We start from the raw sequence: 63,391 nt of genomic DNA, 5'->3' as shown, positions 1-63,391 counted from the left end.
GATGGGCAGTTTTTAAGTTGTGCAGGAAATTTTTGTTTACTTTAACCTTTATTTCTTATGGGATTCATTCAAATCTAAATTCTTGTCACCCACATATGTGATAGGCTTCATGACTTGAGCACAAATATTTACACAATTATCTCTTGTATGAATTTTCCTCCAAAATTTATTAGCTCACCAGAACCGAAGGAAAGGTGAGCAATTAGTATCAAAGGTGGATGCTCTGTCGTCATGTGTCAACAATCGTCTTTGAAACTGCTGGGCAGATTTACCTCAAATTTGGTCTGTAGCATCCTTGTGACAGTCACACTTAAATTTGCTCATGCCATTTCAATTGGCCCCTTTTAGGGGTCAACATAGCTAAAAACAGAAAAACCTTTAATCATTACTACAGAACTAATGGATGGATGATCACCAAACTTTGTCTGTAGCATTCTTAGGAAGTCTTGTATCAAGTTTGCTCATATTAATTTGATTGTCCCCTTTTAGGGGCTACTAAAGCTAGATAAAGAAATTCAGTTAAACATCTTCTACAGAACTAATTGATGGATGATCACCAAATTTTGTCTGTAGCATTCTTGGGTGTTTTTTTTTATCATCATATGAGTTTTCTCATAATAATTTGATTGGCCCCTTTAAGGGGCCGCTAAAGCTAAAAATAGAAAAAAACCTTTGAACATCATTTCCTACTGAAATAATTCATGGATGATCACCAAATTTTGTCTATAGCATTCTTAGGTGGTTTTTTATCAAGTTTGCTCATATTAATTTGATGTCCCCTTTTAGGGGCTACTAAAGCTAGATAAAGAAATTCAGTTAAACATCTTCTACAGAACTAATTGATGGATGATCACCAAATTTTGTCTGTAGCATTCTTGGATGTTTTTTTTTTATCATCATATGAGTTTTCTCATAATAATTTGATTGGCCCCTTTAAGGGGCCGCTAAAGCTAAAAATAGAAAAAAAACTTTGAACATCATTTCCTACTGAAATAATTCATGGATGATCACCAAATTTTGTCTATAGCATTCTTAGGTGGTTTTTTATCAAGTTTGCTCATATTAATTTGATTGTCCCCTTTTAAGGGCCACTAAAGTAAGTATAGAATTCTTCAAATTATGGTTTAAAGATATTCTATGCTCCAATTTGATATTAGAAATACTGACAATGGATAATTTCCAACACTGAAAAGCAGTTGTTTTTGGTGAGCGACTGGGGGGGGGGGGGCATCATTGCCCTCTTTGTTTTTAATCTGAATGTTTAAAAAACCTTTTATATCTTGATTGATTTATTTCAATTACAAGTTTCATGTTATCATCCATTATCATATATGATAAGATTCATATTGACAGAATTATCTCACCCTTTAATTTAGAATCTTTACTTCAAAGCACAAAAAAGTTATATGCTCTATCAACGCCATCAAATGTGGTAAGATTTAGTCTAGAAGCTGTATTGCTAAAATTATCTTCATTTTGAAATACATAAAGGACACCTTTGACAGGACTGAAACTTTTTTGGTGTGAGATATATCGAACATTTGATGTTTGTTATGTCTGGAACAAGACCTTGTGTGCAAATTTCATATTTTTATGCCACCGCAGCATCTGCGATGCGGTGGCATATAGCGATTCACCTGTGTGTGTGTGCGTGTGTGTGTGTGTGTGTGTGTTTGTTTGTTTGTTTGTGTGTGTGTGTGTTATATAGATTATATAGTGAACTTAAAAAATCTTCTTGTGAAAAACCACTTGTCCAATTTCAACCAAACTTGGCAGGATTGATCCTTGGGTGAAGCGCTTCCAAAGTTGTTCAAAGAATTTCATTCCATGCAGAAATCTGGTTGCCATGGCAACCAAAAGGAATTATAAGAATAAATTAAAAAAATCTTCTTGTAAAGACCCAAAAGGCCTAGAGCTTAGATATTTTGCATAAGGCATTGTCTGGTAGACCTCTACCAAGATTGTTCAAATTATAGCCCTGGGGTCAAAATCGGCCCAGCCCCGGGGGTCATTGATTTTCACTATATATAGATATAGTAAAAACTTAAAATACCTTCTTGTAAAGACCCAAAAAGCCTAGAGCTTAGATATTTTGCATAAGGCATTGATTGGTAGACCCTTACCAAGATTGTTCAAATTATAGCCCTGGGGTCAAAATCGGCCCCGCCCGGGGGTCTTTGATTTTCACTATATGTACATTTAGTAAAAACTTAAAATACCTTCTTGTAAAGACTCAAAAGCCTAGAGCTTAGATATTTTGCATAAGGCATTGTGTGGTAGACCTCTACCCAGATTGTTCAAATTATAGCCCTGGGGTCAAAATCGGCCCCGCCCCGGGGGTCATTGATTTTCACTATATATAGATATAGTAAAAACTTAAAATACCTTCTTGTAAAGACCCAAAAAGCCTAGAGCTTAGATATTTTGCATAAGGCATTGTCTGGTAGACCCTTACCAAGATTGTTCAAATTATAGCCCTGGGGTCAAAATCGGCCCCGCCCGGGGGTCTTTGATTTTCACTATATGTACATTTAGTAAAAACTTAAAATACCTTCTTGTAAAGACTCAAAAGCCTAGAGCTTAGATATTTTGCATAAGGCATTGTCTGGTAGACCTCTACCCAGATTGTTCAAATTATAGGCCTGGGATCAAAATCGACCCCGCCCCGGAGGTCATTGGTTTTCCTAAAATGTATATAGTAAAAACTTATAGTAAAAACTTTAAAACAATTTCTTCTAGCAATTGACAAATGCTAGAGGTTAGATATTTGGCATGAAACATTGTGAAGTGAACTTCTAGCAAGATTGTTCAAATTATAGCCCTGGGGTCAAAATTGCCCCCGCCCCGGGGGTCATTGATTTTCAATATATACATATAGTAAATAAAAAAAAATCTTATTGTCTGAAGGTACAAGGCTTAGAGCTTTAATATTTGTTAAATGATATCATCTATAGGTACTCTACCAAAGTTGTTCAAATTTTGCCTCTAGTGTCAAAATTAGCCCCGCCCCAGGGGCCATAGGTTTTCCTTATATGTATATAGTTAAAACTTAAAAAAATCATCTTCTCTAGATTTACAAAGGCTAGAGTTAAGATATTTTGCATGAAACATTATGTAGTGAACCTCTAGCAGGATTGTAAAAACTATAGCCCTGGGGTCAAAATTGGCCCCATCCCCAGGGGTCATTGATTTTCACTATGTACATATAGTAAAAAATTAAAAAATCTTCTTGTCTTAAGGTACAAGGCTTAGAGCTTTGATATTTGGTATATAGTATTATCTATTGGTCCTTTACTAAAGTTGTTTTAATTATGCCCCTAGTGTTAAAATTGCACTGCCCCAGAGGCGATAGTTTTCCTTATATGTATAAAGTAAAAACTTGAAAAATCCTCTTCTCAGAATTGAAAAATCCTCTTCTCTGAATTGACAAAGGCTAGAGGTTAAATATATGGCATGAGACTTTGCGAAGTGAACCTTTACCAAGATTGTTCAAATTATAGCCCTGGGGTCAAAATTGGTTCTGCCCCGGGGGTCATTAATTTTCATTATGTACATATAGTAAAAAAATAAAAAATATTTTTGTCTGAAGGTACAAGGCATAGAGCTTTGATGTTTGCTATATTATATATATCATCTATAGGTCCTCTACCAAAGTTGTTCAAATTTTTCCCCTGGTGTTAAAATTGGCCGTGCCCGGGGGCAGTGATTCTCATTATGTACACATAGTAAAAACAGAAAATAAAACAAATGTTTTCTGAATGGGAGAAAGCTACAGCTTAGATATTTGACTTGAAATGTTGTTTGGTGGACCTGTATCAAGATTGTTTTGAATTAAACCCTTGGGTCCAAAATTTTGCCTTGCCCAAGGGACAGTGACCTACTTTCTTGTCCTTTGATGTACAGCAATGAAATTTTGACCATGTGCACAGTTTTAGTTGTAAAATTGAATTTTGATATCAGGTGACCTAGATTTTTGATGATGTGACCTACTTTCTTGTCCTTTGATGTACAGCTATGAAATTTGAACCATGTGCACAGATTAAGATGTAAAGTGAACTTTGATATCAGCTGACCTAGATTATGACAAAGTGTCTTACTGTGTTGTCCTTTGATGTAGTCATGAAATTTAGGCTGTTTGAAATATGACCTTCACCACCAAATTCACTAGACTTGAGTGCATTGATATATTCCTACTCTGATCTTTTATTGAGTTAACAACAGATTTAACCACTAATCTGATAAGAATTAGATAGGTCAGGGATCTATGCATTATGACAATCTACAAAATTGAATAGAAACAAAAAAAATCTGTTCCTACACTACTATTTAGTGTTGTATTAATGCGGTGGCATAGCATTTTTCTCAAATGCAATCTTGTTTCTTTATGTTTTTTCATTAAAAAAAATCTTATTGTGCAAAATGCCCAAAACATTTAAATCATTGCTTATAACTGAATCAAGCTAAGAATTGCTTTAAGTACGCATGAACAAGGTCATTGACAAAGAGGTCAAAGGTGTCGAGAACTTTGATGTTAAAGAACTTGAAATTCAGGTCCTTTCTGTAAACGTCACATATGAAATTATATGCAATCCTTAATTGAGTGCTTATATCAATACTGTTCACAATCCTGAGACTAACGAGGATAATTCTAGTCATTATGCAAGGTCAAGATCACCAGTGATGATGAAATGACCAGATTTTGACAGTATTTCTTTACATGTATGGATACATTTTCATTTTGCTTTATATAAATGTTCACCACCATGAAGTGTTGGGTACATTAATATTTTACGAAGACAAAAAAGATCACATTTAGAAGTCTGAGGAAAACACTTTTCACATTTCTATATGAGTAAAACTTCTACAGGCGCTGAGTGATTTTTTATAACCTAGAATAAATGTTCGCCATGTTAGGTACAAATTCAGGTCCCTGTGGTCAAGGTCATACATAGATCTCAAGTCATATAAAATGCATGAATGAACATTTTAGTAGTTTGAATTAATAGACTTACAAAGATGCTCATGTTTACAAGACTTAGTGTTACTGGTATAATCCTAGGTGAATATATTTAAGGTCACTAAAGATGATGAAATGTCCAGATTTTGTCTGGATGGATGCATAGATTTTAGCACAACTTGAAAATACTAATCGTCATATGAACAATTGTCAAGGGCAAAAACTAACGGCCAAGAAAATGCTTAATTTAGTATTTTCTTTGTTCAGTGGTTGTCGGTCACGTTTTTATCAACAATAAAATTAAGTAAATAGATTTATTTCAACCTCCGTAAATGGTAATATTTTAATGCCTATTTCAAGAATGTTGACGTTGAAAATTGGGGGTCAAGAAAGCAATGCCTGACCTCATATACCAGCTATAATCATAAACAATAGAATATCCAAAACTTCAGCATTTGCTGCAGACATAATTGTATATCATGTTAAAAATCAAAACATCCAAGCTTTTATCTGAATTAAATCACGTCATGTACATATCTGTCCGGACACATGGTAATGTAGTGTAGACAATTTAGGTAATTTTGATACCCTCCTTGTCGAGCCTCAGATATAAGTGTCAATACATTCAGACATAAACAAACTAGTTTGTTAGTTAGGAGAAGAACTAAGCTGAACTGTGTCAAATTTTTAGGTCTCTAGGTTAAAAATTATGAAATCTGTACAGAAAAACGTTCAAAAAGTGTCCGGTTGATGGTCCCCGACCAGTATAGGTCAGAAAGAAACATTTTTAACTTTCCACAAATGTTCACTTGTGTGCCACACAAAATTCAGGTGCCTGGGTCCAAGGTCAAGAGGTAAGATTCAAAAAGAATATATAAGCTACTTTGAAGCTTTGAATTGAGGGATTATATCACTAACGTATGTTCACAATCGAGTATTGTCAGCATAAATCATGCCAATATAAACAAGGTCAGCAGAGATGATTAAATCAATAAATGATCCAGAGCATGTCATCTACATGAATGGAGATTGCATTGGGATCTTAATATTACATGATAAAAGCGACAAGTGTTGCCCATATTACCATGTCTATATGACCTTGTGCAGTATATACATTAGGGATGTTATACTTCACAAATATCCATCATTTTGAGGCATGTGCATACAGTTCAACTCATTTTGACCAAGGTCATATGAAAAAGAAAGGTCAGATAAAAAAAAGATCGTTCTTCACGCTGGGCCTATGGTTTGCCACCTGTCTTTCTTACTAAGTAACGATATTGTGGTACTTTATATATGGGCATTGGGATACATTTCTGTACAGTATTATATACTATAAATCGCCGTCGGAACTTGCTCAAAACGTCAAATTAGTCCCGAGCACAGGACAACTCATCACAAAAATTACATGCCCTGGTTAGGATGACACTAGGCTACCGGCTTTTTATTTCCGTATGCTCAATGGTTTTAAATGGTTCAGTCTCACAAGTACGCCCGTCCGTGCATCATTTCAGCCAAGTTAGTTCCTCTTTTAAGTTGAAAAATTCAACCACCCTATCTGAATTTGAATCTACAACAACGGAACAAATTATTCGGAATTGGTGGCATCTATTACTCATTAACTCTCTCGAAGACGGAAGCATAACCAAACAAGACCTGTATTTCATTTAGCTTTTTTACATTGTTGATTTGTGTAACTTCTTATGATCGTCAAAATCAACTTTTTAGATGATCGACACCAATGTGTAGAATAAGATGGATCTACCTCCGAAGTTATACCGGTTACTTTTGTAGTGTCCGGACCCCTTCTCTTGGCCATGACATATGAGACCCTTGTTCGACAACGGCGATAGTCGCCCAGAACCAACATAAAATTGGTCCAAAGAAGTTCTGTACGTTGGGTCAAATTGGAATTCGTGAACAATAAATTTGGTTTTACTCAGATGCCTTATCTAGAGTCAATTAAATGACGCTAACTAAACCTTTATCGTTATAACTGTATAAAATCTTCAATGATATCCATGATGTACATGTACAAAATAATCAAGGATAAAATCGTCATCACTTAAGAAGGTTATACTCTGTAAGGAAAAGACATCTGACATACCCATATATTCTTATATTCTTAGCTATTGCCAGACAGACTCCTACAAATTCTCCTTCCACGAAGAGTTTTCCACTGGACCAGGCTTACAAGTACCCCCTGACTGACCACACTTAGCCAGTTCAATATGGCTGATGATCATATCACACCATGACACAGATGTGCTGGAAGGTTTTTACTTTTTGCAAACCATTACATTTCCCACTGTTAATTTTTAATTGTACATGTATATGATATTTTTATACGTCTTCTTTTATATCACTTGAACCAACTGTCTACATCCCCGTGTGTGCTTTTTACAGAAGAGGAAATGAAGTCAACTCTAGGCGTGCAGTTTGGCGTAATTATGCTTGTGGCACAAAAAAAACATGTCTGTCTTTGTAACACTCGTATAGAATCCCGTTCAAACTGCTCGCTGTGTTCAAATGTAGCCAGGCGTAGGAATACCACAGCGTCGTCATCTGTTTCTTGGTCTTATAAGTGAGAAATCGTGAAGTCATGAATACAAGTCATTCGTAAATAACGAGGACTGTTCTGTATAATGTTAAATCTGGCAATTATTGACCCTCTGCATGGAGCGATAAAATAAAAAACAACAACACTGTTTCTCTCGAGACACGGCTTCAATTACAGACGTGAATTGGATAACCCGCGAAGTTGCTAAAGAACACGACACTTTATATTCGATCGTTTTTTTTTATAAGAGAATTGTATATAAACAAATGTTTTGAAATTTGACCTTTTACAATACATGATGTTATGGCATATATACAGCTAGGTAGTACGTACGATACCCTATTTTTTCAAGTATATTATGTAAATAAGAATATTTAGGTACATAAATAAAATACATATGTCTTGGCCTGAGAACCTGGGCAAAATTAATGTGCATTAACATTAACGTATTTTAATCTTGACATTTTATTTATCAATTTTGCAAGTAATATGAGGCCATCTTGAAGTTACCACAGATCACGGATTTATATTACATATAAATCCGTTTTAGCTCCATGAAGTTACGGACATCCTTTCCTATTAAATAAATTTACATATATACAGAAAACAAGTTTATGAAAGTAGACATTTAGATTTAAAAAAAAAACAACAACAACAACAAAAAACAACAATTTATATTAAGGCCTCTGGCCTCTGTTTCTTATTTGTACGTCACCGTATAAAGTGATATCGGTTGATAGATAATGTGCCTAATGAAAATCGGTAGTAAACGAATTGAAGTTTTTGTCACACATTTAAATGTATTAAGGACAAAAATCATTAAAGAGAACTTTATAAGTTAAGCCTCCATACAGTCTATAAAATTCTGACTGGACGCATGTCCTACGCAATATATTGCTCTGTCTGAAGTTTAGTGCGCGTCAGTGAACCGGAAAAGTGTAAACAATTGCATAAAGTGGGACAAAACTCTTATTTATATTACAGTTTCACATTAGTCTAACTAATTTTGAGACAAAGAGAATAAATAATCACAATTTACATTGCTAGAAATCAACAAACGAAGCTTTTTATATCATCCGTGATAAAATAAATGCACATGACCCGTGATGACCCCATTGCCATATTTGGCAACTTCCGAGAAATATATGTATCAGGTTCCAGCAGTATCGCAAATGAAATTTTAGTTTTTAACTGCAATTTCCGTGTGACAATTTCTATCGTTTCAACATATTGTTCTATAAAAACGAACTAATCATGTTTCTCTCAGTGAATTAAACAAAGTCATGAAATACGAAACTACATTGACAGCTCATTGCTAGCTCTGAATGCTAATTGGCCTAAAAGTTTGGGAGAGTTAATATCAACTTTTTGTGAACTATTTGGATTAATTTACCTGTACTTGGAGTTTGAACACTCGGCAAAAGTGTGTGAAAATGCCGGTGTTCCATACAAAAACTATAGAAAGCATTTTAGAGCCAGTGGCTCAACAGGTTAGTCGAACGAATATTTAACACATTTATTAAGGTGGGTGGGGTACAAAATTTGCATCCAATATAAATTTATTTTTTTATTTAAATTGTTTTGCGATAGTGCTATGCAAATATATAAAACACAGTCATTGGTTATTAAATTTATTTTTAAATACGTCTATTGAATATTATGTAGGAAACTGATCTATGAGTAGGCCTATCCATCTAATTTTTACTCCTGAACAATACTTTCTGCCTATAGCTGTATAGAACTGTTTAGTTTAGACTTTTAAAAAAATTATGTGCTAAGTTATAAAGATTTGAAATCCATAAACCTCAGAGTTTTTATATTTTATGCTAGCTGTGTAGTAAAGAATGATACAAGATTCTTCATTTGTTATACAAAATTAATGATATCTTAGAAGTTAGAAATGTTCATGCATATAAGCATGCCACCATCAATGAGTCAAATTGAAGTTTCTGGACTATGTCTCCCCCGGTAATATCAGGGCCAAAAGATTTGATATTGCTTAAGTAATCTTATTAATAAATTGTTTTTCTTTGATGATATTTCAGTTGGTTCCATTGAATTTTAGTGAAACCACTTCAGTCATACATTACAATGTAGTCATTACATACATGTGAACTTTTTTTCAATGATCAAGTGGGAGATTTTTCTTCAAAAAGAGGGAGATTTTAGAATTTGCAATAAACAAAGAAGAAAGTCCTGACATCAAAAAGAGGGAGAAAATTTAAAAACTTAGGAAGTTTAGTCTGTTATTATGTGGCATGATCATAAATGTGGTGATTTGTCTTTGATGATCCTCAGTTGTGATATATATGCCAGTAATATATGTTACCTGTAATTACAGCCTGTATGATATCTCAAATGAAATAAGGCACTACATGATGATGTATTTTTAAAATACAACTGTGCAATAAATTTTTATTTCTCTGCAAAAAATTGCCTCAATTTCTTTCTGTAGAGAAGGCAGTTGATTCATTGTGTCCGGCAGGCCATGATATTTCCTCATAACAGTCTTGTTAATAAAACCAATTTCTTGCATGTCAAAAAGGATTATCTACCGTTTACACCCGTGCTAGAAAACCCTGTCTTACACCCCCCATGAAAGACAAGTCGCATGCTTTAAATAACGTTAAATTGCCACACGCCTTTTATGAATGAATTTCGTTCTTAGGATGACGTCTGACGTATAAATGAAGTTCATACGCTACTATAAGAAAAAAGTGCGTAATGAGAATATCAGTTTCGTAATTTCTGTTCTGAAAATAATTATGTAATATGCCAGAAAAAGAATCAAACACTGGCTGTCGGTACAGACGGGAATATCTAGCTCTCGGGTTACTGTTTAGCGGAAACTCGGCAGAGCCTCATTACCGCCGCAAACAGTTACCCTCGGGCTAGATATTCCGGTCTGTACCGGCAGCCAGTGTAAGAATCTTATATTATAAGATAATCTGAGTGTCCATCTACTCACTAGATAAACGATTATTGATCCATAACTGAATGATTGTCTGGGAATTATTGATGATCTAAACATGTTTCATATATAATCACACAACGATCAGATGATGCCATTTATAACACTGTTTTAATGTGTCTGTTGTTCATTGGAAATGCATACAGCACTGAGCATATCATAAGTTTTAGGGATTGTCAATTTATGGATCAATCCATTGAATAGATTTGTATCATTGTTTCCTATATATATTACAGACCTAGTGTCCTGGATAAGTGATATAACTTGAATAAAAGGTTCATAATGATTTTTAATTAAATACCGAAGGGGGGAAAAGGATTTTTTGGGCAAATGTGTCAGAGATAAAAATTGTAAATCGTACCGAAATGATTTGGAATTTCTGTAAATTATGGCATACATTAATATATTAAATTTATTATCAAGGTAAACAGCCCAAAGATTTACTGAAGGAAATGACTAAAAACAAATTTGAAATTAAATTTTTAAATGTGTAAAAAACACAAATTGAGTTTTTTTTTGCACTTGGAGCATGTTTTTAATTTTTAAGGTTTTTAAACAAAGGGAAAGAAAACATCTTAGTCACTGTATTTTGTGTTTTTTTAATTTATAAAACCATCATTCTTAAACTTTTTTTCTTTCATTTTATGATGAAATAATGAAACTCAAAGTCCTTGATGAAATTACTTGTCCAGGTTTAATTTTTGAACTGTTTATTGTTACATTGTAACAATTATATTTTATCAAATAGCTTATTTAAAAGTTGAGCAACTGAGTATATTTTTATTACAAATTAAATGCCCTAGACCACAGCATTTCCTAAAAGATCATAATCTGAGTTATAGCATCTTACATATAGTTATGAGTTTTATTTACATTTTATTTTACACCCTAAGCTTATACTCTTACAGAATATTGCTCTAATCTTCAAGGAAATATTTGTATAATCTTTAAATACACATTTAATCCATTCATTAACAGGTACTTGTGTCGGATTAGGAACTGCGGGTTTACTCGTTTGACAACAAAATATCCTATCAGATTATGCAAATATTAATGATTTGTGAATTTAGGTGAAAACTATCCTTGGTTTAAAATATTTTGTCAGTGTTACATTTAAGTATATAATATTTATATTTTTAATTTCCGACAAGTCTCATTCAAGATGTAACACTTACATTGTACATGTATACTTTAAATTTTGTATTTTATATTGTGTTTGTTAACTTTGTAGAGTGACAAGTGTTTACTCTGAATGTCATAAAGTTCATGTAGTGAAATTAAAAGCCCATCTTACCACCATTTTGATGATGTTTTACCACCTTTTAAATAACTGGTGTATTAGATAAAGAAAAATTCCCCCCCCCCCCCCCCCCCCCAGCCCCGAAATACATGTAAGTCTGAAAGCATAGTTTCCTATAGGCTGCCATGTATTTAGAAACAGTAAGGCTTACAAACTGTATAACTGTATAAAGCAATTTTAATGATATACTTTTTTAACATTCAATTTTTCTACAACAATCACATTTATGTTCTGTATATTAATATATATAAGCAGACAATTTAGTGGACAGAGTAAGGGGAGTACTTGATTTAAAACAAGCTACTGTATGCTCTTGATAAATTGATAATGTTGTAATATGTCATAGTTTTCCCCCCTTTTTTTAAAGTAGATATAAATTTTAATATTTAGAAAAAAAAGCTTTTGGAAAAGTTAAAAAAAGGTTGTGACTGGGTGGTACTTAAAAGATCACTGAGAATTTTTGCATTGAAAATTTTAAGGGCAATTTTAAAGGGAAAATATATTTAAAAAAGTTTGAAGGAAACCTGAATTCTTAAAATATTTTACAAGAATTTAAAAATGTTTTAGAATGGGGCTTTCAAAGGCTTTTAAGAGAGGGTAGGAAGTTAAAAAGGCAAGAGTGGATCCAGAGTGGTTGTTTCACGTGTCATTGTTCAAGTTTAAGGGGAGAACATTTGTAAGCGGCTGGATGGCTCAGTTGGTAGAGCAGTGGAACAGTATTCCAAAGGTCCTTGTTTTGGGTCCTTGTCTGGCTGCACATTTTTCTCACTCTCTGCCATTTGGCACCCAACATGGGGCGCGACTGCATATAGCTCAGTGTTAAATTCACATTTCTCTGTCACCTTCAGAAATTCAATGACAAATTTCAATTTAGTGGGGGTTTATGCCACTGTTCAGAATTGTTCACTATTTTGGAAAAAAGATGTGTAAGTGGTGGGACAGCTCAGTTGGTACTTCTTTTGCCCATGGTCTTGTAATATTGCTATAAAGTAGCAGCACTATAAAGTTTGGCATTGTGGTTATATTTACAAATTTAGCTACTAAAATCCAACACCTATAAGTACATGTATATTGTAGTTTTAAAAAAAAAACATGCTTTCATAAAAATTGACCTGTAAGGTACATTACATCATGATTAATGTTAGAATAAGATTCTTCTGTTCAATAGGAGTAATGCATTTAAATGGGGAATTATAATTAAAGCGGCAATAGTCTGTCTTGTTCTATTATATAGCCCAGGTAGGTGGTCATTATGGTGGGAAGATCTCTTTCTCATGGTTGACAGTTATTTATTTGATTGTTGTCCTGGTGCATTAAGAAGACACATCTATTACCCAGCAGGGGAGGTGCTTGCCATTATCACATTTCTACCATGCTGGAAAAAAAATTGTATTTCTGTATGAAAAAATGGTATAATACCACTGCCTACCACACTGTTAAAGAAAATGAATCAATAGTTTGTATGTGTTATTGATAGTGAAGAAAACTATCAACTCACATTGTGCCATATTTAAACAATTGCAAGCATGTTTTGGGAGTTATTAGTACTGGTGTCATAATGGACAAAACATTGTCATACAAATACATTAAATAGAAAATGTTGCAGGCCCGAGTCAAGCCCGGTTTGATTGAGCTTGTTCTTGAATGGCTGTGGTGACTGGAAGCTCAAACCAATGCTCAGTTTTCAGAGGCAGATGCATTGACCTGTACTAGGATAAAATTATCAATATTTGTTTATCCCTTATCCTATAAATTGCTTAAATGGACTTGTCCATCATTTAATTAGGATAGAAACATTTGTCATCTTAACACAGAGCTGCGACTTTAGGACGATCATGCAGATCAAGCCACGATCTGAAAACGTATTGGATCGGGGCCGATCGGCGTCGAAATTGAACAATTTGGCAAATTTTGGTCTTCATTACAACTGTACTACGATGTTCCCACGTCAAACGCGCTGCTGACACGCTTCTACTACGATGTTACGCTGACCGATGCCGACCAGCGGCCGCGTTTACTGCGTTTATACTACGTTGCCGCTATGACATTCAAGTTCGCACTACGACGATACGCAGACCCAGAAGACTGTACAACGATAATGCTACGACGTTCCCGATCATATCACGCTTGAAGTACGCTTCTGGTACGATTTTGGCGATGATATATATATCTTGGGTTTCAAAAATTATTTTTCATTTACTTCCAAACTTCAAACATGAACGGACGTAATAATGCTGATCTGATTCATCTGGCTTTACTTCATCAAAAACAAATATTGGTTGAAATTACACAGATTGTTAACAGGCGCAGGCGCAGAAGGAGGCCAAGAAGATACTGGGTACGGCCATGGCTATTTGCAGAAAGGAGGCTCAAGTTTGGACAATATGATACAATGATGAGAGAACTCCGAATGGAAGACACCACTTCCTCAGATTATGATTGGTCAAATAGCAGCGCTATAAAAACAAACTGCTACCTGACAGGTCGTGAAAATGATCGTCGTACGGTCATGGTAGGTCTTCATAGGATCGTCATGAACGTAGAGAGATCGTAGTGGGAACGTAGTAAGAACATAGTGGGAACGTTGTAGAAGCGTACTCGGTATGTTCCCGACTTGTACTACGCTTTTACTGCGCTTTTACTACGATCATATAGAACTATCCACGATGCTTCCGCGCTGCTTGTACGATTACGGCGTTCTACCACGCTCTTTTTACGACTTTACCCCGATTCTTGTCGGCCACGATCCCGCTACGCTTGTTTTGAGCAGGTTCAAAATAAACGTGGCGAGAGCGTAGAGCTTTCCGATCATGAAGACGCTACCGCGATCATACTGCGCTAATGTAGACTCCACTACGTTTCTTCTGCGATTTGCCACGATCGGCCGCGTTTTCGGTCACACTTTGATCGTAGTAGAAGCGGCGTCTATGTGTGAATGGGGGGTAAGGGAAAATTTCAAAAAATAAACTGACTAAATATCAAATAGTGCAGACTGTGATCTGTGCCATCTGATCTTGGTTGGTATTGTGCACATAGGTAGACTCTTAAGGCATAAACATACAATGTATGAATTGAATAAAATGATCAAAATTCAAATAGTATATTCTTCATATTTCTAAACAGCATAAATTAAAAATTAAATCAGACTGTTCATTTATATATACAAAAGTATTCATATTAAAGCAAAGTATATTTAAAATTTCCACTCAAGTCGTGTAAGTGTTACATTACGACCTGTTTGCTATATGTATAACTATCTACATGAATGTATTGTACAAAACTGTTTTATGAGCAACAACAAGTGACAAATGTTTTTATGTTCATGAAAGTAAAGTGTGTTACTCACCCTACATGTTAGGTTTGTATCTGTATGTATCATGACAGTCATGCAAGTAAAACAGTCTATTGAACAAGTGCAAGAAAACTTTCAGGAAATGTAAGCCGTCACCACACAGGATGGCAGGAAAGGCACATTTAAATTGGTGAGGTCCTGAACTGGATTGGGGAATGAAAGGTTACCCTGCCTTGACTTTGGAATTGTCCACTGTTAAGAAAAGTGACATCAAAATGTTTATAGTGTCAGCAATTATGAATAGACATGTATATCTAGTTAGACTTCACAGATTCCTAACATTGGTGACATTGTAAAGTTTGAAACTCACCATGTTTATATATGAGCACTATAATAAAAAAAGTAATACTGGATGAATCATGATAGTAAACAGACATAGTTTAGCAGTTAATCAGCGAGTTAATCTGCCTACTACCACCATACCTTTATTATGCATCATTATTACTATACACCTCTGTTGGAGAGAAAAAAACACAACATCATGATAGGGCTCTGAGTGTATGTACCAAAACACATGAATGGTTTCTGTATTCTGGTTACACACAGGTGTTCATTTTTCATTCATAAAAAAACACAATAGGCTGTTGAGAAATATTAGATAGCTAAGCTTTAGGACCCCATACCCACAACACACAAACTCACACACATTCACCCTCCACTTTAACTTACATTTTTGTTCAGTTTTGTTTAAAATAGGGAAAAAAGAAACAACAAAAACATGATAACATTATTGATGTTAAGTTTGGGTTTGGATATTAAACCCCATTATTTTTTTTTTGTAAGGTTTTGAATTTATAAAGGATAATAGATCTAATATCTGGTTATAATAATAATAAAGATAAGAACTATATCTGATACCGATAAGTCTTTGATAGAAACCCATAACGTAATTATAATAGTTCAACCTTATACTGAAAATGCATCTCAATGATTTGCATAAAAATAAGAATTATATTTTTAATATGCATGCAGATACATGAAAAGTATTGCTTTTGTAATTAAAAAAGCATGAAGAAAGCAGTTATTTTTGCATAACCATTTAAAATTATAATCTATGTCAAGGAAAATTTCTATAAAGTTTTCACTTGAAGATTTGCTCTAAAGCTGTCATGAAAGAGTAAGTTCACCATGTCAGTTTCCTCATTTATACTTGAGTTATTTATTATGATACAAACACAGTCACTTTATCGTAGACCTTGAAAAAACGCCTTCAAGCATACGTTTTCATGAAATATCACTTGTTATTGAGATTTGCACATTTATTTACATGTTTACAAATGAAAAGATGTGGGCAGATTTTAATACATTAAATTTCTGAAATATTTGAACTTTCATTAGACTTAATAATTCTGATTCATATGTTTACAAAGAGAAAGTCAAATTTTTTTGTACCATAATGTATCACACTGTTTTGGTATAGGTTTAAAATTTTAAGGTTATTCAACTTTAGCTATGAATAACTAAAATTTATAAGTACACGGCAGGAAAGCTCCAGGCCTCGATTTTTCTGTTGTTAATGAATGCTTTTGATATTTTGTATTTTAGTTGTTAAATAATTTTGATATTTTATAATATTAAACATTAACATGACTTACTCCAAACTGGAATGTACTTTAAATCTAAGACAGCTTCAAACTATGTGTATAATATTTAATGTACTTGATTCACAATTGGACATTTTTCTTTGCCCCTGATCAATATATATACATTAATCAAATTAAGTGTTTTGTATCAATTATTTAAACATATTTTCTCATATATTAAAGCAGGTAGTTGTAAATGATATATATCATGATGGTTGGAGATGATGTAGGCATGGCATGTTTGTTGAGATACAAATCAGCCTAGTAGCAAGTTGCCTGTAAATGTCATAGCAAAGTGATAAAAACATGTCAGAAATAATCACCACAGACGTTTTGTGAGAACATATTGGACTATTATATGCTGGAACTATACAACACCTGTTTTTTTTCTCCTTCCTCTCTTTCTGCCAAGGATATATTCTGTTTTGTTTTCTTTGTCTTAATTTCTCCCTGCCTGCAAAACTTTCAGATTGTTTGTTTCCAACTTTCAGCTCATTAGTATCATAACTTGTACTTTTCAACACTTCATGTGAATAACTTGTTCTTTATGACCTTGACCTCTGATTTGTGTTTGGAATTTGTCATAGTGACAGAGTGTTTTCTTATACATGCATGCACCAACAGTTTTAGTTACTGTGCAGTAAGATTGTCCTGGGTCCGAACTCTGGTAATGTAGGCCTATCATTCTATAGTGATCCCACTCAATGAGTTAGTTTCATGTTAAATACATGGCCAGTGAAACCCCCAAATAACTTTTTGACCTTTGTTTTCCTTCAGCAATATGAGAAAATTTCCAAGGAAAGTGAAAAAGTATGATTATAAACTGCTTAATGTAAATTTTTGTCAACTCAGCATTCTTTGACTAAAATATTTTCTAATGCACAAAATAGCATTGAATTTTATTTCACTTCAGGTATTGAGATGATATAGATACATGTATATGATTTATTGCAGCAATCAAACCAGACTTACACATTTTTTTTTTCAAATGATGAATATATGCTTTTTACTGGAAGATACATTCATAATTATTATCTGCCTTGAAGTTATCTTGTGTTCCTATCATATCCATCCACATATATTTACACAGGGATTGTTACTTTTAATTCTCAGACCATGCTAGATGCTGATAAGGGATGTTAGTTATTACAGGATCAAGTCTCATGCAAATAAAGCAGCTGATAAGCCATCTATGTTTTATATTTGACTGTTCACTTAATCATTGATCTAATAAAGAGTTAATTCAAACTTCTAGTATTACAATTATGTACTCCTACATGTATCTTAGCAAGTTTGCTCATAATTGTAAAAGTGCAATATGGAGTAAAAACAACAAAGTGATGTATCTATAGCACTTTAAAATGCCACTAGCCTGTCAAAACCACCTTTTTAACCATTACCCTGCTGATTTTCTTAAATGAACTTGTCCAGTTTCCATTGTTGGAACATTCCATTATCAATTTTTGGGGATATCAAGATGAATATAGTAAGTCAGCCACCAGTATAGAGCCTGGTCAGAATTTCATCCATATGCAGGTTAGCCTACCAGTACACTGTTGGCAAAGGCTATTCACTTTCAGATGCAGCATGTTAAAAGTTAAATTACCCTATTTTGATATGTCATTCAGACACTAGAAAGATTAGTTATAATTTCACAAGATTTACAGAAAAAGGATGCAAATCATGATGAAATAGTTTCCTTTCAATTATCAAATGTCTTGTTTTAGCATTGTAATATTCATTTTCATTTTATTGAGCATGCTTCAGATTTTACTTCCTTCTGTCAAGGAAAAAAATAATTACCTGTTTTACTTACTAGTAATTCTTTGTTGACTGTTAAGTAACCCCCTTGTCTTAAATTTTCTAAGCATCCATAACAATATAAATTAAAGATTTGAGTGATATAAATAAGAAAATACTGATGCATTGTAGTTGTTAATATGATGTGTCAGCACTTTAGCTGTCAACAAGTTGCAACTGGAAAATAACACTAATATAAAAGTAATTGGCAACTTAACAGAATGGGAGGCAAAACAAGTCAGTTCTTATATAACATAAGTACCATTTATTGTGTAAAGTTGAATAACATTTTGTGAGTAAGTAAATATGAAATCAGAAACAGAAGTAAAACCTTTAAGAGTTATGTTACATGATGTTTGCTTAGGTGTGCTCCAATTCTTATCTTTGTTATTCTTCTTCAGTTACCATAGTATTTGTGTGTTTTCTAGCAGAGGCAAGATTTTTTTATGTTTTATAAAGGGTGATAGAAGTTCTTGCTTAATTAATTAATAGGAATTTTTGGCACACTGTCAAACTATTAAAAGTCAGAATGCACCTGTTGCAGGCAATTTGTTGGCATGATGCTAATAAGTACAGGTACATTGTCATGTGTGCTTGGAAAAAGAGAAGAAGAAAAAACAAAGAAATAATGAAACAAAGAAAATTTCAATGTTTGAATGTCATTGACTTTCTACACCTTTTTTACGTTTGTAAAATGATTAAATTTGATATGGTATCTTTTGGACAGCCATTAATAAATACATTTTGCAATCATGATATAAAAAAAACAACTTTATAGACTCTTTCAGACTGCAAGCACATAAAAGCGAATGGGTTTGTCTAATATAATTCTAAATTTCTTAAATGGACATGTCAGCTTCCTTTTTAGATCTGTCCTGAAAGTTTAAATTTGCTCAGGTAACAACTATTAGACCCTTATCATACTGTGTGGACATACAGGTTAGCTTGGTTTTATACTGATGACAAATGCTAATCACTTTCAGTTCCAGCAGGGTTACTTCTTAACATGAATGTGAAAGGTACTCTTGAAAACTAGGTATTCGAATGCTTGCTTTTAAAATTATAAATTCAGACATTCACTGGTTCAGTGTACAAAATAATAAAACATGAAAATGCAAAATATATAACCAAAACAGTAAAAATGTGTAAATTGCCAACTCAAATTGCATGGATTTGTTAATGAGCTAAGTCCAGTCTTAGAGCTTTATGGTCCCATTTTCCATCCCTCTTGCTGTAGCACTGTCAGTCTGTCTGAAGTAATGGTACCAAATGGTGAAGCAGACTACTTTTAGATGGTGGATTGGTTACTTTGGAATCCTCTACAACCATATCACAGCACAAAAAAAATCTTTATAAAATCTTGAGACCACTTGATGTCCAATGAATATCTTGTTTCTCTTAAATTTGATTTCTCTACTGATTGGCTATTGTCAAATTTGATTATAGAACAAGCAGTTTCTCATGAAAATTCTTCAAAATTAGAAATCATTATACACAAAATATAGAGATAGTTATAACATTTAACACAAGCAGACATGTGAAATCGTCTACAAATCACTTGGGATATATTTTAGTATGGTTGTTTGATTAATGTACATTGGAATTGTAAATATTTACTGCTATTTCCTGGCACTTTTGGAAAATCATTGCAGACAGTAAAAAATGTAACTTGAAGAATATGTGTGTTCAAAATAAAAAATATCTATGTAAAAAGAGTATCTTGTAGAAAAATGTATGTTCAAACTGCGAAATATTACATAATGTAGACTAGAATAATATCTGGAATTTTCTTTAATTGTAGACTGCTTATTAGATAGACTTAAAATTTCAGACTGGAACAGACTTAATAAACTTAATTTTAGACTCAGGTTACTGAGATGATCATGGACTTAATTTCAGACAGTTTTCTTGGATAGGCTGAATCTATCTTGTATACTTGTTATTTACATTTTGTATTTGAATAGATAAGATCTCTTTCTTTTCTGATAGTGCAAATTTGTAACATCTGCAAAAATACTTACTGCTGTAGCTTGGAAGGGATTCTGACACACACCTTAAGCAAACATTGACCTCCTGTGTGTTTGTTGTAAGGTCTTGTGTATAACATAAATGCTCAGTATAACTGTCTATAATTTGATTGTTCCTCAGCAACATAGTAATTGTTCCTCGCAACATAGTAATAACATGTTCTGTATATTTATTTAGTTACTACAGTATTGCAGTTATGATTGTAACCTTTGATATGTGCATCTGTCTGCAGCCAAAGACAATAAGCTTAATAGAAAACATTGATTAAAATCTACTGTACAGGTCTACTTCAGATAGTGTTATTATTCCCCCCCCCCCCCAGATTGTTAATTGAAATCTGGCATGGTGTGTAAATAAAAGTTCTGTTAATTCTGAGCTAGCTGGAATTGCTTGCATTTTTATTGCAGGCTCTTTAAGATACAGATAAGATGCTTCATATTTCTGTTCTCATTCCTGTGAGATATTTAGGCTGGAAGAATGTTGTTTTTTCCCATCTGTAATTATGTAATTGTTTGAAATTTGAATGAAATGTTCAGTAAAAGGACAGAATATTTATTTCTTTTATTGGACTTGAGCATACTCCTCGTCAACAAAATGATGATTATATAATACATTATCAAAACGCAAAGTAAGCAGATCTTACATGACAATAATCATTATAATATGCAATGAGTGTTTGTATGAAGTAATGATCTGTATTTGCTAAGAGGTTTCTCATGTCTTTAGTTCCATCAGTTCTAGTAATTTTGTGGGTTTCTGATATGTAAGTTTACACAGAACAATTTCTTTTAGTGCAGGTGTGACATTTTTTTCTAATTTACAAATCAGCTACATGTATAGAATGCCAGATTGATGTAACTTTGGAAGGTTAGCCCTTACATAATATATACTTTACTTGACATATAAAATTCTGCCTTGCAGGTATCCAAACTTGTGATTCTCCATGAAGAAGCAGAAGATGGAAATGCCATGCCAGACCTGGCTAGGCCAATACAGGTGGTCAAACTGGCTGTCGATAATCTTGTCAAGGTAAGAATGTGTCTATGACATGTGAAAATAGTAAAAAAAAGACATGTTTCTAGTTTTGTCCAAAAAAAAAAAAAAAAAAAGAACAATACAGGTGTATGAAGGTCCTTATTTTAATGTCAGATCTGTTTGAATACAAAATGTATTGCAGGACTCTTGTCTTACTCATATTCAGCACAGTTTCTTTACTAAATTATCCTAGACTTGGATGATTAACATGTGCTTGTATTTTATCCAAGACCGTTATTTGCCAATAAAAATGAAAATCAATGATATACATATTCATATCAAATATGAAATCATGTTTAATTGTCTGCCTTTAAATGTCTTGCTGATATTTTAGTTTTGTTTATTATGTTAGTGCAGTCAGTGGTCAGTTTGCTGTTGATCAACCAATGATTTCATTGGAGGCTTTTGACCATATGGTCAATGTGCCAGTAATAACAGATAAATTTGTTGTTTCCTCAAATTTACTGGTATTATAAATATAAGTAAACAATTACAGCTATTTATTAGATAGATATACTGTAAATGTAGTGAAATAATCTTTGTTGAGATTGACAACAGTTTATATTATATTAATAATAACAAGCCCTGGAAGGTTAAAGGTCTGTTACCTAATTGACCGCTGTAAAATAAAGAGCAGTTCTCTGTCCATTGTATCATATTTATAATACAACATTACAGTACAGTGTACATCAATATTATTTAGTTGTACAAGTGTTGATATGTGAAAAACTCCCAAACAGTTTAATTGAATTTGGGTACTCCAAAAAAAATCTCAAAATCTTATAATGAGAGTTTAATATCACTAAATGCAAACAATAGTAAGGTAGAATTTAATATCATATTGTAATGAAAGTTTCCAAAGTCTTTGTGAAGGCAGAGTTTTTAAAATTTGGGATTTATGATAATTATTCAATGCTGTTTTCAATTACAAGCATCAGTTATAAATTTGTGCGAGAATGCTACAGGTTATGCTCAAAGGTAAAGAAAATAATGGATGTTTGATAATATAATTTTATATATATACATTTCAATTCATTGATTAGCTACTATGTTTATATTGTAGTTTATACCCATGTTATATAAAGGTAATTATATAATTGATGCTGGTATTTATTCCCCTGAGTGTTCTCAAGATGTTTTCAATGTGTTCTTCCTGGTATTTGTCTGTTTTGTTGACTTTCAGCCAACCTTGTAGAAAGTTTTACTTTATAATGTATGTTTTTCATGAGATACATGTAAAGCCTGTTTCACAGACAGCTAGGTTTTGTACATAATATTCTTTTTTGTCAACATTAAGATCTGCTCTATCTCTATCACACTTGGTATTTTGGCTTTTAATTGTGTCTGAAAGGCCATCTGTATCTGTCAGTGGCTGAATGGTTAAAGTATCTGTTTTGAAATTAATTTCCCCTCACTACTGTAAGATTAAATCCCATAGGGTACTTTGAGGAAGCAACACAGCTAGATTATAGAAGAAAAAATCCCAATTGTGCCTGGAATCATGCATTTAGGGGCCCCTGAGGTCTTCTTTAGTGGCACCTGAGGTCTTCTTTCAGGGCACCGGAAATCTTCTTTAGGGGCACCTGTTGTCTTCTTTAGGGGCACCTGAGGTCTTCTTTAGGGGCACTTGATATCTTCTTTATGGGCACCTGAGGTCTTCTTTAGGGGCACCTAAGGTCTGCTTTAGGGGCACCTAATGTCTTCTTTAGGGGCACCTAATGTCTTCTTTAGGGGCACCTGAGGTCTTCTTTAGGGGCACCTGAGGTCTCTTTAGGGACACCTGATGTCTTCTTTACCAGCCCCTGAGGTCCTGAGGTCACCTGTATAACAGGAGAGTTCTGGTATAATCTTTACATTGTTAATGTGACTTACTATCCAGTAAAAAAAAACTCTTTTTACCTTAACATGTCAATATTGTAGGTTGGATATGACACAATCAACAGCAGTGATGATCAAATTTTGAAACAAGACATGCCACCCGCTCTACGTAGAGTAGAGGAATCCTCCATTTTGCTTCTGCAAGCATCTGAGATGCTCAGATCAGATCCATATTCTGCTCCAGCCCGAAAGAAGCTTATTGAGGGATCAAGAGGTTTGTACTTCCAGTTTTGAAAAAGTTTTAAACTGATTTAATCAAAGTTACCAAGTACTTGTTATTGTTGAAAACTATAGTCTCTCCTATGTGATTACATATAATATCAAAAGATATGTAAAACCAAGTAAACTAAATGGGATTTGTTTGAAAAAATTAAACAGAAAAATCATAGCTTTTGCTTGCATTGATTTTGCAATTTCATGTATGTAGTAGGACAAGCACATGCTGATAAGAACATTTTGTGATGTTAATAGTGAAAACATTATTTATCGACTGTATTTAAATTTTGATTTCGGAAGCTGCAATCTGAATTTGCGAGGCTTGTTGAAAGATGACATATCTTTGGTCCTTTGAGATTTAAGGGCTTTTATTTATGTTAACTATGTGTTATTTATTGTAATTCTGTTACAGGAATTTTACAAGGTACCTCAGCATTATTGTTGGCCTTTGATGAATCAGAGGTTCGCAAGATTATACGGGTTTGTAAAAATGTACTTGAATATTTGGCCATCACTGAAGTTGTCGACAGAATGGAAGATCTAGTAACTTATGTGAAGGTAATTTAATTATTTTAAAGTTAATTGTGATACTGACTTGACTATGCCACTATAAGAGAGAGGAGTCAATCTATTCTGCCCTAATTTTTGCCACATTGTATATCATTGGCTGCTAAAATTTTTCTATTTTGATATTAGTATCATTTAGTTTAAAGGCAGTTATGCCTCTAAAATAATTTTTTTTCTGTAGAAAGGGCAAATGTGTTTCTATTGTGGTAATAATGGATTACGAACATGTGAGATGTCTATCATAAGAAAAAAATTTTGTTAAATGCGAAACAATTTTGCTTAATGGTCATTTATCGAAGAAGCATGTTCAGATGTATACATTAATTTCAGAATCTCAGCCCAGTCTTGACAAGAATGACGAAGGAAGTTGATGCACGTGAAAAAGAATTGACTCATCAGGTTCATCGTGAGATGTTGATACGCTCTCTCGAACAAGTGAAAAATCTCACACCAGTTCTTATATCAGGAATTAAAATCTTCATCACTGCTAAACAAACAAGTAAGCTTCATTCAGACTTTAAAAATTCTTGTACTTCCATTTCTATGTCCTCTCACCTGCTTAGTGAGAGGAGAGGCATATAGATTTGCCCTTTCCTTTCCATCACACTGTCCATATGTTTACTGGCAAAATAGTGGAATATGGGGGGTATCTGTGTTCTTCCTTACATTTCCTCCTCTGAATTGTCTTCATTGATTTGTCCAGGATTGTTTTCCCTGATTTGTTTATCCTGAATTCTTACCCTTAAATTTGTCTGGTTTTAATTATCTTCCTTCATGTATTTGAATAATCTGAGTTTACTCCCCTGATATTTGTGTCTTAAAACTTGGTCTTGAATTTACTTCTGAAATTTGCTTGTTCGGTTTTCTCTCCAATGATTTTTTTGCTTTGAATGGTCTGCCCTTGCAAAGTCTCCCCTTGTTAGTTTCTTGGAAATTACATGTAAGATATTTTTTTATCAATGATTTCTTGATGAAAAACAGTTTTTTTCTTGCCATATAAACACATAATAAGTCCTAATATTTATAAACCATTATTTTGTTTTGAAACAGATCAGGGAATCCCAGATTCACAGACAAATCGTGATTACGTGGTACGTAAGATGTCGGACGAGATCCACGAGATTATTCGTGTGCTACAGCTGACAACTTATGATGAAGAGGAGTGGGATGCTGATGATCTCGCCGTCATGAAGAAAGCACAGGTAGCCATTATATTAATGAGTAACCATTAAATCAATGAGTAACTAAAAAATGTATTGGAGCACTACACTTGATAGAGTATTCTGGTATAAATCGGAATGATTAAAATTCTGAAGTCTCACCTTTTCTCTCTCATTTTGCACTATAAGAAGTCTAATGCATCTCTTCACACCAATTTATATACAATTGTGAATGAAGAATGTAAGAATTAGTGAAAAAAGCAAAAATTTTCCATTTTGTGATCATTATTTCTGTAAGTGTCTTGTCTGGAGGTACAGTTCCAACACTGTTCTGAGTTAAATCCTATTTGAATATGTGTGACACTCTACAGCCATGTCTTGGCATGACACAGTCATTTAATGTTATTATTTTATACCTTAAATCTTAATTAGCTGAATTAAATTAAAACACCATTGTTGCTTCTAGAACAAGACATTTGGTAGACACAGGGGCCCACAGAATGAAAATTTTGGGGATATTTAAAAAAAAAAATGAGGGACACAAATAATATTAATGTTAGCAGTTTAAAATTACATAAAGCTGATGCCCTAAATTGTTTTGGTGTGCCATAAAACCAAACATGGGTGTGCCATAAAACCAAACATGGGTGTGCCATAAAACCAAACAATTATAGAATTGCTTGTTCCACTACTACTTAACAAAGATTGGGATATTTTTGGTTTTAGTGCCTCCCCTAGGTGATTGATATAGCTGGAAATTGTTACCTGACAGACTGTTTGTTTACCAAGTGTAAAGTAAGTATGGCTGCGTGGCCGAGTGTGTTAACGTGTCAGACTAGAATTGCTTACCGCGTGGGTCCAAACCCTGTCAGTGGCAAGCCGTTGTTTCCTTGAGCAAGAAACTTTACATTCATTGCTTAGTACTGGCTGGCTCCAGGTACGGATTCGAGAGTGTTTCGATAAACTTATACCTTCCAACACAATCAAACCAAAATAAATTTGTATAAACTAAAGTCAATATATAACATTGTTTTTATTAAAGACATGATTTACATTTTTTACAGAGTGCCATAGAACAAAAAATGAAGCTTGCCCATGATTGGTTGGCTGATCCTTCAGCTCTCGTTGGTAGCTCAGGTAAGGAAAATAGTTTTATTACCATTGTTTTATATATTCACATTGTAGCATGATATATATTATATACAAGTACAAATGTATATCTTTACATAAAGAAATATAGATTAATAGCACTGTTTTGGGCTGTTAAAATTTTGCACTATAGATTCACAATTGAAGCTTGAGTATGGTAGGGTTGTTACTCACCAGCATGGGTGTTAATTTATGTATATACTGTAAACGTTGTGCTTTTATTTTTAACACTTCAAATTTTATGTATTTAGTGTTTAATTTTACTGTTCAACATAATATACTTGATGGTTTTTACCAGCATGGTTGTAAATTGACATTTAAAATGGTTACCTACAATCTTTGAATTTTCATAGCTTATGTTGTAGTGGTTAAGTGTACTGTAAACATGTTACAACTTAGTGTAATAAGTATAGTTACATTATTTAGGTACTGTCATAGCAAATCAAGTGTTATCAGGTTTGTCTTTACAAAAATCCCCATTTTTGTGTGTGTGTGCACCATACATGTGTGTCCCTGTCAGTGTTTTATTATGTGTTCCAAATTTCCCACTGAATCCACTTTATAAGTTAACATGATATACTTGTGACCAAGTTGGAAATAATTATTTTAGTGCCAGTGTTCTTAATGTAGTATAAGAAATATTCCCTAACTCTGTATCCGACAATAAATGAATACTCCCTAACTCTGTTTAGGTATGTGATCAGTTGTCCTTTTGTCAGAATGTTATTTATTTATCCCTAACTTTGTTTGAGAACATGGTCTGTGTTTAATTATTCCTGGTAATTACCCAGAAAAAATATTTCTCATATGCAGACATAATAAACAACTGTGTTTATGTTTAGATATGATATAAGTCATGATGGTTTTAGTCATAAATGATTTTATTTATGTTTATTCTTTATATCAAATGATAAAATTTAAGAATATTCTTCCTACTTTTGAAATGACACATTATTTATCATAACAGATACATAAGGTGATATCTACATTTCTGTTTCTTTTTTAATTCTTTTAAATTTTAAATTTCAATCAGTTTATAACTTGGGAATATAATAAAAATTTGGATATATCTCTTTTAAGATGATATTCTGCCTGTTCTGAACCTAACAACTATGAAAATATTGCTTTATATTATATGTAGGTGACAAATCATTACGTCAAATCCTGGAGGATGCAAAACGAATAGCCGACTGTTGTACCAACCCTGAAGATAGAGATAGAATTTTAAAATCTGTCAGCAATCTGGAATCTATGAGCCAAGCTTTAAATGAACTTAGACAGCAAGGAAAGGTAATAAATATGTTAGGTACAGATACATTCTCTTTTTAAATTTGAAAGAAAATCTGGACCCAAAAATTGTGGTAAAAATTTTGTAAATTTCTCTATTTTGGGTTTGTAATCAACAGGGTATTAAAATTGGGAAAATTTTAAAACAATTTTAAAAAATGGAATTGAGTCGCAAACCACCTGTTTTAGCATTTCTTAGTCTGATTTGAGTTAAAGCATTTAAATGAAGTACTTCATTTTTGAGTCATTTTGCATATTCAAAATGGTTATTCTTGAAAAACAGAGTGAGCAAATAATCTGAAATTCTATACAGAAGTTATTGGTCCAAACCTACATTAAATGTTACATAAACCTTGAAAAAATATTTTTAGTTCCTTTGTGTCAATAACTCTCCTTTAAAGCTTTTGAATTTGATTGTAAAATATCAATGTTAGGAAAGCATCAAGCATTTTGTGTAGCATTGTCTAGATTTGCAATAAAAGCAATTTGATTGTTGAATTGTTCACTGAAGTAAAAATAGCCTCTTGATAGCCATTAGATAAGCTAATTGAATTTACCAATCATGTTGCAGTGGTTAAATAGATAAGAGACAGAATATAAAGGAAGAAATCAGGAAGGAATTCTCATGTTTGATCGTGAGACAAGAATTATGTGGCTATAAAATCTTCTCTTTTCTCATGGAAAATAAAGGTTAACATAGTAAAAAGATCAACAGCAAAGTAGCACATGTTGACTCTCACTTGCCCATTACATGAATGCACAATTTGTCCATTAAGTTAGCCAATTTAGAGTTTTGCTTAAAATCAATCAAAGTATCTTCAAAGATGGATGAATGATAGTGAATTTTAGAAAATTTAGATATTTTACTTATGCTTTAAGTTGCTATTGACTATAGAAATGTTGGTAGCTTTTTGTGTATTAACAAATTGGTTAACTGGTGGGTTTTGGTCCTTCCTTTACAGGCAGTGTAAATTAAGTGTAAATGTGGGGTTCTTCTTTCATCCAAATTTATGTGAAAATGATTTGAACAAAAATGTTCATGCAACATTATCTAAAAGGAGTGAAAAATAATTGGCCAACATACATAAAAACTATGCGATAAAAATTTAGTCAAATTTGTGACTTATGTAATAATAAATGGTGATATTTTTGGCCAAAATGAGAATGGTTTATTTCATTCTATCTTTAATTTCTAGGGCAATAGTCCACAAGCAATGTCATTAGCCAGAGAAATGCAGCAGCAGTTGAAGGAGTTACAGAACCTGACAGGGGCGGGAATAATGAACACAGAGAGGAGTGGCATTAGGAAACCCGCCCCCACAGTTGAGGGCAAGGTGGACCAAGCTCAAAGATGGTTGAATAACCCAGCCATGGATGATAGAGGACTTGGTATGGAATTTATTAACAATTACCCTGCAAAACGTGTAAATGAGACTTGCCATTCTTTGAATTTGAAATTTTTCAATAGTAATTTTTAGGATTTTCATTACTAACAGATTATTGATCCATATGTATTTTCTGTTGAAATGAACAGTTGTATTTTCAGTCTGTAGAATAAAATATCCCCTTGACCCATGGCCACATGAGTTGTTCTTGTTTGTAAGTCTGATGAAGCAGATAAAAATGAAAATCCCGAGTTTTTAGTGATTTTATTGTTAAAATACTAAAACTGAGAAGTCATCAGTATTAGAGTCTAGTCACATTACGAGGATGTGCAGGCAAGAATAACTGATTTTATACGATCGGCATATGTTGATTATTATAGGTACAAACATTCAAGTTTTTGAGAATTTCTTAGTATTCAGAATAACATTGTTATAACCCTATGAATATTTTATTTCACAAAGTTGTTGCAACAAAACCTAGATTGTCATATTTTATTGAAAAGATAAAAGTTTTCTTCATAGTATTGCATATGTCAATATTTAATTTAAAGCAAAAATGTTTATTTTTAATGTAATTCATAAGATTTAATTTTCTGGTAAGATTTTAGTGGAAAAAAAAAACCCATAAAAATTCAGCTTAGCATGGATGAAAACCATTGTGATGTTTAAGATATGATGTGTTTATTATTAACAAAAACACTTGTTGAAAGATTTGAAAAAGTACTTTAAAATGCTGTATCAGACAAATACTGTATTTCTATAGGTGAACAAGCAACTAGAATGGTTGTAGCAGACGGACGTAGGATAGCTGCTGGTTGTTCCGGTCCACTCCGGTCCGATCTTCTACGACTGTGTGACGAAACAGAAATTCTTACAAATCAACTTGCTGATCTTATTGCTAAAGGACAAGTATGTATTTTATCTGGCTGACAAACACTAGATAGTGCAAACTTTCATGTGGCAAACACTAGATAGTGCAAACTTATAACAAACAAAAGATATAAATATTGAATTTAATTCTTTTAAGAATAAGAAAATTTCTCACATTAGCTTAAAGTGATTTGTTTACTATCCATGAGTTACCATCAACCACTGATAGAAATGTTTTCGTTTCTTTTTAACTGGTTGTTATGGGAAGTCACTTGTTACTACGGAAATATAAGGTTGCTATGGATATCAATGGTTGCTATGGAAAGTCGTTGGTTGTTGCTAGTGATGTTCCGATTGTCGCAAGTCGCCAATAATCAGTTACTGTTATGTAAAGCGACAATAATCGATTCACAATTATTTGTTCCGCGACATCGTCGAACATGTTTAAAGTATCAAAGGGAATTAATTCTGACGGTAACTTTAATTTAGGAACACCTAGCCGATCTCAAAAAATTCATCTCGGAGACAATTTGGAGTTGAACAGGATCAATACGTGATGTAAACAATAGTAATATAATGTGATGTGAATGTTATTATTCGACAGCCATTGAAAAATAAAATCTATTTCGTAAAATGATGACTATAAATGGTTAAAACTGTATTGAAAAGTGCTAAATGAAGTTCATGTTACTGAATATTATCAAGTGCCTTGGTAAGAAATGTTACTTCCCTATTTCTTTTTAACGCGACTTTATTCGAAAAGTTATCGATTATGTCCCATCCGACTGAACCGATAATCGATTGGGACAAATTTCATCCGATTTCCATCACTAGTTGTTGCAAGACATATTCAGAGAATTAATTTTTTTAACTGAATATAGGAACACAAGTAAGCTAATTCAGCAGCAAAGAGACACTAGGACATGACTAAATAGAGTGCATTCACTTTTACATGTGATGAATATTATAAACTGTGCTATTTTGTAATAATCATTATTATAAATTTTCTTCAGGGAAACTCACCTCAAGCTAAGGCTATTGCCAGACATCTATCAGAAAAACTTCATAACCTAAAGACTAAAATCCAAGAGGCGTTAGTCAATCAAGTAGCGGAGGACTTTATTGATATCACTACACCATTAAAACAACTTACTGAAGCATCAATGGTGCCTTTAGGTAATTTATATGACTTTTAAAAGAAATTTATTTGAACAAATTAAGACTTGGAATGAGTTTTAAATTAGTTTTTTTGTAGGACATATATACGAAGAGTTCTGAAAAATTACAGATATTATAAAGTGGTTTTCGGGAGTTTTCATATACCAGAGATACCAAACATACTGGCAAAATTAAAACTGTTCAGTATTAGCAGATAACTCAGAAGTGAGAATGATGAAACACAACTTATTTTCACTTGAAATATTTCTGTTATCATATTCTAACAACATGTCAAGTTTAAAGAAATTCTATTAAAAAATGAATTCTGCCTATATTTTTATATGAAAACTCCAAAAATTGTCCTTAATGTCAATTTTAACTTATTTCCTTATTTCTTACTTACTTTGTATAATGAACTTACCAGACTCTTTGGGTAAAATTTTGTCAAGAAAATTGTATTTTTGATGTATAATATCAGTATTTATATATTGAAAATAATATTGTGCAGGTACCGCTGGTAGAGAAGCCAACTTTGAAGACAAGAAACATAACTTTGAAGGTCATGCTAGAAAACTTGCTGACACAGCTAATATGGTAGCCACAGCTGGTGGTTGTAGGAATAAAAAAACTGTAGAGGAAATATTCAAAGCTTCAAAACAGGTTTGTCTTACAGTTTTACAGTTCAATGTAGAATGGATAAATACAGATTTATGCCTTTGTAATATCAAAAATGCGTGACTATTAAAGCTTTTGGTTTCATTTTTCATCTCCAAAACTATTTGAAGTGTTCGCTTGAAAGTTCACTGCTTGTGTTTTAAGGGTCATAATTGATGGGCACTGACCAAATCAAAAAATGTAGCGATTATTTTCGCAGATTTTTCTCCTCACTGAACTTGGGAAAGTCTTGAATGCCTATTGCTATGCTATCAAGCGCTAAAAATAGTCTTAAAATGGTGTCTGTCACACAAATCTTGGTATAGAATTGTATATGGGTAACATTATTGTATTTTCATGTGAGAAATGTTGTATATTATGTTTAAATTCTCTGTTTTTATTGAGACATCTGTGCCTGAGTTGTTAACAGTTGTTGAACTCAAATATCTTGCCCTTACATCAAAGAGTATGAATCCGGCAAGGGACATAGGATTCTTTCATATGAGTTAGCTATCCAACTAGCCTGAGGAACCTCAGTTGCTCTATTTTGGTGCCAATACATGCTTTAAATTATGCAGGGAGGGGCAACTGGAGGGGCACCTGAGGTCTTCTTTCACCAGTAAAGCTAGAAAGTTGCCATATGACTTAAGAGAGTCAGTATTATTTAAAAACCCAGTCTGTTTTTGTATTGTTCAGGAATTTATTTTTTATTTAATTTTTCTGTAGGCAAATGATTTAACACCTCAAGTGATGACTGCAGCAAAAATTGTGTTCAACAACCCTGACAATCAAGCGGCTGTAGAGCATTTTGAATTGTTGAAGAAACAATGGAGTGATAACATGGAGAGAATGAGAAATCTTGTAGACGAGGCTGTTGATTCTACAGCATTGATCAAAGCTGAAGGTATGTTGAAGTATCTTCTCGTAGTGGCAGCCTGGCCAAGTGGTTAACATGTAGGACTAGTAATCTAAGTATTGCTGAGTGACCACATTGGTTTAAACCCAGTCAGGGGCAAGCCGTTGTTTCCTTGAGCAAGAAACTTTACATTCATTGGTTAGCACTGGTTAGTTCCAGTGTTTCAATCAATTTATTGCTTTCAACACAGTCAAACTTAAATAAATTTGTATAAACTAAATTGTCTTTCCCAGTGTCCAGGCCATAAATGTTAGGGAATTGCTTATTTTTGAGCATATCCTCCTCCTCTGTTCAGTTTGCATATTCTTATGTTCGAAAAAAAGCTGGTCATTAAATGTTTCAGTTGTTATTTTTATTATTTCCTATATTATGCTTGAAAGAGGCATGTTTGTTTACATGTCTCCCCTTTTTGTAACAGGTCCAGCATGTTATGCGTTTTATCAATGAATAATGTTACTTTATCAGTTTTTAGCTCACCTGTCACAAAGTGACAGGGTGAGCTTTTGTGATCGCTTTTCGTCCGGCGTCCGTCCGTCGTCCGTCGTCCGTAAACTTTTACTTTAAATGACATCTTCCTTCATAAACACCAGGCAATTTCCAGTTCCAAACTTCCACAGGAATGTTACCTTTGGGGCACCTAAAAATTGTTCAAAGAATTTAATTCACAGCAGAAACCTGGTTTGCCATTGGCAAACCGGAAAGAAAAACTTAAAATACTCTCTTTAAAAAAACCAATAAGGCTAGAGCTTTAAGATATTTGGCAGAAACATCCTAGTGAGTGTCTACCAAGTTTGTTCAAATAAAAGCCCTGGGGTCAAAATCTGGCCCTCGACCCGGCGGGGGTCATTGATTTTCCCTTTATGCCATATCTTGAAAAATCTCTTTTAAAAGAACTCAAAGAGCTATGGCTAAGATATTGAGCATCAAACATGTTCTAATAGGTGTCTACCAAGTTTGTTCAAAGAAAAGCCCTGGGGTTCAAGAATTGGCCCCGCCCCAGGGGGTCATTTCGATTTTCCCTATATGCATATAGGTAAAAACTTAAAAAAAATCTTCTTTTTAAAGAACCAAAAGAGTTAGAGCTAAGATTATTTAGCATGAAACATGTTCTAATAAGTATGTCTACCAAGTTTGTTCAAAATAAAAGCCCTGGGCGTCAAAAATTGGCCCCGCCCCGGGGGTTCATTTGATTTTGTGTGTCGCCTCTACGGAGTTAGTTGCGACACTATAGGGGATCACTTCTTCCGTCGTCTGTCTGTCCGTCTGTCTGTCTGTCTGTCTGTCCGTGCGCCAGTCACAAAACTTGTCCGGACTACTCCTCATAAACTACTGGTGCAATTTCATCCAAACTTTACAGGAATGATCAGTACCAAGTCTAGTTGTGCATATTGTCAGCATTTTCCGGTTCAATGATTTTTGTCAGAGTAATGGCCCTTTATTAATTTTTAGCTCGACTATTCGAAGAATATGAGAGCTATTGTAGTCGCCCCGGCGTCGGCGTCAGCGTCCGCGTCAGACCTGGGGTAATCAGTAACTGTAATCATTGATTTTTTAATTGATTACATGATTACTCTGTAATCATCATGTAATTGATTACCTTGCCCAAAATTGATTACATTAATTGTAATTAATCAATTACAGCTTAAATTCATTCAGTAATTATGATTACATTTTGATTGACATTGATTACTTTCAGATTTAACAAATTCAAAGGTCTATGTTACACAGTTTTAACTTTTGTTTTTTAGTTATACAGTAAAAATCCTCAATTAAGACCACCATTTAGACTGAAACAAAGTGAATATTCTTATCCATTGCTTACATAATTTAAGACCATGGTCTACTTTAGTCATTTTGTATGAATAAACAATATGTATATTTACATGTACCTACAAATACATTATAAAAGAAACTATCAAAGAATGCTTTGATATTTAATCTTATAAAAGGAAAACATATTTCTGGAGAAATTTAACGTTCATTACACAGTATCACTTATTATATGATGTACATAAATCAATTGAAAATTTAATTTTTCAAAAAATAAATGTTCTGAAAGCAACAATGTACCACTCTAAAATTGACCTTCTCACCTTATTTCATATAATAACCCAATAATAACAGTTTTTCACACCTTGTGAAATCAAGTGTCATGCTAAAGAGCATTCAAGCAGATCATAGTAACAAATTTAAGATCTAGATAGGTGTTGACTTTAATATCAGTGGTCTCAATAGTCACATTAAAATTAAAACAAAAATTTGGACTGAATAATTATGGTGGTCTGAAAAGTGAATAAGCAGGTGGTTAAATCTGGATCATGAAACCATTGACTTAAAGAATCTCGTTAAAATGGTCTTAATAGCGGGGTGGTTTTAATTCTGGGGCAGTCTAATGTACATTCAATGTAATCAATTATCAATCAATTACTCTCTTAAAGTAATTGTAATTCAATTGATTACAGAGGCAAATGTGAGTAATCAATCTTAATCAATTACTATAAAATCTGAAAGTAATTGTAATTTAATCAATTACTGATCAATGTAATCATCCCCAGGTCTGGTCCGCGTCGGCGTCTGCGTTGGTTAAAGTTTTTTGTAAAGTCAAATATCTCAATTATTACTTGAGATATTCAATTGAAACTTACAATACTTATTTATAGTAACAAGGCCCATCAGATTGACAAGTTGGATAACTCTGCCTACAATATTGACAGAATTATGCCCCTTTTTAACTTAGAAATTTTGGTTAAAGTTTTTTGTAAAGTCAAATATCTCAATCAATGCTTGAGATATTCAATTGAAACTTACAATACTTATTTAGAGTAACAAGGTACATCAGATTGACAAGTTGGATAACTCTGCCTACAATATTGACAGAATTTTGCCCCTTTTTAACTTAGAAATTTTGGTTAAAGTTTTTTGTAAAGTCAAATATCTCAATTATTGCTTCAGATATTCAATTGAAACTTACAATACTTATTTAGAGTAACAAGGTACATCAGATTGACAAGTTGGATAACTCTGCCTACAATATTGACAGAATTTTGCCCCTTTTTAACTTAGAAATTTTGGTTAAAGTTTTTTTGTAAAGTCAAATATCTCAATTATTGCTTGAGATATTCAATTGAAATTTAAAATACTTTTTTATAGTAACAATGTACATCAGTTTGCAAAATTGCATAACTCTGCCTGCAATATTTGCAGAATTATTCGCCCCTTTGAAACTTAGAAATTTTGGTTAAAGATTAAAGGTCTTCAAAGATATTTACTTGAAACTTTACACATGCACTTAGGGTCATAATTGGAGGGTCATAATTGTATGTCACTGACCAAGTTCCATAACTCTATCTTGCATTAAGGCTGATTCATATCCCCTTTTTCTACTTAGTCTCTTGGTTAATGTTTACATGCAAGTTTTACATATCTCAATAACTATTAAAGATATTCATTAAAAACTTCACATATGCGTTTAGGGTCATAATTGTAGGTCACTGACAAAGATCCATAATTCTATCTTGCATTTAGGCTGATTTTTCTCCCCTTTTTCAACTTAGAAATTCATGGTTAAGTTTTTCTTGTAAGTTGTTATCTCAATAACTACTGAAGGGTTTGTGCCTTTTTTGGGACAATTTAATGCATTCATAATAATAAAGCAGTGATTTACTTGATAAAACATCTTAATAACAAGCCTTTGTACCTTTTCTGTCAAATTTATTTATTCATAGGTAATTAGTATTATTATACTCAATAAAACACCCTTGTGACATTACCTTCCAAATAGTCAAGCCAATACTGTATAATTAGACTCTCTCTTAGGCCTATAACATGAATTTATAAAAAAAATTAGCCCTTTTGTGAACTTAAAAAATTAAACAATATAAAGGCTCTTTTACTATCAAGCACTGAGAATAGTCGAGCGTGCTGTCCTACAGACAGCTCTTGTTAATTTTAAAGTTTGTCCGGACTACTTCTCTTATACCACTAATGCAATTTCAATGAAACTTTACAGGATTGATCTGTAGCTCAAGTCCTTGCGCATATTGCACGGGTTTTCCGGTTGAATGATTTTTGGCCGAGTTATGGCCCTTTGATAAAAAGGTTTCTTTTTCTGTGTGTTGCCAGATACACAAAAGCTTGTCCGGACTACTCCTCTTAAACTACTGGTGCAATTTCATCCAAACTTTACAGGAATGATCAGTACCAAGTCTAGTTGTGCATATTGTCAGCATTTTCCGGTTCAATGATTTTTGTTTGAGTTATGGCCCTTTAATAATTTTTATTTTTAAAGTTTGTCCGGACTACTTCTCTTATACCACTAATGCAATTTCAATGAAACTTTACAGGATTGATCTGTAGCTCAAGTCCTTGCGCATATTGCACGGGTTTTCCGGTTGAATGATTTTTGGCCGAGTTATGGCCCTTTGATAAAAAGGTGTTTTTTTCTGTGTGTTGCCAGATACGCAAAAGCTTGTCCGGACTACTCCTCATAAACTACTGGTTTTATCCAAACTTTACAGGAATGATCAGTACCAAGTCTAGTTGTGCACTGTCCTTCTGTCTGTCAGTCTGTCACAAAATTTGTCCAAACATGAAATTGGCCATCATGAGGCGACACATGTGATTACTGATCGCTCTTGTCCTTATATGTGTATAGCAAAAACTTAAAAAATCTTTTTTGAAAAAACCCAAATAGCCAGAGTTAAGATATTAAGCATGAAACATCTTTTAGTGAGTGTCTACAAAATTTGTTCAAATAAAAGACCTGGGGTCAAAATTGGCCCCGCCCCAGTGTCATTGATTTTCCTTATATGTGTATAGCAAAAACTTAAAATCTTCTTTGAAAAAACCCAAATAGCTAGAGTTTAGATATTAAGCATGAAACATATTCTAGTAAGTGTCTACAAAGTTTGTTCAAATAAAAACCCTGGGGTCATAACTGGCCCGGCCCCAGGGGTGTCATGTTTTTAACTATATGTGTATAGTAAAAACTTTAAAAAAATCTTCTTTTAAATAGCCCAATGAGCTAGAGCTTAGATGTTTAGCATGAAACATCTTCTTATGGGTGTCTACCAAGTTTGTGCAAATAAAAGCCCTTTGGTTAAATTGGCCCTGCAACGTTTGGGGGGGGGGGGGGTTGGGGGGCCTATATACAGGTTTGAGCGACCTCAGGGCCATCATGGCCCTCTTGTTAATTTCTGCCATTTTGTAATTTTTTTTCATTTTTTCGAGGTATTGTGTTTATTTCATGCTTGACCATACATATTTTCGTATGATTTATGTAAAACTTTTATCTTATTGTTTACAGAGGAGGGCATTCTGAGGGATACAGACCGTGTTGAAGATGGCATCAGAACAGTTGATTCCCCGAAGATTGTAACAAATGCGTCAAACATTGCCCGACGAGCAAATCGTGTCCTACAAGTAGCTCAACAGGAGGCAGAGAATAGCGAAGATCCGAAATTTGTAGATAATGTTAACAGAGCTTCGGAACAACTTAGATCTAGTAAGATTGTGTCCTTTATTTAACTGATTTATAAGATATTGATTTTCATTTAACAGTTTTGAAAGATTTGTAGATTTCATATTTTTGTGGCTGAAAAGTTTTCCTTAGGTAACAGTTAGTGAATTTGAGGAATTGTATTTAACAAGAACAAAATGGTCTTATTTGATGGCATGGCTGAGTGGTTAACATGTCGGATTAGTAATTTAAGGATTGCCAGCTGCATGGGTTCATACCCTGTCAGGGGCAAGCTGTTGATTACGTGGGCAAGGAACTTTACACTCATTGCTTAGTACTTGTTGGTCTAGTATTCTTTCATTTCGCACTATCATGATACATACATACATGTACATAAAGGAGTATTAAATGGATGTTCACAAAATGTCCATATCAATTCTACATGGTCAATACTTGTACTCAGGTGAAGAAAGAAAAGATATAATAATCAAACATTCAGATTGTAAAGTGTTGTACATTGTATAACTTGTTTATTGGTTTTGAAAGGTTCAGTAATTTAGAGATAATTTTGTAATGTTTCCTTATTGCAGCTATAACTCCAATGGTGCAATGTGCGAAGGTTGTTTCTATGCAACCACAAGACCCTGGTGCTGCCAACAATTGGAGGTCAACAAATCAAGGGGTATGTTCAATAAATGGGCATTGTTTGCCTGCCTATGTTAGTTTTTAACCCTGAGTCTGCTGACGGCAACTGATTTTATCCATGCTACCAGTGCAGACCAAGATCAGCCTGCTTATTTTTCCAATCTTATCATGGTCTGCTTTGTTTGCTATTCAGTCAGCACTTATTATGATTTTTTTTTCTTTAAAATGATAAATGTTTTTGTCCAGATTGAAAGATGTACAAGTGTATGAAGACATGGCATGGCATGGATTAAAGAACATCAAAACTTGAATTTATCTTACTGGAATCAAAACAAACCCATGCTTTACATTTTTAAAATTTTTTTTTTTTGGTGTTGGCTTGTCATAAAACCCAATTAACTTTTTCACTTCTGTTTTGCAGCTGATCAAAGCTGTCGGTGAGGTACGAAAGGCGGTGGATGTGACACCCGAGGGATTCCGTGCCGAGGAGATGTTTCCCCCACCCCCAGACCTCTCACAACTTCATATATCAGGTATACATTTGTTTGTGGTATGAAACAATATTTGGTATATATCCTTATTTGGTATGCATCTATATTTGGTACAAATACATATTTGGTATATGACCATATTTGGTATACAGCAATATTTGATATATAGCCATATTTGGTAAAAATACATATTGTTATTTGTTGTTTGTGTTTGGTATTAGTGCAGTAATATATTAAAAATTATTAACTTACTTATGTTTATGTGAGAAAGTTTAGAAATGATAAGTTAGAAAAAAGAAAAAGAAATCAGTATGAATTAGGTAACATTTTTAATAGCCAGCTTTATGTGAAATGGTATGAAATTTTTTAGAACTATTGCTCATAGGTATTAATTACTAGATTTTTTGCGGAAGATAAAGAAATATTTCAGAATGAAATGTTATTATTGTTCTAAGGTAATGTTTGTCAGATTTATATATCTAATGATATTATTTTGTTTGATCACATATAGTACTGTGGTATATAATGTTAAATGTAGTAAAGATTAAAATGGTGTCAGTATTGTACATGTGTTATATATAAATGGTGCCGGTGCAATGTTGTAGCTTACAAATATGCTTGTTTATATAATATCAAATATCATTTTAAATGTATACCTTTGCTTTTCAGTGCAATATTTACACAGCATAGTTAATAGAGATAATATTTAATTGACTTTCAAGTAAAATTAAAGATGATTTTTGGGGCAAGATGGGTGTAACATTTCAGTATATAAAAATGTTACCTCAGTCTTGTTCAGAATTACGGTGCATCAGCATAAGCATTTATATAATGTATATATGTTTTTTCGTCTGCTTCGCTTTTTTTAGAGCCAACATTCACAGCGCCTCCACCTAGGCGACCCCCTCCGCCTCAGCTGGCGCCCTCGCAGGAATTTAGCGACATATTCGGACTAGGTAGTCCCAAAGCGTCGGTAGACAGGCCGGATGGGTCTAGCCCGATAGTTTACAATAGTCCACATAGTACAATTAGGTTTTACCCGTCATCAGGTAGTGATTGAGTCACATTTATAGACGTTCTCACCCCCATGTTATGCACTTTATCCCTTTCGAATTACACATTTTTTGTCAGAACAAAAAAAAAGTATATCTAAAATCTAATACAGCATAAAAATCCATCTTTTGTCATCTATAAAAAGAATATGATACTCTTTAGATTAACCTATTGTTAACAATACAACAACAGATGAAAATAATTATATTTAAATGCACATGTTACAAGAAATATCACTACATTTTACCTCTACCTTTATATATAATCATTACTTACTTACAGTCGGTATTAACTAATTTATTATATCTCACCATGATACTGTATCCTGCACAATACCATTTATATGGCCTAATTAGTCTAAAAATAGGATACCAATTGATCTGTTAATAGAATATTATTTGGTCTGAAAACAGAATATTGTTTAAATATCAAATAGATGTTATTCGGAACTAAGGAAATGTGGGTTTTCCATCCAAACAAAATATTACTGCTGTAGCATCGCAGTGCACAACCAACCGCCTCTGTGGTCCCCGGTTAGAGTCGATGACTTCTACTCCAGTTACCTCTCTGGCGTGGGTTCGATTCCCGGGAGATGCTTTGGTAGTTTAGCACGGAGGAAGGTAGTCTACTACTGGTGTAACTCTCCAGGAACGATGGTCAGGAATCTACCCGCCTATATGACTGAAATACTGTTGGGAAAAAGCGTAAAATGAAACAAACAAACATAAGAATGGCCCCTGTCTGTCAGTCTGTCTGTCAGTAACTTTTAAACTGATAAAAAGGTTTTAAAATAACTTTACACAAAAGATCAACATTAAATAACTTTACACAAAAGATCACCATTATGAGAGGATGAGCCTAGCACAACAACCAGATCTCTATCCCCAAGGTCAAGGTCACTTAAAGGTCAAATTTAAAAAGTCCACATTTCTTGTCCGCTTCATAACTTTTAAAGTAGTGATAAAAAGTTTTGATAATTACCTGACCCAAATGATCACAGTTTGAGGTCTAACCTCCCTTCTCACTTATAATCCATTCCAATGTTTTACTATGGCAAGGGATATATAGCTGTCCTTTGATATATTTACCTTGATTAAACTGTAAAAGATTGTTTGCACCCCGGGATTAGATGGGGTAAAAACACATTTCTAGAGTTTCAGATTATATCTATCATGTTTATATGAAGAAAAGCTTTCATCTATTACACATTGAAAATTTAGAAAACATTTTTAGGGAAATTTTAAACATTGAAAATTTTTAAAACATTTTTAGGGAAATCTAATAAACATTGAAAATTTAGAAAACATTTTTATAGAAAAATCTTTTAAGAAACATAAAGTGCATAGCTAAGAAGCATGATTACCTCCCTTAGTTTTTAAACATTATTTTCATTTATTCCTTATTTTGTTTGTTTTGCTCATTTTTAAGTTGAAACCATTAATATTTCATGCAAGTTTTTGTTTTATTTGAATCATTCATGTCCATTTGGTTTTTTGACCATGCATTTTTTCCATTTATTTTATTAGTTTTTAGAACAAGTTTAATATAACACTGTTTCAATAAAAACATCTGGATAGATTTTATACCTTGAAGTCGGCACATTTGTTCCATATGATCATGGTCTGCACTGCTTTCCATTCAGCTGTTTCTTATTTAAAAGTCTACCTAAAAATTGCATATGGTTTTGACCAGACTGAAAGATGGACAAGTCCATTTTGGGACATTTAGCATGGCAAGTGTTAAAGTTAAATTTGGCATCTCGAGCAGTCAAGCAATACCTTGTAACTTTAAAGCAATCTAATATTGATTTAGGAAATTATTGTGAATATTGTTTATTTGATTTTGATAAAATATGAAAAAAATATTAGAAAAAAATCAAAATTTTCTGTTGTCACGATATTTGCTATTTGTTGTTAAGTGAAGCAGTACTGTGTTACTGTAATTCTCAAGGTAATGGACTATGGGATGTTGTATAGAAACAGTATTTTAGATAAAATCAAGTTTGTTACTTCATTTTTTTCAGTTCAAAAGTTACTTTGAAATCTTATGTGATAAATTTTATCTTCCACTTTGTTAGTTGTTGCCATTTTGATTCTGTAAATGAATTCTTGTCTTGAATCCCTGACAAAAAAGTGTATTAGTTAATTAACTTTTTCTAACAATGTTCTAAGTGTTCTTCCAATAATCACATCACTGAGATTTGATTGATTTTTGTCTAACTTTGCAACATTTTTGTGAAGTTGTGCTGATATGTCAGGGTTTTTCTGGAAATGAAATTTGACTGTTTATTCAAATTAAGATTTGATTGTGCTTTGTCAATTTTGCAGATTAGATTTCAAAGTAACAACTAGTTTAAATGTAGCATCTCTTTTTAACTTTTTGAAAAATTTCTACTAAAAACAGCAATCCCTGCTTCAACAATACCGAGAGAGGTGGCAACAACACTTTCTTTCAATCCAGTTACCGATATTAGAAAGCAAGTTCCGAAAAAAAGTTTTGTTTTAATGTCACCCGCAGCATCGCCCACATTGCAATGGACAACTATTACAGTTCCTGTGAATCAACATGATAAAATATTACCTGTTAGAGGTAGAAATCCTAGAATTCCTGCCCCTGGTATAATTCCTGACGCATGGCTTTAGTTGCTTGCTTGGCATCGCTGTTCTTGTTTAATGTTTTATTAATGTGTTTCCATCCATGAACAGTTTGTATCACTTTTCGCCTTTCTGTACATCACATATTTGTTGGTAAAGCAAAAACTTTTATTTTTAGTTTATTTAATCTTTACATCAGACATGTGTTTGATTACTTGAAAAAGTAATCAATAAAAATAATGATTATTTTGCTTTTATCAGTATTCGGTTACTTCATGTTTACTGTTAAATTTATAAGTAATGGATTAAGATTGCTTTCATTCAAAATAGTAAAGGTTCCAATATGCAAAATTGTGAAACAAACTGATAATTGTATGTCCTTTAAGACAGTTCTGATGAAAAGTTCTGTCATAAAAACAAAAAAAGATTACAACCTTATCCCTGCCGGAATCAAAAGTGATAAATGTTTGCCACCAGTATGGAGCCAGGCCAACAAGCATATCTGTGCAGTCTGTGGCCAGGAGGCTTCATACTGTTGACTGAACCAATTTCAAATTTTCATTTGGCATCCCTTAAATTGATAATGGACAGTCCTAAAAATGAAAACAGGACAAGTTCATTTAAGAAATTTAGCAGGGTAAGGATTGAAGATGTGAAATCACAGTTCACCAATTAAATTTGAACTGACAAAATTTGCAATCGCCATTAATGTGTTTTTTTGCCTTAGAACTTTTCAAGGAACTGTAATTGTTTTCAGGTCTTGTGTTTACATGGTTAAACAGGCACTTATTCAAGTTTAAATAAAAAAATAGTCATGTTATGAGGGCATATTGAATGGTGTGTGATTTTGGGTCATGTTGAAGAAAAGGGAGGTAAACAATCTTAAGACACTTTAAACAGGTTATCTTAAATGTTTAGTTTAACCATGGAACTACATGTTTTGTTAATTACTTGTTCATTTTTCAGAGTTTGTTAAAAGAAAGGCTTTTTTTGCCTGTTTTGTTATATATTTTGCTGGTTGGCATTGCAAGAGATGTTAACTTGTTGGTGTGTTTATGTTGAGAAATGTTCCAAAATGAAATTGTTCTGTTGTTTTGTATTATCATGTTAAATCATTATCATCATCATCATTATTACACAATACTTTAATACCTAATTAAAAGAAATAAATTATTAATTTGACATTGCAGAGATGATTGTATTTTGAAGTATATTGATGATCAGATATGATATTCATATAATTTTGGAATGAATGATTGTGTTTTCTGTATACTTTATTAACAAAAGAATGAAATATATGTTAATTTTTGTATACTGTACTTATATAATATTGTAGTGACATTTTTGATTGATATTAAATGGGTATAATCAATCAATTAGCCATTTTTGAAAATAACAAATACAAGATATTTATAAATATATAATATATATGCAAGAAATGATTTATATATATACAAATATACATATAACTACAGTTCCAGACCAGTTTGCAGATGGTGGGCCGGGTTCACCCCAAATGGCCCAAGCCTTAGCTCATGAAGGTACTTAAAACACGCATATCTTGTATATAAAGATTTCCCACATACTAACGCAAGACAATATCAGAGTGAAATATAATTATAGATAACACAATTAGAAATTAATAACTTATGATTTCAATATATTTTTAGTTTGAGTATATCTTATAGATGCTATAATTATATATCATTTCTTAGAATTTTATCTCAGTTTAACAACAAGTAGATCATATTATTTGATTTAGTCACTCATCTTTTCCTCACCCTTCTGTTATATTTATCAATGTGTGAAGCTTAAGCTTATACTTTAAAAGCTCTAAATTTCTGATTAGCTTTTATATTCACTTTTAAGCCATCCTTATGTCAATCCATCATGCATACTTCAAATTTGATTGGAGAACATTGCTTAAACAATGTGGTCAGTTGTAACTATCTTTAGAGCAATATTACTTGGTTTCTTTCCTCATCATAATTTTTTATTTAAGAAATTTTAAGTTGTTTTTTTAGCAGCAAACAGTACATTGGCGGTGCCGTTTGTGCCCAAATTAATGTACAGGAAGGCACCTGAGGTCTTCCTCCACCAGTAAAGCTGGAAAATCGCCATATGACCTATACTGTATCAGTCAAAGTAAAATGAACCCCCCATCACCACTACCACCCCACCGCCAACACCCCCTAAAAAAAGCAAAAATCTTGGCCAGCTTGTCATTTGTGCAGTCATGTCAAATTCTATTTTGTTTCAGTATTTCACTAGTAAGTCCTTTAAATTACTATCAGACTGTTACCCAGTACAAACCCTTAGTTAAAATTCAGCACAAAATAATTCATAAACTAGAGCATAAATTTCAAACTAGATTTCCAAATATTGTAATAAGCTTGTTACATCTGCAGTTTCTTGAAGGCATAAATTATGACGTATGATAACTTATAGAAAATTTGTCTTGGACTGGGATATGCGTTAATTGCCCGTGCAAGCAGTTTGGATGATTTCTCTAGACACATCACAATTATGTTAATTTTGTATTTTATTACAGAAGTAATCTCTTAGATTAGGTATAATGTTTTTAAAGAAGTTTCATTTCATACTTTTATGTTATTTTATTTTTTGTTTATTTTAAATGTTTTGTTTATTTGTTATATGTTCATTATTGTTTGTACAGCATGTACTTTTTTCATGTTGGGTTCTTTTCTGTTATTTGAGTTTAGTAAACTTTAAGTATAACATGACATAAATGTTATTTAAAAGGTCATTAATTTTGAAAACATTATAATATTTTTCCTAAATATTTAAAAAGGTTAGTCAAAAGTAAAAGATGTGTATTTCTTCTATATAAAATTTTTAAGTAGTAGGTTAATTATTACATTTTAAGGTATCATTTTCAAATTCGAGCAAAGAAAAAAAGGTGAAAATTCAACCGAACAAAGGACAATAACATTAATTTTATAACTTTTTTTTTGCTGTGACTTTTCTGGAGTTAAGTTGCTTTGTTTTCAAGTATTATTATCATCAAACATGATAATTTCATTGTAAAGACATTTTAAAAACAGATCTTTGCCATATACTTTAATACTTCATTAATCTATTATGAGAAGATCTGTCTAAAGAAACAATATACTGCATGTTTATTGGAAAAAACTTGTTTCGATTATTATGTTTGATGAAATATAAAGTCACTGTCACACGTTCTTTTCTTTAAAAATGATAGTGAGACATTAGTTCCTGCTTTCCCTACAAACATGTCTGATTCAAAAATAGAAGTCTGCCTTAAAGATGTAGCAATACATTATAAAGATGTAGTAATACATTATATTTGCCTACTTGTAAAATCTTGTAGTTTTAGATGTATGAAATAGATAGAAGCTTTCGTATATTATACATAATACATTTATATATATTGCAAGGTAGATAAAATGTTTATGGAATGTTTTAAACGTAGATTTATACCTTTACAGCTGCCATGAAGAGAGACCAGCAAAATGCCGTCCATAGGCCGGCTCCGCCTCCAGTCCCAGTGGCTCCGCCTATACCCCCGCCTCCAGCATACAGCTCTTATTATGAAGGTCAAGGACAAAATGTTGAAATGAATGTTCTGGAATGATGAATTTTTAATTTGTTACCTGACAATTCCAGTCTATAATTCTCTAAGATTTTATTTCCTGGAAACTGTTTTTAACCAGTACTTTTATACATACATAATTTGTAGAAAACTGCCGTATTTGAAGAAAAATTGAATTAATTTACTAAAATTTGAGACTTATAAGCTGGAATTGTTTTTGCATATATACCCCCAAACATTAACACCAGTTGGAATAATAAGTTTTTCCTTTTTTTCCCTGAAGCAGGTATATTGTGAGACTTTGACATCATGTACCTCACATCTAACCAAAAGACGCCTCTACACCACAGTTTAAATAAAACCAACATATATCTATATATTATGCATTGTTTATTGTGTATATTGTGACTGCTTATTTTGTTTAAGCTAAGTATGCTGAAATTTTAGTTCCTATGAAAGTGACAATTCTTCTTAACATTCCTCATTATGCTGAGAAAAAGAGAATTTTAGGGCATTATAAATTTAAATTTATTAAATCATAACTCAATAAAATGTCAGGTCACATAGGTGTGAAAATTTCAGCATAATTATGCAGTATTGTTTTGCAACTGAATGTTTTCAGGCATGTTATATCAGTGTGGGTTAGGCCAAGTATATCAATACTTCATTTTCGTGTCATATCTATTTAACCCTGTAAAATGCGAGGGACAAAAAAGAACTTTGCGTTTAGGTGTCACTGCAGTGTAGGGCCATGTAAACCTGCAGAAAATGCAGTCATATCCAACTGATTGACTGCTCAATTGAAATATTTTTATACTGAAATCTGGTGAATGTTTTATATTCAAAGCAAGTTCATTAGAAAATTTGGTTAAAGGTCAGTAGATCAAAAGTAAAGCCTGAAATATATCATAAAAAGTAAGACAGTATTAACGCATATAGACGTTGTTAAAACAATGGTTTTTGTTTAAGGAAACCAAGTCATTAAATTTTGACAGTTAATTGCATGTTAAATACCTAGTTTTGTATATATATATGTTAATGATATGTAATTTAGTATATAACACTATCTCACACATTGCTGCATGGATTTATACCAGAAATAGAATGTTAGAACAGGATTTAAAATTCTTTGAATCTCTCTCAGAGACTATAGTGGATGATTTATGGTTATATGGTTAGTGCTTGATTGTTACAGATCAATATTATATCTTAATTAAATACTTTAACTTGAATACTGTGAGTCTGTGCCTTACTGGAAACAATTGAATCGAACAGACCCAATATCAGCCTGCACATCTATGCCACCTGAAATCATGTTTTGCTCTGTTCCCTTTTCAATCGGTCATTATTTTGAAATTCTCCCTAAAAGTGATAAAATGGTATTGTCAAGATTAAAAAATGGACATGTAAATTTATTTAATGTGATAAAGGTAAGGATGACAATAGAATTGAAAGAAAATTTCAAGAAAAGCAACAGAAAATAGATAAATGCTTATCTTGTATTTTGTTTTAAAGTTAGAAAAAAGGCTATTCCTTTATTCCTCATTTGCTTGATTCAGGGATATATTGACTTTGGTTTTGAATGTCATTTGATATGTTTAATTTATTACAAATTCCTGGCACTGAAGACTACATAAAAAAACAGAGATTTTAAAGAGTACATTTTAGACTTAGATAATGCATGCAACATTTTAACATGTAGAAAATTAATACCACCAATATGTAGATTATATATTCTTAATATTCTACTTGTTTGTTAAGGAAGTTGTATTTTTGTTGTGGAGACAAGTTTTTGCATAGTGTGCATAAGTATGGTTTTTTTTGTGTTAAAAAGCAGGATTTTTGATTGATGCATTTTACATGTATAATATGGTCAGAATAAGTATGAAGGCTTATGATTTGTTCATTGTGCTCTTATTATTTTTCAGTCTATAATTTTTTAATACAGAATTTTTTTAATTATAATCATTTATATACATTTATATGCTTTCATAATAAGTGTAATCAGTATTTAAGATTGTGACTCTTTTATATGTAATGATGAAAAATACATTATTTAGATATTATTATATCATAGTTGTATTAAAAATGTAATATGTTATAATGGATTTTTATATTGTGATGTAACTTAGCCGTGTGATGTCATATTGTGATTATCATGTCTCTTTAACCCTTTTAACCTCTGGTGTTGATGATGTAAGATTTTTATCATCGGTATAGAGCCAGGTAAGCCGGTACCTCCGTGCAGTCTAACCAGTTTGTATACCTTTTGCAACCTTTATTTTTGGCAGACTTCACTTTTGTTAAAAAATCTTGAGAAAGAGGGATTTCTCTGAAGAATTAATCAAAACAAAATTACATGAAAATTGCAGACTTGGTTTGATTGAGTCTGTACATGTGGGATTACGAAAAAGTGTAACATCCCTCATGTCCTCTAGCACTGGCTTGAGTGGTACAACTTTACACTTTTGTTAACCAGTATACTTTTGTTTGCTATTGTATTATATATGATGTATGGTTATAGGAAGTATTTTGATCTTAAAATACCTAAATTAACAATGGACAACAAGAGAACTGTATAACACAAAATCAGGGGTTAAAGGGTAAATGAGTGTGTGTAAGATATATTTGTTCTTTGCATGTGCTCGTCAAGAGTTTCCACCATTACTGGCCAATGGTTTCTAACTTTAAGTGGCTACAATATATTTACAGATGGACCACCCCGCCCTCCATTGCCATCGGATACAATGCCACCACGCCCACCACCACCAGAAACAGATGATGAAGATGACATGAATTTCCCAATTCCTCAGGAAAACCAGCCCATTATGGTAAGACTATCTTAGTAGAGGAAATCAGTGTAATAATGCCAACAGTAAAAACTAGACCGGACAGTTTTTGGATAGTGTAAAAATCAATATATGGAGAAAAAACATACTTTATTCATTTATAGCTTGTATGATGCATTTATGGTATGTTTTTTTTTCTACTAGTGTTTTTTGATGCTATATAAACACTGTTGGGGTCCCTGTGAAACTCACTAGAATATATATATATAAACTAGATGTATCCATATTCTTTACAATGTTTCAAATGAATTTCAGTTTCATTTAACTGGTATGCTAAGTTCTTGAAATGGATGAGTAATTTGTGGGTCATTATATTCAGTCGTTGAGTTAATATTATTAATATTATAGCAAAATTGTATTTGATTTAATTGAATTTGAAAAAGGGTTAATTCAAAATGAATCATATACATTATGAATGTTTTAAACCTTTTTGATCAATTATAGATAAATTTGACAGAAAAGTGATTAGTTGAAAAGCTGCATTAATTTGCAGGCTTTTGTTTAAAAATATATGACAAGTAAATGTCTGGCTAAATCAGTGATAAGGTATTTGTATAGGATAACTACAGTATATATTATTGTTGAATTATAGATGGCCGCCCATGCTCTTCATATGGAAGCTAAACAATGGTCCAGTAAAGACAATGAAATTATTGCTGCTGCCAAACGAATGGCCTTCCTTATGGTGAAACTCAGTCAGCTAGTCAGGTAGGACCAGTATTTGTAACTTAAATACCTTAATATTTACCCATGAGTTGTTTGTGCATGAAATTATTCATAAAGTGCAGCAGGTCTTCCTCAACTAGGAAGTCTGATTAGCTTAATAAGGTGAGCATTAGATGTGTAATCCTTTGGTCACTGGTTCGTTCTTTGGATGAGGCAAAATTTCTCCGGGACGAAATTGGTCTTGGACATTGTGTCTAATGATCATTTGACTCACTGCAGACTTAAAGATCATGTGGGATTAGTAGTCGTCACTTGCGGAGAAACGGGTAATTACCAGTTGCATGTATTTATTCTGCCCAGAGACCTATATTGATCGTTTTCAGTATGGTACTATACCACAGAACTTATTTACAAAAAAAAATTTTAATTAAATAATGGCATCAGATCTTTATCCAATCAGAATGTGTAAGCGTTAATTAGTTTTCTAAATTGAATGTGACCAAAAATATGCGCTCATTGACAAAACTTATGCCTTTAACTGGAAAAATTCTATTGATACATTGATGGTATGCAACACAAGTCATGTGATTTGAAAACTTTTAAGTTTACTATTTATAATATGGTGAATTTAAGGGCTGAAACTGCAGACAAAACAGTCTAAACAAAGCAAGCTCATGTGCAGATATCTTCCTCACAGAATTTTTGTCAGTTTTTAAAATTTGTGTTGTAATTTACAGAGGTGAAGGAGGTACGAAGAAAGATCTGATCTCGACAGCAAAGGGCATAGCTGAGGCCTCAGAGGAGGTGACACGTCTTGCCAAGAAACTTGCTGCTGAGTGTACTGATAAGAAGATGAGAACTGTAAGATTATTCTTACACTTTCATTATTCTGAACATTTTTATGCCTCAAATTTAGGGGGTGGGGTCATATAGATTATATAGATTTGCCCTTGGCTGTGCTGCTGGCATATTGTCCATATGTAAACTGGCATATTGTCCATATGTAAACTGGCATATTGTCCATATGTAAACTGGCATATTGTCCATATGTAAACTGGCATATTGTCCATATGTAAACTGGCATATTGTCCATATGTAAACTGGCATATTGTCCATATGTAAACTGGCATATTGTCCATTTGTAAACTGGCATATTGTCCATATGTAAACTGGCATATTGTCCATATGTAAACTGGCAATACAGTGGGATGTAGAAGGGGGAGGGGGCGAATTTGTCACCCCAACTCACTTGAGGAAAAGGGTAGATGGGATATATATAGATTTTCTCTTTTCTTGTCCATGGTGCTGTGAAACTGTAGTGTGCAGGTGCATCCATGTTACTTTTATTGTTGTATTGATAATATGATTATGAGAAGCGTGTGATCTTATATGGTGACTTACTTGGTCAGAAATGGACATTGGTATTGATTGTACTTTTGTTATGCCAACAAAATCAAAACCTAATTTTTTCAATTGATCTTTTATATCTTTCCCTATGAAATTCATGTTTGTTACATTATGTTTTTGTTGCACAAGTTATTGCATCAGTATATTTAATTAAATTATTTCATGATATGCATCATTATTATTTTGCAGAATTTGTTACAAGTTTGTGAAAGAATCCCAACAATTGGTACTCAGCTGAAAATACTCTCCACTGTGAAAGCAACAATGTTGGGAGCCCAAGGTAGGTCACTCTTGTAGACTGTGATTTATTTTTAGAATCATGTTTTGTGAAATGAGGTGAACTTCTAAGTAAGACTAGAACTTGGAAGTTTTAGATTTTTGTACCAGGTGTTTATGTGCAGTGAGAATGATATTGATTACATTTAATAAGAAATTATTTCTCTGTGAAGTTTGATGTATTCTGTGCATTAATGAAAATCCCTTGTAGAATATATCTTTTATTAAAAAATTGAACTCTTAATTCATGGGATGAGTATTTTTTATCTAAAAGAATATGAAAATTTGTAATGTATGTAAAAGAGAAGAAAAAGAGAAATTCCTTTGCACATTTTTTTTAGAGAGGAAATATTTCAGAATTTTTACTACATATAATGTTTTAAATTAATTCTTTAAGTAATGAATTTGAATACATGTACATGTTATATATATACAGGATAATTTATTGTCAATAAATATGATACCAAGTTTTCGTGTATTTGATGAATACGGTCATTGATTTCAGACGAAGCAGCAGGTAGCGAAAAATGAAAAAAAAATCACAAAAATATTATATTAGTAGAAATATACATTATCAGGATATGAGATTATATACATGTTGTTTTGTGTTCACCTTGATGTATTTATAGATATTGTCCTTCATTGTATGGTAGGGGCTTTTTGTGGGTTGGAGGGTTTGCAATAAGAGGGACTGACTTCAAACTATTTTCAAAGAAGCAAAATATATCATTTTCACCGAAGCTATTCATCGTATTTTAGAATTTGAACTTTCTTCTTTGGTCTAAAAGGAGTAAACTTTACTACTGACATTTTTCTTGGTCAGGAAAAAACCTAAAAGTTCCAAAATGTTTCTTTTTCTTGGTCAGGAAAAAACCTAAAAGTTGCAAAATGTTTCAAATCCTGCAGGTGGATTCTTAAATGAGCTAGCTTACAGAATGTCAGTGGTTCTACTCGAGTGCCTGTTTGTACCTGAAATAATGTACAGAGAGGCACCTGAGTCTACCTCCACCAGTAAAGCTTGAAAGTTGCCATGTTACCTTCACTTAATTAGTGCTAAGTAAAACCCAACCAAAAAAAGTATGACATAACGATAATCATTGTTTAATCCCTTTCATATATAGAACAGTCCATTGGAAGTTTAAGAGATTTTAGTACCATTATACAAAAAAAGAAAGAGCTACCAACAGTATAGAGCCTGACCAAACTAGGCTAGCCTGGCTCTATACTGGTAGTAAACGCTTATGTTTCTTGTTCCAGCAGGGTAGGGTTATCTTTGCAAATAATCCATTCTTTCAATGTATATTTTAAAACACATGAAGGACAATATGTATAATCAAGAACTACCAGGTCTGATATTGAATTGGAGCACACTTGTCAGTCCAGAATAATATATTTCTTGTTTAGTTTATATATCAAATTAATGTATAATATTGACTTAGATGGAGACGTACACAATTATTAAAGAAGGCTGTTTCAAGGGATCTTCAATAATTTCAAAATTATATGCATTTATTTCTAACTGTATATTCATAAATACTTTGAGTGTGTGTTAAACTTTTAGTGTTGTCATTTCTTTTTCATTGATAAACATTACTACAATTATGAGTGTATTTTGAGCATTTATTGGAATTCCTTTGAAAAAGCTTGATAACTAGATTCAGGTTGTAACAAACAAGGAAACTGCCATATAAAATAGAAGGGTATTAGGAATAACATGTATATATATTTGGTTCCATACATTTATTACATTTCCAGCTTATAAATATGCCTATATGTTATGCTTTCTTTCTATATACATGTATATATTGTAAATATGAATATATTATGCCTGTTTGCTTGGTGAAAGTTGATTATTATACAGTTTGTTACTGGTAAAAAAGCAAAATCATTTTAAAAATGACACTATTTATAAAAATGAAAAGTAAATGGGTGGCAATTCCATAACCAAGTCAATCAAACATGCTGACTTTTAATCACAGTTGTCTGGCATAGTTGTGTATTTAAATACAGTCAAAGATTGAATGAGTTCTTAAGAAGTTACCTACTAGCTTATTGAAGGTCATAGACTACTCCAAAAAGGGGAAAGTTGCAGGGCACTTGCAGATGGGGATGGGATGTGAGAGGGGCATGACTAGCAAGGGGGTGGAGGGGGGGGGGCAACTTTGTAAATTTGGGTTAGGCCTGCATGTTGAGGAAAATACACTATCATTTAAGTAGTTTATGAGTAAATATATGAAATCAATAATGAATGTCATGTGGGGAGAACAAGGGACATAGGGGGCAACATCTAATTCAAAGGACAAGTTGATGATCTGTAACTTGAAGAAGAAGGGGCTCATTTACTATAATTTAAGTAGTTTATGGATAAATATATGAAATTGTTAATGAATGTAGCTATTTCTCATACAGAGCCAATACCAGCTCCTGATGGCAGTGAAATAGCCTGCGGTAAACATAAAACACAAGTTTCTCGTGCATTGTGTCAACACTGCTCCATTTATATATAAGTTTTTACAAAATCTTCACCAAAAATTAATAATTTATGTACAGATTATATGATAAAATTTATATAAAAGATATTGCAAATACATGTAGATATCTTTTAATTTTCTGTAAATTGAAAAAATTTGATGAAAGTAACGTAATTCTACATTGTATACAGAACCATTCTTAGACATCTGTATTGGTGGTGATAATTTTTTATAATATAATTGATAATAAATATGTTTTGATGGAAATAAAACCATCTTGGACAAATTTTAAAATTATAATTTTTGTAAGCATGAAAATAGGAGCAGGTTGACAGATGCAAGGACAAAGATGTGAACGAATGAAACACCATTTTGCATCGTACTGCACAACAAATGTGTGATATACCCCACCCACTTAAACATTAACTTGATAATTCCATTATACTGTTTATAAAGCCAGCATTACAAAATAAACTGTTAACATTGATGTTATATGTGAACTTGATATTGCATACATATTTAATGTTACATTATCTACTAGAAGGCATGAAATGTATGTGAACAAATTCTAATTGTTATAACAATAGTAATGATGCATCTTTAATCATATAATAAACTGATAATTTAAATAATGCATATGTATACAATTGTCTGTGTAAAATAATACCTGTTTTAAGCATGAAATATACCTAATGTATACATGTCATATAAGCATGTGTTAATCCATATAATGTTTAAACGTGGGGTTATTCTTTGGTATAAAATACCATGATGTGACATTTTGATTACAGATGTCAATAACTATGGTCTGTCTAAAATAAGCCCTTACCCCACAACATATCTGAAATGAACTTGTCCATTTTTCAATCTAAACAAAACCGAGAAAATTTCAAAGTATTTACTGATTGAATAGGGAACAGTGCAGACCATGATCAGACAGCACAGATGTACCTGTCTGTCTTAGTCTGCACTGATTACATGGGCAGATCCAGTTGCGACCAGCAAGCTTAAGGTTAAATTAAACACATAACTTATTGCTAATGTCCCCCAAATCTTTTAATTTTATTTTACAATATTTGGTATCATTCAACAAGTTAATAGGTTGAAGGGGCAATAACTCTTTTCATCTTCTTGTTATGATTATGGCCCTTATTTGTACAATTATTGCAAAAAGAACTCAAAATATTTTTCTTTTTAAGGTGAAACTAATCTTTTCCTTTTTATTAACACTTCTCCTTTATTACTTGATAAACAAAACAACAAATTATAATTTTGTCCAAATATTAAACTTGTAACATTCTTTGAAGATATTTCTTTACTAAGCACTTAAGGGGAAGCAATGCACTGGTACCCGGCTCTAGTATTTCTTCTTAGAAGATTTGGAACTATAGTCATTGCTGGTTTTTTTTTAGCCAATTGGAATTTTATTTTAGGTGTTTATAATTTATTTAAATATGCTAAATTTTATTCATTTTTTTTCAATGTTAAAGTTTTTATTTAATCATATGAGCAGATTTCTACATTAACATGTTTTTTCTGCTCTAGTGGTAAATGTGGCTTGCCCTCTATCCAGGGATCATAAGTTTAAGTCCTACATTAAGACAATATTATTATATAAAATAAGACACTAATGTTGGGTTAAGTTTAGGACTCAACACCATATAATGTTCATAAATTTCTTAGAGAATGAGTTTTCTTAATCAAGTTTCTTTCAAATTATTTTGTTTGAAGATTTAGTGGGTAAGCATTAAGTTATATTATAATATTAAGGGTCTCTCTTATTGAATTGTTTTCTAGAATGAATCGTGTTTATGAATGGAATATGACTAATTTATTCAATATTGAAATGCTTTTGCTGTGATTTGCTTGGCTTATATTTATGTATAAAAAGGGACATATCTCCAGATTTTGGTCTGATAATGTTAAAGGCACCTTAAGATATATAATGCTTTTTTCAAAGGAGGAAAAATTTACTCATTTCTGAGGCAAAATGTACCTTTAAAGAAAATGTACATGCATATGATAGCACCGACTGTGTTCATAAAAAAAAAGATAATATATTTATGAGATAAAATAAACTTGCCAAAGAAAATGAAAATACAAAAATGTTCCTATCTGCTTTAAGATGACATATCAAGTTAGATGGAAATACCGGTATCTGATATTTATCAATGTAATTATGGAGCTATGTCCCTTTTAAAGCTTATTTTTGGTGAACTATTTATTCAGTAACAGTATGAAAATATATTGCTGTTTGATTTTGTAACATGTTACTAACTTTGTGTGTTTTTTATTTTTTCTATTTTCTGCTTGCTTTCTGGTTGCCATGGAAACAGAATCTAGTAAGTCTGCTTTATAATGCTTGTTCTTTCACTGCATATTTGTAGCATTATGCATAGCTTTATGGTAGTGAATACTGGTGCTAGGTCACCTAAATATGTTTGATTGTCCTCTATGAACAAATTTAAATACTGTATATATTATTTTGTATATATTAAGAAGCTATGTGTCAAGATAAAGGATGTTTTTTATAAGAAGGTTCACCCGTATTTCAAATACATTGACAATACTTGAGTTTTCAACTTTGTGTGGAATAAATATTTTAGTATTAAAATATCGACAAGTACTATGAAATATTTTTTTATCAACTTTGTGATATTTATAATCGTATTTTAGTTATGATCGTCTTTATTTATTTGTTCCCTGCAAATGAATTTGAAGTCTGTCTTAAGAGTCAAAGATTAAGTATGAAATCGAAAATATTTTTGGTTAATTGTAATGACATATTTTCCAGTTATAATATTACTTTGGAATTATAAGTACCCATTTCTTCTCCTTTTTTACACAACATTCTGTAGTAGGGATTGGTCACTCCTCCAGTATTTAAGTCCCAACGAAAATATTTCATGAATTAAATATTAAAAGCACAAATTTAAATTATTTGTTTAATGCAAAATCTGTGCAATGAAGGCCTTTATTATATTCTTATACTTACTACTACTATAATTTGCTAGCATCTTACTTCTTCATATTTATTGCATATCTTGCTGAATATATATCTAAAGGACTACGTGCTAAGCTTTGAATTCAGAACTGCTCACTGTTATTATACCCCCAAAAACGAAGTTTGGGGGGGTATATAGGAGTCACCCGGTGGTCGGTTGGTCGGTCGGTCGGTCGGTCCAGACGTCCGTTGCATTTTCCTTGTCCGGACCATAACTTGAAGACTAATGGTTGGAATTCAATATAACTACATACAATGGTAAAGCACATTGAGAGGAAGTGCAGTGCACAAGAACCATAACTCTATCTTGACTAATTACAGAGTTATTGCCCTTTGTTACTTTTCCTTGTCCGGGGCATAACTTGAAAACTACTGGTTTGAATTCAAAACAACTTCAAACAATTGTCAAACACAATAAGGGGAAGTGCAGTGCACAAGAACCATAACTCTATCTAAAGTAATTACAGAGTTATTGCCCTTTGTTACTTTTCCATTGCTTTCTTTTGTCCGGACCATAACTTGAAGACTAATGCTTGGAATTCAATATAACTACATACAATGGTCAAGCACATTGAGAGGAAGCGCAGTGCACAAGAACCATAACTCTATCTTGACTAATTACAGAGTTATTGCCCTTTGTTACTTTTCCTTGTCCGGGGCATAACTTGAACACTATTGGTTGGAATTCAAAACAACTTCATACAATTGTCAAACACAATAAGGGGAAGTGCAGTTCATAAGAACCATAACTCTATCTAAAGTTATTACAGAGTTATTGCCCCTTGTTACTTTTCCATTGCTTTCTTTTGTCCGGAGTATAACTTGAAGACTAATTGTTGGAATTCATTATAACTTCATACAATGGTCAAGCACATTGAGAGGAAGTGCAGTGCACAAGAACCATAACTCTATCTTGACTAATTACAGAGTTACTGCCCTTTGTTACTTTTCCATTGCTTTTTTTGTCCGGAGCATAACTTGAAGACTAATGGTTGGAATTCAATATAACTTCATACAATGGTCAAGCACATTGAGAGGAAGTGCAATGCACAAGAACCATAACTCCATCTTGACAAATTACAGACTTATTGCCCTTTGTTACTTTTCCTTGTCCAGAGCATAACTTGAAAACTACTGTTTGGAATTCAATACAACTTCATACAGTTGTCAAGGACATTAAAAGGAAGTGCAGTGCATAAGAGCCATAACTCCATTTTGACAAAATACAGAGTTAATGCCCTTTGATACTTTTCCTTGTCTGGAGCATAACTTAAAACGTACTGGTTGAAATTCAAAACAACTTCATACAATAGTCAAGCACAAAAAGAGGAAGGAAGTGCAGTGCACAAGAACTATCACTCCATCTTCAGTATTTATAGAGTTATTGCCCTTTGTTTCTTTTCTTTGTATTTCTGGACTTATTACAGAGTAATTCAATAAAACTTCTTGAATGGTCAACCACATTGAAAGGAAATGCAATATACAAGAACCACAACTATCTTTAATTGCCCACAACCATAACTCTATATTTCAATTCTTTTACAAGGTATTCTGTTACTAGTAACATCCTCATTTCCGAAGCAGTCTTGTGGGGGTATTAATCACATTTAGTGATAGTTCTAGTTTTGAGAGATTTCAGTATCAAAATAATAAAATTTGAGCGGACAGTGTAACACATAGACTGCATTTTTGTCAACTTTATTGACATGCAGTCTGATCTGGCTTTATACTGCTGGCATAAGCTTGCCATTTTCATTGCTAGCACTCTGCAGGCCAAATATCTCCTGTATTAAATATCATACATACACATAATATAAATAAGAAAGTATCAGTATATTCATCAAGTATCTTTGTTTAATTGCATTTTAATTGTATTCTTCATGTGATCTATAGTGCTTGCTACAGTGTACCATATTTATACCTAAATATTTCTTGGCATTACTACCAATTATATTAAAAATATATTTCTCCAAATTAATATAACAAAGTGGTCTTCTCTTTTGCTTTTGAAATATTGTTCTGAGGATTTCAGAGTGGTCATAAGGTACGGTTCTACTATCATACATTATAAATGTTGCATGGATGTTGTTACTATATATAGATATAGAATGATGCAATGCTTGCATCATATGCTATTTTTAAATTACAATGCATGATGTCATTACTATTTATAGGTTCAGAAGAAGATCAAGAAGCTACAGAAATGTTGGTTGGTAATGCCCAAAATCTGATGCAAGCCGTCAAGGAAACAGTGCGTGCTGCTGAAGCTGCGTCCATCAAGATCCGCGTCGACTCCGGATACACAATCCGCTGGTTGAGAAAACGACCATGGTATACGTGAAGTAACAGCACTATTTAGCGATGTTATAATTACTTTAGATAATCAATATAGTCCATATTGTATCAAATAATGAAAGAAAAAAAAAATTAGAAATGAAATAAAGATAATCCATGTACATGCAATTTAATGAAATTATTTAGAATGCTTATAAAGCTAGTTATATGATTTTTGTCTCGTTAAAGAAAGCCTAGTGTACTCCTGCCGTTGTTAATGAAGAACTATTTTTAGAAAAATAAAGTCCATGACATGTTTCTGGTCCGAGTGATAAATCTTAAACTATGCAATGTAATATAATATGGGTTTCTTGACCTTTCTTTGGAAATATTGGGATTTTTCCTGTTGTCATAGATAAGTTATTATCCGTCATTCAGTTTATTGATTTATACTGTTTGAAATTGACTTGGTGCAACCAATAAATAATAGACTTTGTAAATTATCGAATAATGTTCTTGGCTAGATGGAAAGATATAGGAAATATATATGATCTAAAATGATTTATGTCTATCCATTAAATCATTACATAATCTGATCTAACACATTTATCATGTGAGATTTGATAAAAATTTCCATTATGCACCATTATTAAATTTTTACTTTTCATTTAGGCTTACTGTTTATGACATTATTACATAAGTTAGTGCTGGTTTTAAAAAAAACTTTTATAGTTTTGAAATTTTATCTTAATTTTTCAAGTGCTGACAACATGTCTCAAAAATATTTAGCCAAAAAAATTTATTTTTCTGATGGCATTATGCTGAATGGTTTTTCTTCAAAAGGCATTAATGGTAATAGATTTGTTGATATTTCAGTTATAAATTCATGTATAGAATTAACTACTAAATGCAGCTCTTGGTACTAAATATTTTGCAATGTTATTTTGATATTATGATGAAAACTTTAATTTTATGCTCATTAATTTTGTTTATGATTGCATAAAAATTATGATTGACATCATTAAAGATATAAAATGATGTAGCAGGTTTAGATATTGGAAATTATTCATAATTATATAAAATTACTATATAAATCCAGGCCGATATATATGCTGTCAAGTGTCAACAAGTGATTTTATTTCATCATGCTATATTTTTTTTTTAAGTTTTTTTTATTCATTTGAATTGTATACTACAGTTTGTACTGTGTATGATGATATATTATGATTTTTCAACTTGGACTATTTTACTGCTGAATTTGATCTGTATTAAGTTGCTGTATATAACATTTATTTTATTACAAAACAGAAAAATACAGCTTTGATGAGGTTTTTTTTTGGGATTATTTTTAAAGATCTGCAGCAAACCTAGATGCATTTGTTTGAAGTACATAACTGATTTCTTTATAATTGAATAGTACCTCTATTGAAGAATGGAAATTATTTTTTTGTAAAGAAAGAAAGAATCTATGTTTTAAGTTTTTCCCCAAGGTAGTAAAATGAAACTATCTGGCTATGAAATATACGATAAAATAGTTTATTTGGATAAAGCACATTGACAAAAATTAATTATATTTTGTACATGGTGAAAATGAAAAAATCACAGATAGAAAATAGTTGATAGAGATGAGGATTGTGGGATATGGGGAAAATGCTATAAATATCATTATATTATTTAATTATATAAATGTTTACATATTTTTTTTGTTGCAATATGTTTGTTGTTTGCATGAGGCCATACAGAATAATTGTTATTGCTTATGTTATGTTGAATCATTTAAAGATCTGTATACATTTTTATATACACCTACATACCCTAACTTTCCCCTTATATTGTGATTTATTTGTTGTATCAAAATTTTTATTTGCCTATAAATATTCATTTACTAGTATTATCTATTTATAATCTTCAATATTCTTATAAAAGTGTACTTAATTTTACACATATGACAAGAGACAAAAACTGCTGAAATGTGAAATGTTGTAACTGGTATACTTTAAAAGGTTCTTTTATTATTGTAAAATACTGAAGAAGTTGTGTTACTTTAGCCAATAGACAACTAGTTTCTGCCTAAAGGTTAACTGTTTCTGCGAAAAAGGTAACATTTATTCCAATTCCAAAATATCATTGAATGACAATTATCAATAACTAAAATTTTTAACATATTATGTAAGCCTAGTAAATACTAGGGAAACAATATACTCTAAAGGTATGCTAACAGGTGATTATCCATTTAATGACATTTGATAACCAGGTTTACTTATAAAATGCCAGTTAATTATCAAGAGAATCGTAGCATTTGAACCTATGCCACTTGGCACTCATTCAGATGTGACATACTCAAGTAGTTATGTGGCATACTCTTACAGCAATGTAACATACTCAAGTAGTTAATAATAAACCAGAAGAGTAGTTAATTATAAACCAGAACGTGTTCAAATTTCTGTACTCATTCTCATTGAATAGAGATTATTTCACCTCTGTTTTAACCATTTTGAAAAGTTGATTCCTTAGAGCTCTTGCTTTTAGGCTGTTGTTAAACAAGTTTTGGTGTTTAAATGTTGTCATATAGATTTTTAGTGACTTAAAAACATTAATTAAATTATTTGATTTCAAAATACGGTATAGAATTTGTGCCAGTTTTAGTGAAATTAAGATTAGTTTTTTCCTGGATTGTAGAAAATTTATCTTGTTTAAAAAGTTATTTTGTTGTTGTTTTTCATAATTGCTTAAGTTTCGTTGGCCTAAATTAAAACCACTATCATCGAAAATGAAACAGCCTTATCAATTAACCATATTATTTCATGAAATGATATTTTATCATTTATGTCTGAACATTCTCCAAATCATTTTGTAAACAAGATATGATGTAGTTTGTTTATATTTAATTTATAGAACTTTTTTTTATTATTTTCAATTTTTATATAATATAGTCTGTGTAAAGTTCATATTACAATTTATAGATAGCCTGAAAACATATTTGCCTACAAGTTTTTTTATGTCTTGAAAATCTTTTAATTAATCACATTACAAATATATTGTTTCTTTTTTCATCAAATTTACATTTGTGAAATGTCAAAACCATCAATTCTGAATGCAGTATAAATATGATATTGTCAAAACATCTCTGTATTTAATTAAGCTGCTCAAAACCTTGGTCTGGTTGTTAAAGTTCTTTATATGGGGCATGTTGTTTATTATACGTATTTGTGTAGTCATCGAATTTTTAAAGTTACCATTAACTTGATAAATAATGTTTGAATTTCATTCCCTTACCCCTTACCAAAAGACAATTGTAAATGCCTACTAGTATTTTGTATTTACTCGTCTACTAGACGGATCAGTCAGGGTTTGAATTTACAAGTAATGAATGGTTTCTTGTATTTTATATTAACTCACCTACAAGACTAATGATTTATATGACGGGCATCCGACTTCGACAGTAAAACTGACTGTATATTATACAATTGCCTAATGGTAAGGTGATGATTTACACATGATTATGATATGCAATAAGTGCAATTTTGAGACATATAATTCTGCTTTTAGATTTATACATTACTATAGATACTTTCATTTTTATAACGCTGTCTATCAGCTTCATGTTTTATCAGTGTAATTTTGCCTGAGGTAGGTTTATATCTGTTATTTTCAAATAAAATATATTTCATTATATTCTTTTGTTGGCTTTATTTTTGCCTGTTAAAAGGAAAATAATCCGTTTATTATAACATAATATAGCTGTGTCTAAAAGGTCTTTTTGGCTAATAGTGGTTTAAGATGAGCTTTTTTGATGGCAAGTA

At 32.4% G+C, this 63,391-nt stretch overlaps 1 protein-coding gene across 10 annotated transcripts; it reads left to right on the top strand.

The window, feature by feature from the left end:
- Window positions 1-8,671: 8,671 nt before the first annotated feature.
- LOC132725113 (vinculin-like) lies at window positions 8,672-60,218 on the top strand. 10 transcript variants are annotated; one of them, XM_060710179.1, is made up of 25 exons: window positions 8,672-9,007; window positions 21,473-21,580; window positions 23,507-23,678; window positions 24,093-24,238; window positions 24,578-24,746; window positions 25,298-25,449; window positions 26,472-26,544; window positions 27,698-27,846; window positions 29,040-29,232; window positions 29,992-30,137; window positions 31,112-31,274; window positions 31,765-31,916; window positions 32,637-32,814; window positions 38,132-38,329; window positions 38,875-38,966; window positions 39,351-39,462; window positions 40,290-40,469; window positions 42,877-43,062; window positions 46,538-46,645; window positions 49,354-49,472; window positions 50,083-50,198; window positions 50,894-51,017; window positions 51,753-51,843; window positions 54,249-54,287; window positions 59,489-60,218. In XM_060710179.1, the coding sequence occupies exons 1-25, from the start codon at window positions 8,951-8,953 to the stop codon at window positions 59,653-59,655; spliced, it is 3,390 nt and encodes a 1,129-aa protein (XP_060566162.1). In that variant the 5' UTR covers window positions 8,672-8,950; the 3' UTR covers window positions 59,656-60,218. The 10 variants fall into 10 exon arrangements, with proteins under 10 accessions (XP_060566162.1, XP_060566163.1, XP_060566164.1 ...); XM_060710181.1 differs by lacking the exon at window positions 42,877-43,062 and adding an exon at window positions 44,543-44,608 and having other exon boundaries at window positions 8,673-9,007; XM_060710180.1 differs by lacking the exon at window positions 54,249-54,287.
- Window positions 60,219-63,391: the final 3,173 nt, after the last annotated feature.

Source organism: Ruditapes philippinarum, unplaced genomic scaffold (genome assembly GCF_026571515.1).
Source record: "Ruditapes philippinarum isolate M1 unplaced genomic scaffold, ASM2657151v2 ctg5669_1_1_1_1, whole genome shotgun sequence".
Classification (NCBI taxonomy): domain Eukaryota; kingdom Metazoa; phylum Mollusca; class Bivalvia; order Venerida; family Veneridae; genus Ruditapes; species Ruditapes philippinarum.
The sequence above is the reverse complement of the archived record's forward strand: the minus strand, read 5'-3'. Positions and strand labels throughout refer to the sequence as shown.

Excerpts from the sequence above, each read along its gene's own strand:
- LOC132725113 (XM_060710179.1), top strand. The coding sequence starts at position 8,951 with ATGCCGGTGTTCCATACAAAAACTATAGAAAGCATTTTAGAGCCAGTG. Across the intron at positions 21,581-23,506 it reads CTGTCGATAATCTTGTCAAG|GTTGGATATGACACAATCAA; the intron begins GTAAGAATGTGT and ends TCAATATTGTAG. Across the intron at positions 40,470-42,876 it reads TAGGTTTTACCCGTCATCAG|CAATCCCTGCTTCAACAATA; the intron begins GTAGTGATTGAG and ends TACTAAAAACAG.